Below are 62,243 nucleotides of genomic sequence, written 5' to 3'. Positions count from 1 at the left end.
TAAGAGACACTAAATAAGATAAAGAATCTAAGAGACACTAAATAAGATAAAGAATCTAAGAGACACTAAATAAGATAAATAATCTAAGAGACACTAAATAAGATAAAGAATCTAAGAGACACTAAATAAGATAAATAATCTAAGAGACACTAAATAAGATAAAGAATCTAAGAGACACTAAATAAGATAAATAATCTAAGAGACACTAAATAAGACAAAAAAATAAAGATAAGAAGCAATACTGGAACATGAAACAGACGTAATTGAGCTGCTCTCTTAAAATAATTAAAAAACGATTGTTACCAAAATCCCATGTTACCGAATTCCCATGTTACCCAAACAACATGTTCCCCCAAACCCCATGTTCCCCAAAACCCCATGTTACCCAAACCCCATGTTACCCAAAATCCAATTTTCCCACACCACATGTTACCCCAAACCCCATGTTACCCCAAACCCCATGTTACCCAAACCTCATGTTTTTTCAAAACCCCATGTTACCAAAACCCCATGTTACTCGAAACCCCATATTACCCAAAACCCCATGTTACCCAAAACCCCATGTTACCCATAACCCCATGTTACCCCAAAACCCCATGTTACCCAAACCTCATGTTTTTTCAAAACCCCATGTTACCAAAACCCCATGTTACCAAAACCCCATGTTACTCAAAACCCCATGTTACCCAAAACCCCATGTTACCCATAACCCCATGTTACCCCAAAACCCCATGTTACCAAAACCCCATGTTACCCAAACCTCATGTTATCCAAAACCCCATGTTACCCAAATTCCCATGTTACCCCCATGTTACCAAAACACCATGTTACTAAAACCCCATGTTACCCCCATGTTCCCAAAACCCCATGTTACTAAAACCCATGTTACCCCCATGTTACCAAAACACCATGTTACTAAACCCCATGTTACCAAAACCCCATGTTACCAAAACCCCATGTTACCCAAAACACCATGTTACCCAATCCCCATGTTACCCAAACCACCATGTTACCCAAAACACCATGATACCCAAACCCCATGTTACCCAGAACCCCATGTTACTAAAACCCCATGTTACCAAAACCCCATGTTACCAAAACACCATGTTACCCAAAACACCATGTTACCCAAAACACCATGTTACCCAAAACACCATGTTACCAAAAACCCCATGTTACCCAAAACACCATGTTACCCAAATTCCCATGTTACCCAAAACACCATGTTACCCAAAACACCATGTTACCAAAAACCCCATGTTACCCAAAACACCATGTTACCCAAATTCCCATGTTACCCAAAACACCATGTTACCCAATCCCCATGTTACCCAAAACACCATGTTACCCAATCCCCATGTTACCCAAAACACCATGTTACCCAAAACACCATGATACCCAAACCCCATGTTACCCAGAACCCCATGTTACTAAAAACCCATGTTACCCCAAACCCCATGTTACCCAAAACCCCATGTTACCAAAACCCCATGTTACCCAAAACCCATGTTACCCAAAACCCATGTTACCCAAAACCCCATGTTCCCAAAACCCCTTGTTACCCAAAACCCCATGTTACCCAAACCCCATGTTTCTCTGGTGGTAAAAAACAAACTAAATGAATAATGGTGGTTGCAGTCACTCCTTTTAGATTTCTTTCAAGGTTCTAGAAAGATAAACTAATTCTGAACTAATTCTGAACGTGTTATTAAAATTAGAGTCACTTCAGGTTTGTCACCACATTTTAAACACCAGTCCACTGCTGACCATCGATTTAAAACACAAAACTGACCTAAGATCAGCATGTAGGGTCAGATTCATTCTACTCCTACTCCGTCCCCTGGGCTGCTCTCTCCTCTCCCGGTCCAGCTTCAGCTCTGGAGCTCAGAGAGACCATCTCCATGGCATTGACATAAAGATCCATGCTGCTCACCCTGTTCACTCTCTTCTGCCTCCTGGTGGGCTAGGGAGACACAGCACCAACAGTCAGACATTTACTCACTAGTATCTCCATTCTCTCTCTCTCCCCCTCTCCCTCTCCCTCTAGTTTAAATGACTTGTAACGTCTGAGTAAATGTCTTTACCTTGTAGTACAGGTAGGAGGTGGTGATGGCTGTCAGTAGGATCAGCAGCACTACAACGTGTCTGATGATGAAGGCTGGCAGAGGAGAGGCTGCAAACAGAAACACCTTTGATGAGGGGACTGATCATCATCACATAGATCTGTGGGAAATCTGTCAATGACAAAGTTATAAGTCTGGTTCATGTTCACTTACCTGTGATGGTGAGGGAGAGGAGCTCACTCTCAGAGGAGAAGTTATGAGAGAAAACATAATTGTCATAAACACAGCTGTAGTTCCCTTGGTGGGAGTCATCTGCAGCAGGGAAGTGGAATGCAGCAGAGTGATTGACAGCTGGCTGGGTCTGGGTTCTGTTGGAGCCGGTGAACGTGAGGAGGAAGGAGCCTCCTGGGTACTGTGGCTGAGTGGAGCAGGTTATGGTGAAGTTGTAGCCCCTGAACATCTCGGGCCCCTGGTGGCCCCTGAAGACCCCTCCCATTGAGTCAGTCAGGAAGATATCAGGCTGGACCAGGAGATCTGTAACAATAAAAGAGAACAAGAAAAACCTCTTCAACTAGTTTCCTATAGATATGACAATAACATCAGCATGTAACAGTGCCAGCCACCCTCCCTCACAGGGCAACATGAGTAGTGGGCCTACAGTCACTGAGACAACATATGTTGATATCAGGCTTAAGCAGGACATCTGGAACAAGAGGAGAGAAAAAGAAAACGTAGCTCCTCAACTACTGTCCTCATTTAGATATGACAATAACATGACATGTGACAGTGGTAGTGAGTAGAGACATTCACTGAGGTAAAACTCAAATACAAAGCATTCTGGGATATTTAAGTTGTATTTGATTCCTACTTGACTGAGTGATCTATTTAGTAAAGCAGACTGACAAGTTAAACAGTCATCATGAGAGGTGCAGAGGAAGTTGTATGAATGAAGGAAATCAGTTGAATATAATTATAATATGTTGTTATTACCTGAGCAGATCACTGTGAGTTCAGGAAGGTGATCATAACTTCTCCAACACTCCCTCAGTGAAGACTCAGGCCCATAACATGTAACTCCAAACCCTCTAGTGGTGTTTCCAGGTAGTACTGAAACAGTGGAGCCACAACCCATCTGTCTACACACTACTGCAGACAAAAACATCCTGGTCCTGTCAGCAGTTCCCACAGTCCTCCACTCTCCCTGGTTGAACAGCTCCACTACACCAGCACAGCGACTGTCTCCTCCCACCAGCCTCACATCATCAGGCTCTGAGAAAAGAAAAGAGAGAGACAGTAATCTTACTATTTTCTCACTGAAACACACCTATATTGTCTCTCATATTCTTCACTCCAGGTGAAAAACAATGTTGACTGAGTGACAAACTGTTTCTTACCTGAGCAGGTGAGTCCAACAGCATTACCAGGTAGGCAGGTGTTGTTCTCTCTGTCTGAGGTGTCACAGTCCAGGAGAAGGGACTCATTGCCTTTACACTGGAACTCTTTATCCCAGGTCTGACCCTCACCTTCTCCATAGAGCCCCCCCTGTAGAGCTGCAGGAGCCCCACAGCCAAGCTCCCCACAGACTACCTCTGCATCCTGCAGGTCAAAGTAAGCTTCACAAACTGAGGCCCAGGACTGATTGGACTTCACCTCCACTCTCCCAGAGCAGAGACCAGCTCCATCCACAAGCCGCACAGAGTCTGGAGAAAAAGAGTTGGTTGAACATTCAATCAGTTTTGTTGATGACATTGTCAAGGACTAAACACAAATATGTTGGATAAAAGATTGTAGTTTGCTATGTTTGATACTGTAAGAGGTAGAAATGGGTTCTTAGTCACTCAGGATAGGGTTGGGAATAATGCAGGCAGGAGACAGGAATAAGTTCACTTCACTTAATAGAAAATAAACAGCTGGGCATCCATCAGGCAGCTTCACTTCAGTACCATCTGAACTACAAGGTCTGATGCTGTATGTCAGGGTAAGGATGGGCCAAGAGTAGAAAAGGTTACTGGTTATGATGACATCACTGGTGAGAACTTAGTGATAAAAATATATTTGATCTTTCCCATCTCTCCCTCTTCCACTCCTCCCTCATTCTCTCTTTGTTACAGTCGTTGTGAGTAGAGACAATCACTGAGATAACACTCAAAAGCAAAAGCATTCTGGGATATTTAAGTTGTATTTGATTCCTACTTGACTGAGGGATCTTATTTGTAAATCAGACTGACAAGCTAAACAGTCATCATGAGAGGTGCAGAGGAAGTTGTATGAATGAAGGAATATAGTTGAATATAATGATAATATGTTGATATTTCCTGAGCAGATCACTGTGAGTCCAGGAAGGAGATATAATACATGGACAAGAAGTATGTGGAACTTTATGTGCTTCTGAGGTTCGTTCTGTGAGTTTTTGTGGTCTACCACTTCGCAGCTGAGCCGTTGTTGCTCCCAGACGTGCCACGTTGAAAGTCACTGAGACCTTCAGTAAGAACATTTTACTGCCGATGTTTGTGTATGGAGATTGCATGGCTGTGTGCTCGATTTTATACACCTGTCAGCTACAGGTGTGGCTGAAATAGCCAAACCCACTAATGTCCACTTACTTTTGGTAATATAGTGTATCTTGTTATTACCTGAGCAGATCACTGAGAGTCCAGGAAGGAGATCATGCATTCTTCTACACTCCCTCAGTGAAGACTCAGACCCAGAACAGGAAACTCCAAACCCTCTAGTGGTGTTTCCAGGTAGTGCTGAAACAGTGGAGCCACAACCCATATGTCTACACACTACTACAGCTATAGACATCACGTCAGAGAAAGATCCCACAGTCCTCCACTCTCCCTGGTCGTACCACTCCACTCCACCAGCACAGCGACTGCCTCCTCCCACCAGCCTCACATCATCAGGCTCTGAGAAAAGAAAAGAGAGAGACAGTAATCTTACTATTTTCTCACTGAAAGACACCTATATTGTCTCTCATATTCTTCACTCCAGGTGAAAAACAATGTTGATTGAGTGACAAACTGTTTCTTACCTGAGCAGGTGAGTCCAACAGCATTACCAGGTAGGCAGGTGTTGTGTTTTCTGTCTGAGGTGTCACAGTCCAGGAGAAGGGACTCTTTGCCTTTACACTGGAACTCTTTATCCCAGGTCTGACCCTCACCTCCTCCATAGAGCCCCCCCTGTAGAGCTGCAGGAGACCCACAGCCAAGCTCCCCACAGACTACCTCTGCATCCTGCCGGTTAAAGTCAGCTTCACACACTGAGGCCCAGGACTGATTGGACTTCACCTCCACTCTCCCAGAGCAGAGACCAGCTCCATCCACAAGCCGCACAGACTCTGGAGAAAATGAGTTGGTTGAACATTCAATCAGTTTTGTTGATGACACTGTCAAGGACTAAACACAAATATGTTGGATAAAAGATTGTAGTTTGCTATGTTTGATACTGTAAGAGGTAGAAATGGGTTCTTTGTCACTCAGGATCGGGTTGGGAATAATGCAGGCAGGAGACAGGAATAAGTTCACTTCACTTTATAGAAAATAAACAGCTGGACATCCATCAGGCAGCTTCACTTCAGTACCATCTGAACTACAATGATCTGCCCATGAACATCTCCCATAAACCAATATGACAAACACAAATATAATGTTTAAATACATCTGACATCTCTCCCTCTATTTAAATGAAATAAAAACACATAAAATATGATAAATGGTAATATTGTATAATGTATAAATAAATCTCTCAATATGACCAGTCTCTTACCTGAACAGGTCACATGACGATAATATCCACCATCACAGACACCAGGTCCTCCTATGATGTTACACCATCTAATAGAAGACTCATCTCTCCTACATCTCCACATCGTGACTCCTCTTCTTCCATCTTCAATCAGAGGTCCTCTAGATTCAGATACAGGATTCCCACAGTCCAGCTCTCTACACACAATATTAGCATCTCTCATCATTCTCCACCACCTAAAACATAGACCCAACCACTCTCCTTCATAGAAGACTTCCACTATCCCAGAACAGGAAGTGGTCCCATTCACCAGTCTGACTGAGTCTTCAGCTGTAAACAGCAGAGAGGAAAACAAAGTGGTGAGGACAGATGATGACAGTGATTCTGTTATTCTAACAGCAGTGATGCTTTGTGGTTGACAAGTATTAGTAGTTCCATAAAACACTACTTGTTATTGGGGTTTAGAATGGTTTGTATGGACACATGAATTTCTCCATGTAGGATAATAAAGTTGACTAATATTGAACTGCTATAATCACTGTAGATTTATACTCTACCTACCTAGTGGACTGACGCTTTGAGCCTGGAGATCTGAAGAGAAAGAGAGAGAAAGAGACAGAGAGATAGAGAGAAACAAATGAGAAAGGGAGGAGTCAGAGGAAGAGAGAGGCAGAGGTTAAATGAACATCAACATGACCTTTCATGATGTGATGGGGAAGACAGGCTTATCGTTGGTATGGTGCAACAACACCCATGTGTACATACACTATATATACAAAAGTATGTGGACACCCCTTCAAATTCTGTCCCCATCTGGTCGTGCTGCTGCTCCAGTTTCAACTGTTCTTCCTGCGGCTATGGAACCCTGACCTGTTCACCGGACGTGCTTCCTGTCCCAGACCTGCTGTTTTCAACTCTCAAGAGACAGCAGGAGCGGTAGAGATACTCTGAGTGATCGGCTATGAAAAGCCAACTGACATTTACTCCTGAGGTGCTGACCTGTTGCACCCTCGACAACCACTGTGATTATTATTATTTGACCCTGCTGGTCGTCTATGAACGTTTGAACATCTTGGGTTTTAGGTTTCTGTACAGCACTTTGTGACATCAGCTGATGTAAGAAGTAAATGCATAAATAAATGTGATTTGATGACAGATTTGATAGTCCTCTGAGTGGATTAATTTAGTGGATTCTATTTCAGCCACACCCCTTCCTGACAGATATATAAATCAAGCACTCAGCCATGCAATCTCCATAGACAAACATTGTCAGTAGAATGGCCTTAATGAAGAGCTCAGTGACTTTCAATATTGTGATGTCATTATGGGGTATAGTGATGTCATTATGGGGTATTGTGATGTCATTATGAGGTATTGTGATGTCATTATGGGGTATAGTGATGTCATTATGGGGTATTGTGATGTCATTATGGGGTATAGTGATTTCATTATGGGGTATTGTGATGTCATTATGAGGTATAGTGATGTCATTATGGGGTATTGTGATGTCATTATGGGGTATAGTGATGTCATTATGGGGTATTGTGATGTCATTATGGGGTATTGTGATGTCATTATGGGGTATTGTGATGTCATTATGGGGTATAGGGCGGCAGGGTAGCCTAGTGGTTAGAGCGTTGGACTAGTGACCAGAAGGTTGCAAGTTCAAATCCCCGAGCTGACAAGGTACAAATCTATCGTTCCTAGGCCGTCCTAGTGCAGCGTGGATATAAATATAGATAAATATAGACTGGTTTGGGTCAGGGAGAGAGTTGAGTTATGTACTAGACTGGTTTGGGTCAGGGAGAGAGTTGAGTTATGTACTAGACTGGTGGGGGTCAGGGAGAGAGTTGAGTTATGTACTAGACTGGTGGGGGTCGGGGAGAGAGTAGAGTTGTGAACTAGACTGGTGGGGGTCGGAGAGAGAGTTGAGTTATGTACTAGACAGGTGGGGGTCAGGCAGAGAGTTGAGTTATGTACTAGACAGGTTTGGGTCAGGGAGAGAGTTGAGTTATGTACTAGACTGGTAGGGGTCTGAGAGAGAGTTGAGTTATGTACTAGACAAGCCTAAAACTGAGATTATAAGAAGACACAGTGGCAGAATAAATTCAACCACACCTTTGTTTCATCACAAAACCAGAGAGCAACATCTGTCCTGTGAAGTCCACAAAACATATTACCTGTAACAAACAGATACATGACCTACAGCAGGTCAAGCAAGGTCATGTTTCTGACATTTTCTGACTACTCAACAACTATTGATTTAGAACCACAGAGTTACCGCAAGTCCCAAAGAAAACAGTAGCTGCCTCCACTATTCCAGCACCATTCACACTTCAACATTTCAACATCATCTAATCACCTCTGCTTAGTTAATTTAATGTTTCTGAATATGATGTGGCTGTAAACTCAATCGTTATACCTTTCCTATTGTGTGTGTGTGTGTGTGTGTGTGTGTGTGTGTGTATGTGTGTGTGTGTGTGTGAGTGAGTGAGTGAGTAGAAAACATGTTGACTCCCCCATTGTAGAGAAACACCATCCTCCTCTTTCATGTATCCTACACGTCTATGACTCTGTCATACAGGACTCCATTTTAGTTATTTTTCTCCTAAGGTACCTGGATAAAATGCGTGCTGGAATAACTTCCTGACATGGGCAACGATGTGCCAGGCCAGCTAGTTAACATTAACCTACTACATCTAGCTACAGTACATGTTGAACTTCCATCCTCTCAGGCCAGCTAGTTAACATTAACCTACTACATCTAGCTACATGTTGAACTTCCATCCTCTCAGGCCAGCTAGTTAACATTAGCCTACTACATCTAGCTACATGTTGAACCTCCATCCTCTCAGGCCAGCTAGTTAACATTAACCTACTACATCTAGCTACAGTACATGTTGATCTTCCATCCTCTCAGGCCAGCTAGTTAACATTAACCTACTACATCTAGCTACACTACATGTTGATCTTCCATCCTCTCAGGCCAGCTAGTTAACATTAACCTACTACATCTAGCTACACTACATGTTGAACTTCCATCCTGTCAGGCCAGCTAGTTAACATTAACCTACTACATCTAGCTACATGTTGAACTTCCATCCTCTCAGGCCAGCTAGTTAACATTAGCCTACTACATCTAGCTACATGTTGAACCTCCATCCTGTCAGGCCAGCTAGTTAACATTAACCTACTACATCTAGCTACATGTTGAACTTCCATCCTCTCAGGCCAGCTAGTTAACATTAACCTACTACATCTAGCTACATGTTGAACCTCCATCCTGTCAGGCCAGCTAGTTAACATTAGCCTACTACATCTAGCTACACTACATGTTGAACTTCCATCCTCTCAGGCCAGCTAGTTAACATTAACCTACTACATCTAGCTACAGTACATGTTGAACCTCCATCCTCTCAGGCCAGCTAGTTAACATTAACCTACTACATCTAGCTACAGTACATGTTGAACTTCCATCCTGTCAGGCCAGCTAGTTAACATTAACCTACTACATCTAGCTACAGTACATGTTGAACTTCCATCCTGTCAGGCCAGCTAGTTAACATTAACCTACTACATCTAGCTACAGTACATGTTGAACTTCCATCCTGTCAGGCCAGCTAGTTAACATTAACCTACTACATCTAGCTACAGTACATGTTGAACTTCCATCCTCTCAGGCCAGCTAGTTAACATTAACCTACTACATCTAGCTACATGTTGAACTTCCATCCTCTCAGGCCAGCTAGTTAACATTAACCTACTACATCTAGCTACATGTTGAACTTCCATCCTCTCAGGCCAGCTAGTTAACATTAACCTACTACATCTAGCTACATGTTGAACTTCCATCCTCTCAGGCCAGCTAGTTAACATTAACCTACTACATCTAGCTACAGTACATGTTGATCTTCCATCCTGTCAGGCCAGCTAGTTAACATTAGCCTACTACATCTAGCTACATGTTGATCTTCCATCCTGTCAGGCCAGCTAGTTAACATTAACCTACTACATCTAGCTACATGTTGATCTTCCATCCTGTCAGGCCAGCTAGTTAACATTAACCTACTACATCTAGCTACATGTTGATCTTCCATCCTCTCAGGCCAGCTAGTTAACATTAACCTACTACATCTAGCTACAGTACATGTTGAACCTCCATCCTGTCAGGCCAGGGGCACAACGTGTGAATTTCAAATCAAATCAAATGTTATTAGTCACATGTAGGTAGAGTTATTATAGTCACATGTAGGTAGAGTTATTATAGTGACATGTAGGTAGAGTTATTATAGTCACATGTAGGTAGAGTTATTATAGTCACATGTAGGTAGAGTTATTATAGTCACATGTAGGTAGAGTTATTATAGTCACATGTAGGTAGGGGAAATAGGTTTTGTCGTGCCCTCTTCACAACTGTCTTGGTGTGCTTGGACCATGTTAGTTTGTTGGTAATGTGGACACCAAGGAACTTGAATCTCTCAACCTGCTCCATTGCAGGTTGAATTTATGGCTGGATCAGAATCTCTGTTATAATCATTGTCCAGTACAGAGAATAAAAACAACAAGTCCAACTCCCTCCACCCATGGCTAAATTAGGAAAGTGAATATTTTAGCTAGCTAGACAACAACACAATGAGATGCATTCAAGATTTTTTCTGTAAACGATGATATTTGGCTTGTGATGTGATTCACAGCTGAGCTCACTCAGTTTAGCTCAACGCTGATTGGCTATTAATCAATAAAACATTTATCAAGGGAGGCAAAATTCCCACTGGTTTCTCTTTCATTCAATGCTGTGGGCAACAATATAATAAACCCACAAAGTATCTAGAACTACACAACTACAAAATCTCAAAGTGAATGTAAATGCTATTTGGCCCTAAACAGACAGTCTGCCACTGTGAGCACCGTTTGTTCAAAAGACAAGTTCTAATTGACACACCAATTAGAACCTCACACAAAATATTCAAATTTACAATAGAACCAATTGCCCTTTATGGAGGTAAACTGTGGGGTCCACTAACCAATCAAGATTGTAAATACTGCATGGAGAAATCACTAATTAATATCCATCACTAATTAATATCCATCACTAATTAATATCCATCACTAATTAATATCCATCACTAATTCATATCCATTAATAATGAATATCCACCACTAATTAATATCCATCACTAATTAATATCCATCACTAATTAATATCCATCACTAATTCATATCCATTAATAATTAATATCCAGCACTAATTAATATCCATCACTAATTAATATCCATCACTAATTCATATCCATCACTAATTCATATCCATTAATAATTAATATCCACCACTAATTAATATCCATCACTAAATAATATCCATCACTAATTAATATCCATCACTAATTCATATCCATTAATAATTAATATCCAGCACTAATTAATATCCATCACTAATTAATATCCATCACTAATTAATATCCATCACTAATTCATATCCATCACTAATTAATATCCATTACTAATTAATATCCATCACTAATTAATATCCATTAATAATGAATATCCACCACTAATTAATATCCATTACTAATTAATATCCATTACTAATTAATATCCAGCACTAATTCATATCCATCACTAATTAATATCCATCACTAATTAATATCCATCACTAATTCATATCCATTAATAATTAATATCCACCACTAATTAATATCCATTACTAATTAATATCCAGCACTAATTCATATCCATCACTAATTAATATCCATCACTAATTAATATCCAGCACTAATTAATATCCATCACTAATTAATATCCAGCACTAATTAATATCCATCACTAATTAATATCCATCACTAATTAATATCCATCACTAATTAATATCCATTAATAATTAATATCCAGCACTAATTAATATCCATCACTAATTAATATCCATCACTAATTAATATCCATCACTAATTCATATCCATTAATAATTAATATCCACCACTAATTAATATCCATCACTAATTAATATCCAGCACTAATTAATATCCATCACTAATTCATATCCATTAATAATTAATATCCAGCACTAATTAATATCCATCACTAATTAATATCCATCACTAATTAATATCCATCACTAATTCATATCCATTAATAATTAATATCCACCACTAATTAATATCCATTACTAATTAATACCCATCACTAATTAATATTCATTACTAATTAATACACATCACTAATTAATATCCATCACTAATTAATACCCATCACTAATTAATATCCATCACTAATTAACATCCATCACTAATTAATACTCATTACTAATTAATATCCATTACTAATTAATACCCATCACTAATTAATACCCATCACTAATTCATATCCATCACTAATTAATATCCATCACTAATTAACATCCATCACTAATTAATATCCATCACTAATTAATATCCATCACAATTAATATCCATTACTAATTAATACCCATCACTAATTAATATCCATCACTAATTAATATCCATCACTAATTAACATCCATCACTAATTAATATCCATCACTAATTAATATCCATCAATAATTATTATCCATCACTAATTAATACCCATTACTAATTAATATCCATCACTAATTAATATCCCTCACTAATTAATATCCATCACTAATTAATACCCATCACTAATTAACATCCATCACTAATTAATATCCATCACTAATTAATACCCATCACTAATTAATATCCCTCACTAATTAATATCCATCACTAATTAATATCCATCACTAATTAATATCCATCACTAATTAACATCCATCACTAATTAATATCCATCACTAATTAATACCCATCACTAATTAACATCCATCACTAATTAATATCCATCACTAATTTATACCCATCACTAATTAATATCCCTCACTAATTAATATCCATCACTAATTAATATCCATCACTAATTAATATCCATCACTAATTAACATCCATCACTAATTAATATCCATCACTAATTCATATCCAGAAACAAGACTACAATGTCTATAACCACATAAAAACAAGAGACCAGCACTGAAATACCAAGAGATGAAAATAGAGAAAAGTCCCTTCATCCAGCTGGTCCTGAAGCTTAGTTCACAAACCACTACTAACCCAACAAAGCCTCAGGACAGAACTCAGACAGTCTGGCCCAAACAAATTATAACCAAACATATATAAATGATGGCAAACTAGCTGACCACTGTGACTGATAGAAAACTGACAAAAAAATGTACAATGTACAGACTCAGTGAGCATAGACTTGCTATTGAGAGAGGTAGGCAGAGAGAAGACAGGCTATGTGCCCACTGCCCACAAAATCAGTTGGATACTGAGCTGTTATTCCTAACCTCCTGCCAAATGTAAAACGATATAAGAGACACATATTTCCCTCAGATTACAAAGACCCCAAAATAATTTGAAAACAAATATAATATTGTTATCTGTTAGGTAAAATACCACAGTGTGCAATCATGTAATTTGTACTTCTACGTTTTGTACACACATCTCACACTCTCCTACACACACCAGCTGACTAAGAGGACCCTAGTGGAGCCAGCTGGTTGAGAGGGCCCTAGTGGAGCCAGGTGACTGAGAGGGCCCTAGTGGAGCCAGCTGGCTGAGAGGGCCCTAGTGGAGCCGGCTGGCTGAGAGGGCCCTAGTGGAGCCAGCTGGTTGAGAGGGCCCTAGTGGAGCCAGCTGACTGAGAGGGCCTTAGTGGAGCCAGCTGACTGAGAGGGCCCTAGTAGAGCCAGCTGACTGAGAGGGCCCTAGTGGAGCCAGCTGACTGAGAGCCCGCTGGCTCCACTAGGGCCCTCTCAACCAGCTGTCTGGTTGGACCTTTTGATCTTGACTCAGCTCATAGACCTCTATCATCTACACCCCTCCCTTCTCCTACTCTAACATAACACCAATATAATATATAATACATAATATATACTCTCATTCATTTACATAGAGACAGATACAATCAATGATTGACACACTGAATATACAACAGTCAGATGCAGGACACCATCACAACTTAACTGACATTAGTGCCTGTCCCCAGATGGACAGTTAGACTACAGTAAAGTACATTTACAGGTGATCACATCATTGTCCTGCTTTGAGACACATTTTTACTGTCTGCTTCCAGTTGCATGTTATTTTACTAACCCTGCAAATTATAATATATCTTACAATATCAAAACATATCTCAGTAACTGTCACAAGTGTATATCATTATAACAGCATCCTACCTCTGCTCCACAACAGGGTCATCAGTACCACTGCAGGTATCATATCTGCCTCTAACTGGGGCTCCACTGAGCGAAACAAGTCTACTGTCATGAAGAGAGGACTGAAGAGTGAGAAATACTGCTAGGCTATATGACTTCTATCTCATTACTTCCCTACTTACATGACGTGACAAACTAAGCAGATAAGATCAGTTAAACCCACCTACATACAGGAAACACTGACATTAGAAAAACTCCACAGGAAACTGCTGACAGAGCAGCAAAGTTACACATAGTGTGTCCTATAATATCACCTCTAACTTTCTACTGCTTGAGTTCACCTCTTATAGAATATTGGCTTAATGTTCGAGCACCTAAATATAAACAGTACCAGCACCCAAAATGAGTACTGATGAGGTCTCATGTTAGAGCAGGAGAAGGGGGGGATGTGGTGTAGAAGCTAGAGGTCTGTTACCCAAGTCAACTCAACAGGCCTGATGCTATATGTCAGGCTGGGCTGGGCCAAGAGAGGAAAAGGTTACTGGTTATGATGACATCACTGGTGAGAAGTCAGTGATACAAATATATTCAGCTGATTTAAATGTCAGTCTCTCTCTCCCTCCTCCCCTGTCTCCTTCTACCAACCCAGTCTCAATAAGTCCTATCTCTCTCTCTCATCTCTCTCTCCCTCCTCCCCCTGTCTCCTTCTACCAACTCAGTCTGTCAATAAGTCCTATCTCTCTCTCTCTCTCTCTCATCTCTCTCTCCCTCCTCCCCCTGTCTCCTTCTACCAACTCAGTCTGTCAATAAGTCCTATCTCTCTCTCTCTCTCTTTCTCTCTCCCTCCTCCCCTGTCTCCTTCTACCAACTCAGTCTCTCATTAAGTCCTATCTCTCTCTCTCTCATCTCTCTCTCCCTCCTCCCCTGTCTACTACCAACTCAGTCTGTCATTAAGTCCTATCTCTCTCTCTCTCTCCCTCCTCCCCTGTCTCCTTCTACCAACCCAGTCTGTCAATAAGTCCTATCTCTCTCTCTCTCTCTCATCTCTCTCTCCCTCCTCCCCTGTCTCCTTCTACCAACTCAGTCTGTCAATAAGAACTAAACTCAGCAAAAAAAGAAATGTCCTCTCACTGTCAACTGCGTTAATTTTCAGCAAGCTTAACATGTGTAAATATTTGTATGAACATAGCAAGATTCAACAACTGAGACATAAACTGAACAAGTACCACAGACATGTGACTAACAGAAATAGAATAATGTGTCCCTGAACAAAGGGGGAAGGGGGTCAAAATCAAAAGTAACAGTCAGTATCTGGTGTGGCCACCAGCTGCATTAAGTACTGTAGTGCATCTCCTCCTCATGGACTGCACCATATTTGCCAGTTCTTGCTGTGAGATGTTACCCCACTCTTCCACCAAGCCACCTGCAAGTTCCCAGACATTTCAGTTCCCAGACATGCCCTAGCCCTCACCCTCCTATCCAACAGGTCCCAGACGTGCCCTAGCCCTCTCCCTCCTATCCAACAGGTCCCAGACGTGCCCTAGCCCTCACCCTCCAATCCAACAGGTCCCAGACGTGCCCTAGCCCTCACCCTCCTATACAACAGGTCCCAGACGTGCCCTAGCCCTCACCCTCCTATCCAACAGGTCCCAGACGTGCCCTATCCCTCACCCTCCTATCCAACAGGTCCCAGACGTGCCCTAGCCCTCACCCTCCTATCCAACAGGTCCCAGACGTGCCCTAGCCCTCACCCTCCTATCCAACAGGTCCCAGACGTGCCTTAGCACTCACCCTCCGATCCAACAGGTCCCAGACGTGCTCAATGGGATTGAGATCCGGGCTCTTCGTTGGCCATGGCAGAACACTGATATTCCTGACTTGCAGGAAATCACGCACAGAACGAGCAGTATGGCTGGTGCCATTGTCATGCTGGAGGGTCACGTCAGGATGAGCCTGCAGGAAGGGTACCACATGAGGGAGGAGGATGTCTTCCCTGTAACGCACAGCATTGAGACAACCTGCAATGACAACAAGCTCAGTCCGATGATGCTGTGACACACCGCCCCAGACCATGACGGATCCTCCACCTGCAAATCGATCCCGCTCCAGAGTACAGGCCTCGGTGTAAACGCTCATTCCTTCCTCACCCCTAGTGAGACAAAACGGCGACTCATCAGTGAAGAGCACTTTTGCCAGTCCTGTCTGGTAAAAAGCGTCGGTGGGTTTGTGCCCATAGGTGACGTTGTTGCCAGTGATGTCTGGTGAGGACCTGCGTTACAACAGGCCTACAAGCCCTCAGTCCAGCCTCTCTCAGCCTATTGCGGACAGTCTGAGCACTGATGGAGGGATTGTGCGTTCTTGGTGTATATCGGGCATTTGCTGTTGCCATCTTGTACCTGTCCCGTAGGTGTGATGTTTGGATGTACCGATCCTGTGCAGATGTTGTTACACATGGTCTGCCACTGCGAGGATCATCAGCTGTCCATCCTGTCTCCCTGTAGAGCTGTCTTAGGCGTCTCACAGTACGGACATTACAATATATTGCCCTGGCCACCTCTGCAGTTGTCATGCCTCCTTGCAGCATGTCTAAGGCATGTTCAGGAAGATGAGCAGGGACCCTGGGCATCTTTCTTTTGGTGTTTTTCAGAGTCAGTAGAAAGGCCTCTTTAGTGTCCTAAGTTTTCATAACAGTGACCTTAATTGCCTACCATCTGTAAGCTGTTAGTGTCTTAACGACCGTTACACAGATGCATGTTCATTAATTGTTTATGGTTCACTGAACAAGCATGAAAAACAGTGTTAAACCCTTTACAATGAAGATTTGTGTAGTTATTTGGATTTTTACTGTTACGGTTTTCTTCCGTCGAAGGAGAGGAGGACCAAAATGCAGCGTGGTTATCTTCAGACATCTTTAATAAAGATAATGACGAACAATACAAAAACCACTAAACGTAACATGAAAAACCGAAACAGCCCTATCTGGGTGCAAACAAACACAGAGACAGGAACAATCACCCACGAAACACACAAAGAATATGGCTGCCTAAATATGGTTCCCAATCAGAGACAACGATAAACACCTGCCTCTGATTGAGAACCACTCTAGGCAACCATAGACTTACCTAGACAACTCTACTATACCACAATCCCATAACCTACAAAAACCCCAAGACAAAACACACCACATAAATAACCCATGTCACACCCTGGCCTGACCAAAATAATAAAGAAAAACACAAAATACTAAGACCAGGGCGTGACATTTACGAATTATCTTTGAAAGACAGGGTCCTGAAAAAGGGACATTTCTTTTTTTGCTGAGTTTCTCTCATCTCTCTTCCTCCTCCCTTGTCTCCTTCTCTCAACCCAGTCTGTCAGTAAGTCCTCTCTCTCTCTCTCTCTCTCTCTCTCTCTCTCTCTCTCTCTCTCTCTCTCTCCCTCTCTCTCTCTCGCTCTCTCTCTCTCTCCCTCCCTCCCCCTCCTGAGAAATATTGCTAGGCTATATGACTTCTAGCTCATCGCTTCCTTACTTATATGATGTGACAAACCTTTAAGCAGATAAGATCAGTTAAACACACCTACCTACAGGAGAGACTGACATTAGAAAAATTCCACAGGAAACTGCTGACAGAGCAGCAAAGTTACACATAGTGTGTCCTATAATATCACCTCTAACTTTCTACTGCTTGAGTTCACCTCTTATAGAATATTGGCTTAATGTTCCAGCACCTAAATATAAACAGTACCAGCACCCAAAATGAGTACTGATGAGGTCTCATGTTAGAGCAGGAGAAGGGGGGATGTGGTGTAGAAGCTAGAGGTCTGTTACCCAAGTCAACTCAACAGGCCTGATGCTGTATGTCAGGGTCAGGCTGGGCTGGGCCAAGAGAGGAAAAGGTTACTGGCTATGATGACATCACTGGTGAGAAGTCAGTGATGAATATATTCAGCTGATTTAAATGTCAGTCTATCTCTCCCTCCGCCCCTGTCTCCTTCTACCAACCCAGTCTGTCAATAAGTCCTATCTCTCTCTCTCATCTCTCTCTCCCTCCTCCCCTGTCTCCTTCTACCAACTCAGTCTGTCAATAAGTCCTCTCTCTCTCTCTCTCTCTCATCTCTCTCTCCTCCCCTGTCTCCTTCTACCAACTCAGTCTGTCATTAAGAACTAAACTCAGCAAAAAAAGAAACGTCCTCTCACTGTCAACTGCGTTTATTTTCAGCAAACTTAACATGTATAAATATTTGTATGAACATAACAAGATTCAACAACTAAGACATAAACTGAACAAGTTCCACAGAAATGTGACTAACAGAAATGTAATATGTGTCCCTGAACAAAGGGGGGAGGGGGTCAAAATCAAAAGTAACAGGCAGTATCAGGTGTGGCCACCAGCTGCATTAAGTACTGCAGTGCATTTCCTCCTCATGGACTGCACCAGATTTACCAGTTATTGCTGTGGGATGTTACCCCACTCTTCCACCAAGGCAAGTTCCCAGACATTTCTGGGGAGAATGGCCCTTGAATGCTAGAATGGGGAGGAGGACAATAAACAACAGAACGTATGGTGCTAGAATGGAGAGGAGTTCAGCAAATAACAGAATGTATGGTGCTAGAATGGAGAGGTCAATAAACAATATATTTAGATTCTCTTCACAACTAGACAGTTACAGTACATTTGACCTTAAAGTAAAATCCTAATTGTATATGTACTTGCCTATATAGACACACTTCCCATGGTTTGACAGTAAAAAACTTGCTACAAAGACTATTTTCCTGACTATTTTCCTGTCTCTACTGATGGCCTCTAACAGCAGAATAAAATAAGTGGGATATTTAAACAGCACTGAAACAGAGTAGGTTGCTAGTTGACGATGTGTTGTAAATTGTTTCAATGCTGCCGTCTACAGATCTTCTAATGTATTGTAATACCACATGTACCAATACAGTAGAATAGACAGGGACACTGTGTGATGATACAATGACCCTCCATCCAATGTTCTGCTGCTGTTGTGCAACATTGTGACGCCACTGACATGTTTACAGGTTGCCATGCCGACGAAAGAGAAGGTGTTTTCATTCTGTAACAAGGCCTTCACTTCAGTCTGGATGGCTGGTTGACTGCAGACAGGTTACACAGTATCAGTGGAGGTGTTAGGCTGTTTCTGCTCTCCTCCCAACTACTAATGGAATTGTCCTGCCAATGCAACGTCTGAAAATGTATCCAGTCACTACTGTAAGTCTCTCTGGATAAGAGCGTCTGCTAAATGACTCACATGTTCAATGTAATGTTCAGTTTGACAATATCAATGGAATAGACCAAAGCAGAGCCATGTATTTAGATATGAACAGATATCTCGATTGAGGATAATGTCAGTATTTAGCTACGTTATTAGCTGTTTTGCTCACCAAAGGTGGAACAAAGTGAAACTGGTGATGTCAAAGCCTCAGTTCCGGGAGAGTAGTGGGTGAAACCATTCACCTCAGGAAAAGGGGTGACATAATTAAAGTTTCCTTTCATTATGTGTTACTGAATTCATTAAAATATTTGCTGCCATTGTAGTAATGTTGGTAATACGAGAGGTCTTCGGACTTACCATTTTTGTATAATTTTCTTTGAAAGAACAACTAGTGTGTTTTGAGTGCTTCTCCCCTATTTGGGAAGTTGGTCTGCCCGCTCCTCAGTCTGACAGATATTCTGAGAGCAGGTTCGAGTCCTCTTCCTCTGTACATAAAAACTGTTTCAAACTGTATAACACAATAGTGGTTTTGGAAAACATGGTTCATATATCCTAAAGTCAATAGCGAATGTGGCTCTGTAGATATTTATTTAGCCGTTCATGAATTGAAGACCTATTTCAGCCAGTTAACCAAGTTGTTGCTGTCTTAGCTAGCCGTGTTAATGACGAGCTAACGAGCACCGTTGGTCTCTGCACTACAATGTCACGCTAGTTATTACCAGCAGGTGATTTACTAGCAGGTGACTTGTTGAAATATTAAGTGAATGTTTATTTTCTTACTACCTTAAAAGGTTTATATAAAAGGGTTGTACTTGTGCTCTGTATTTATGGATTAATATCACTTCACATTGAGGGTTTGTATCAATAACGTTACTGTTGTTCCTATCTAACAGATATCTTGTGTCCTACCTAACCATGTGTCACTACTGTTGCTCCTATCTAACATATATCTTGTGTCCTACCTAACCATGTGTCACTACTGTTGTTCCTATCTAACAGATATCTTGTGTCCTACCTAACCAGTGAACTTGTGGTTGTAACTGTCCTGTCAATGTTAGTGCTAGGTGTCTGTACTATATAAACACTGCTAATACAACAATAGTGCTAGGTGTCTGTACTATATAAACACTGCTAATCCAACAATAGTGTCTGTACTATATAAACACTGCTAATCCAACAAGTGTCTGTACTATATAAACACTGCTAATCCAACAATAGTGCTAGGTGTCTGTACTATATAAACACTGCTAATCCAACAATAGTGCTAGGTGTCTGTACTATATAAACACTGCTAATCCAACAATAGTGCTAGGTGTCTGTACTATATAAACACTGCTAATCCAACAATAGTGCTATGTGTCTGTACTATATTAACACTGCTAATCCAACAATAGTGCTAGGTGTCTGTACTATATAAACACTGCTAATCCAACAATAGTGCTAGGTGTCTGTACTATATAAACACTGCTAATCCAACAATAGTGCTAGGTGTCTGTACTATATAAACACTGCAAATCCAACAATAGTGCTACGTGTCTGTACTATATAAACACTGCTAATCCAACAATAGTGCTAGGTGTCTGTACTATATAAACACTGCTAATCCAACAATAGTGCTAGGTATCTGTACTATATAAACACTGCTAATCCAACAATAGTGCTAGGTGTCTGTACTATATAAACACTGCTAATCCAACAATAGTGCTAGGTGTCTGTACTATATAAACACTGCTAATCCAACAATAGTGCCAGGTGTCTGTACTATATCAACACTGATAATCCAACAATAGTGCTAGGTGTCTGTACTATATAAACACTGCTAATCCAACAATAGTGCTAGGTGTCTGTACTATATAAACACTGCTAATCCAACAATAGTGCTAGGTGTCTGTACTATATAAACACTGTTAATACAACAATAGTGCCAGGTGTCTGTACTATATAAACACTGCTAATCCAACAATAGTGCTAGGTGTCTACTATAGAAACACTGCTAATACAACAATAGTGCTAGGTGTCTACTACAGAAACACTGCTAATCCAACAATAGTGCTAGGTGTCTGTACTATATAAACACTGCTAATCCAACAATAGTGCTAGGTGTCTGTACTATATAAACACTGCTAATCCAACAATAGTGCTAGGTGTCTGTACTATATAAACACTGCTATTCCAACAATAGTGTAGGTGTCTGTACTACAGGTTCACACTTGAATTAAAGGGGAACTACTCTAAAATCTACATTTCTTAGATTTTTCCCTAAACTCAAACGTGATCTCCTGATGTGGTTTAATCATTGTTATATACAAATAAATAAAACATACAATTGTATTGTTTTTCTGTTTATAAAAGTCCTACTTTGAGAACGAAAACCTGAAATTAAAATTAGATCAATTCTGAAACCTGTTTCTTCGTCAGTTTCTCTGTTTCAATAATTGTAATACTATTATCCTACTGAACAGTACAGCTTGGGTTGGTCTGCTATTATCCTACTGAACAGTACAGCTTGGGTTGGTCTACTATTATCCTACTGACCAGTACCACTTGGGTTGGTGTACTATTATCCTACTGAACAGTACCACTTGGGTTGGTCTACTATTATCCTACTGAACAGTACAGCTTGGGTTGGTCTACTATTATCCTACTGAACAGTACAGCTTGGGTTGGTCTACTATTATCCTACTGAACAGTACAGCTTGGGTTGGTCTACTATTATCCTACTGAACAGTACAGCTTGGGTTGGTCTACTATTATCCTACTGAACAGTACAGCTTGGGTTGGTCTACTATTATCCTACTGAACAGTACAGCTTGGGTTGGTCTACTATTATCCTACTGAACAGTACAGCTTGAGTTGGTCTACTATTATCCTACTGAACAGTACAGCTTGGGTTGGTCTACTATTATCCTACTGAACAGTACAGCTTGGGTTGGTCTACTATTATCCTACTGACCAGTACAGCTTGGGTTGGTCTACTATTATCCTACTGAACAGTACAGCTTGGGTTGGTCTACTATTATCCTACTGAACAGTACAGCTTGGGTTGGTCTACTATTATCCTACTGACCAGTACCACTTGGGTTGGTGTACTATTATCCTACTGACCAGTACCACTTGGGTTGGTCTACTATTATCCTACTGAACAGTACAGCTTGGGTTGGTCTACTATTATCCTACTGACCAATACAGCTTGGGTTGGTCTACTATTATCCTACTGACCAGTACCACTTGGGTTGGTGTACTATTATCCTACTGAACAGTACCACTTGGGTTGGCCTACTATTATCCTACTGAACAGTACAGCTTGGGTTGGTCTACTATTATCCTACTGAACAGTACAGCTTGGGTTGGTCTACTATTATCCTACTGAACAGTACAGCTTGGGTTGGTCTACTATTATCCTACTGAACAGTACAGCTTGGGTTGGTCTACTATTATCCTACTGAACAGTACAGCTTGGGTTGGTCTACTATTATCCTACTGAACAGTACAGCTTGGGTTGGTCTACTATTATCCTACTGAACAGTACAGCTTGGGTTGGTCTACTATTATCCTACTGACCAGTACAGCTTGGGTTGGTCTACTATTATCCTACTGACCAGTACAGCTTGGGTTGGTCTACTATTATCCTACTGAACAGTACAGCTTGGGTTGGTCTACTATTATCCTACTGACCAGTACAGCTTGGGTTGGTCTACTATTATCCTACTGACCAGTACAGCTTGGGTTGGTCTACTATTATCCTACTGACCAGTACAGCTTGGGTTGGTCTACTATTATCCTACTGACCAGTACAGCTTGGGTTGGTCTACTATTATCCTACTGACCAGTACAGCTTGGGTTGGTCTACTATTATCCTACTGAACAGTACAGCTTGGGTTGGTCTACTATTATCCTACTGACCAGTACAGCTTGGGTTGGTCTACTATTATCCTACTGAACAGTACAGCTTGGGTTGGTCTACTATTATCCTACCAAGAGGGGAATCACACAGACTGATCTCAGTTAATTCATACTGTATGTTGTAGTCTGTCCAAGAGGGGAATCACACAGACTGATCTCAGTTAATTAATACTGTATGTTGTAGTCTGTTCAAGAGGGGAATCACACAAACTGATCTCAGTTAATTCATACTGTATGTTGTAGTCTGTCCAAGAGGGGAATCACACAGACTGATCTCAGTTAATTCATACTGTATGTTGTAGTCTGTTCAAGAGGGGAATCACACAAACTGATCTCAGTTAATTCATACTGTATGTTGTAGTCTGTCCAAGAGGGGAATCACACAGACTGATCTCAGTTAATTCATACTGTATGTTGTAGTCTGTTCAAGAGGGGAATCACACAAACTGATCTCAGTTAATTCATACTGTATGTTGTAGTCTGTCCAAGAGGGGAATCACACAGACTGATCTCAGTTAATTCATACTGTATGTTGTAGTCTGTCTAATAATTAAATCACACAAGATTGACAGCCTGTAATTTTATTAAAAGCATCCAGTTGATTACATGGCAGTTTAGAGAGCAACATCAGAACAATAATCTACATCATAATCAATATCATAACATTTATAATCAATAACATCATTATCTCTATACTACTAACAACATAACACTAATCTACATCATAATCAATATCATAACATTTATAATCAATAACATCATGAGGTAAACAACAACAAACCCCTTTATTAAAAAATGTTTAAAAACACAAAGAATGAACAGATGATTATAATAATACCTGGACTAATAATGGAAACACTTCAAGATAAAGAATCTAAGAGACACTAAATAAGATAAAGAATCTAAGAGACACTAAATAAGATAAAGAATCTAAGAGACACTAAATAAGATAAAGAATCTAAGAGACACTAAATAAGATAAAGAATCTAAGAGACACTAAATAAGATAAAGAATCTAAGAGACACTAAATAAGATAAAGAATCTAAGAGACACTAAATAACATAAAGAATCTAAGAGACACTAAATAAGGTAAAGAATCTGAGACACTAAACAAGATAAAGACATGAAGACAAAGTCAAAAATAAATACATCCTGGAAAACAGATTGAACTTCTCTCTTAAAATAATTCAAACCCCATGTTACCCAAAACCCCATGTTACCAAAACCCCATGTTACCAAAACCCCATGTTACCCAAAACCCCATGTTACCCAGAACCCCATGTTACCCAAAACCCCATGTAACCAAAACCCCATGTTACCAAAACCCCATGTAACCAAAACCCCATGTTACCAAAACCCCATGTAACCAAAACCCCATGTAACCAAAACCCCCATGTTACCCAAAACCCCATGTAACCAAAACTCCTTGTTACCCAAAACCCCATGTAACCAAAACCCCATGTAACCAAAACCCCATGTTACCAAAACCCCATGTTACCCAAAACCCCATGTTACCCAGAACCCCATGTTACCCAAAACCCCATGTAACCAAAACCCCATGTTACCAAAACCCCATGTAACCAAAACCCCATGTTACCAAAACCCCATGTAACCAAAACCCCATGTAACCAAAACCCCCATGTTACCCAAAACCCCATGTAACCAAAACTCCTTGTTACCCAAAACCCCATGTAACCAAAACCCCATGTAACCAAAACCCCATGTTACCAAAACCCCATGTTACCAAAACCCCATGTAACCAAAACCCCATGTTACCAAAACCCCATGTAACCAAAACCCCATGTTACCCAGAACCCCATGTTACCCAAAACCCCATGTAACCAAAACCCCATGTTACCAAAACCCCATGTAACCAAAACCCCATGTTACCAAAACCCCATGTAACCAAAACCCCATGTAACCAAAACCCCCATGTTACCCAAAACCCCATGTAACCAAAACTCCTTGTTACCCAAAACCCCATGTAACCAAAACCCCATGTAACCAAAAACCCCATGTTACCCCAAACCCCATGTTACCCAGAACCCCATGTTACCCAGTACCCCATGTTACCCCATGATACCAAAACCCATGTTATCCCATGATACCAAAACCCATGTTACCAAAAACCAAAGTTACGCCATACCCCAATTTACCCAATCCCCATGTTACCAGAACCCCATGTTTCTCTGGTGGTAAAAACCAAACTAAATGAATAATGGTGGTTGCAGTCACTCCTTTTAGATTTCTTCCAAGGTTCTAGAAAGATAAACTAATTCTGAACTTGTTATTAAAATTAGAACCACTCCAGGTTTGTCACCACATTTTAAACATCAGTCCACTGCTGACCATCAATTTAAAACACAAAACTGACCTAAGATCAGCATGTAGGGTCATCTTCATTCTCCTCCTACTCCGTCCCCTGGGCTGCTCTCTCCTCTCCCGGTCCAGCTTCAGCTCTGGAGCTCAGAGAGACCATCTCCATGGCATTGACATAAAGATCCATGCTGCTCACCCTGTTCACTCTCTTCTGCCTCCTGGTGGGCTAGGGAGACACAGCACCAACAGTCAGACATTTACTCTCTAGTATCTCCATTCTCTCCCTCCCTCTCCCCCTCACCCTCTCCCTCTAGTTTCAATGACTTGTAACGTCTGAGTAAATGTCTTTACCTTGTAGTACAGGTAGGAGGTGGTGATGGCTGTCACTAGGATCAGCAGCACTACAACGTGTCTGATGATGAAGGCTGGCAGAGGAGAGGCTGCAAACAGAAACACCTTTGATGAGGGGACTGATCATCATCACATAGATCTGTGGGAAATCTGTCAATGACAAAGTTATAAGTCTGGTTCATGTTCAGTTACCTGTGATGGTGAGGGAGAGGAGCTCACTCTCAGAGGAGAAGTTATGAGAGAAAACATAATTGTCATAAACACAGCTGTAGTTCCCTTGGTGGGAGTCATCTGCAGCAGGGAAGAGGAAGGCAGCAGAGTGATTGACAGCTGGCTGGGTCTGGGTTCTGTTGGAGCCGGTGAACTTGAGGAGGAAGGAGCCTCCTGGGTACTGTGGCTGAGTGGAGCAGGTGATGGTGAAGTTGTAGCCCCTGAACATCTCGGGCCCCTGGTGGCTCCTGGAGACCCCTCCCATTGGGTCAGTCAGGAAGATATCAGGCTGGAGCAGGTGATCTGTAACAAATCAAATCAGAGTTTATTTGTCACGTGCACCGAATACAACAGGTGACAGTGAAATGCTGAATACAGCAGCTGTAGACCTGACAGTGAAATGCTGAATACAGCAGATGTAGACCTGACAGTGAAATGCTTACCTACAGGCCCTAACCAACAGTGCAATTTTTAAGTAAAAAATATATATTATGTGAGCAACAGATTAGTAAAAACAACAGTAAAAAGACAGTGAATATAACCTGTATATAACCTCTCTACTGTATATAACCTCTCTACTGTATATAACCTCTCTACTGTATATAACCTCTCTACTGTATATAACCTCTCTACTGTATATAACCTCTCTACTGTATATAACCTCTCTACTATATATAACCTCTCTACTGTATATAACCTCTCTACTATATATAACCTCTCTACTATATATATAACCTCTCTACTGTATATAACCTCTCTACTGTATATAACCTCTCTACTATATATAACCTCTCTACTGTATATAACCTCTCTACTATATATAACCTCTCTACTATATATAACCTCTACTGTATATAACCTCTCTACTATATATAACCTCTCTACTGTATATAACCTCTCTACTGTATATAACCTCTCTACTGTATATAACCTCTCTACTATATATAACCTCTACTATATATAACCTCTCTACTGTATATAACATCTCTACTATATATAACCTCTCTACTGTATATAACCTCTCTACTGTATATAACCTCTGTACTGTATATAGCCTCTCTACTGTAATATAACCTCTCTACTGTATATAACCTCTCTACTGTATATAACCTCTCTACTATATATAACCTCTCTACTGTATATAACCTCACTACTATATATAGCCCCACTACTGTATATAGCCATATAATCTGAGGTGAGTGATCGCTGTCCTGATATCCAGAAGATCTTTGTCTAATCCGAGGTGAGTGATCGCTGTCCTGATATCCAGAAGATCTTTTTTTCCTTAAGATACGGTGGCAGAAACATTATGTACAAAATAAATTATAAATAAAGCAAATAACACACAAAAAAAACACATAATAGCACAACTGGTTAGTCTAGTAAAACTGCTGCCATTTCTTCAGGCGCCATTATATTTTATAACAATAAAAGAGAACAAGAAAAACCTCTTCAACTAGTTTCCTATAGATATGACAATAACATCAGCATGTAACAGTGCCAGCCACCCTCCCTCACAGGGCAACATGAGTAGTGGGCCTACAGTCACTGAGACAACATATGTTGATATCAGGCTTAAGCAGGACATCTGGAACAAGAGGAGAGAAAAAGAAAACGTAGCTCCTCAACTACTTTCCTCATTTAGATGTGACAACAACATGACGTGACAGTGGTAGTGAGTAGAGACATTCACTGAGATAACACTCAAATACAAAGCATTCTGGGATATTTAAGTTGTATTTGATTCCTACTTGACTGAGTGATCTATTTAGTAAAGCAGACTGACAAGTTAAACAGTCATCATGAGAGGTGCAGAGGAAGTTGTATGAATGAAGGAAATCAGTCGAATATAATTATTATCTATTGTTATTACCTGAGCAGATCACTGTGAGTCCAGGAAGTAGATCATACATCCTATAACAATCCCTCAGTGAAGGCTCAGACCCAGAACAGGAAGCTCCATTCCCTCTAGTGATGTTTCCAGGTAATACTGAAACTGTGGAGCCACAACCCAGCTGTCTACACACTACTGCAGCTAAATTATCCTGGTTCCAGTCATCAGCTCCCACAATCCTCCACTCTCCCTGGTCGTACCACTCCACTCCACCAGCACAGCGACTGCCTCCTCCCACCAGCCTCACATCATCAGGCTCTGAGAAAAGAAAAGAGAGAGACAGTAATCTTACTATTTTCTCACTAAAACACACCTATATTGTCTCTCATATTCTTCACTCCAGGTGAGAAACAATGTTGATTGAGTGACAAACTGTTTCTTACCTGAGCAGGTGAGTCCAACAGCATTACCAGGTAGGCAGGTGTTGTTTTTTCTGTCTGAGGTGTCACAGTCCAGGAGAAGGGACTCATTACCTTTACACTGGAACTCTTTATCCCAGGTCTGACCCTCACCTTCTCCATAGAGCCCCCCCTGTAGAGCTGCAGGAGCACCACAGCCAAACTCCACACAGACTACCTCTGCATCCTGCCGGTCAAAGTCAGCTTCACACACTGAGGCCCAGGACTGATTGGACTTCACCTCCACTCTCCCAGAGCAGAGACCAGCTCCGTCCACAAGCCGCACAGACTCTGGAGAAAAAGAGTTGGTTGAACATTCAATCAGTTTTGTTGATGACACTGTCAAGGACTAAACACAAATATGTTGGATAAAAGATTGTAGTTTGCTATGTTTGATACTGTAAGAGGTAGAAATGGGTTCTTAGTCACTCAGGATCGGGTTGGGAATAATACAGGCAGGAGACAGGAATAAGTTCACTTCACTTTATAGAAAATAAACAGCTGGACATCCATCAGGCAGCTTCACTTCAGTACCATCTGAACTACAAGGTCTGATGCTGTATGTCAGGGTCAGGATGGGCCAAGAGTAGAAAAGGTTACTGGTTATGATGACATCACTGGTGAGAACTCAGTGATAAAAATATATTTGATCTCTCCCATATCTCCCTCTTCCTCTCCTCCTCCCTCCTCCTCTCTTTGTTACAGTCGTTGTGAGTAGAGACGTTCACTTAGAAAACACTCAAATACAAAAGCATTCTGGGATATTTAAGTTGTATTTGATTCCTACTTGACTGAGTGATCTATTTAGTAAAGCAGACTGACAAGCTAAACAGTCATCATGAGAGGTGCAGAGGAAGTTGTATGAATGAAGGAAATCAGTTGAATATAATTATAATATGTTGATATTTCCTGAGCAGATCACTGTGAGTCCAGGAAGGAGATATAATACATGGACAAAAGTATGTGGAACTCAGCAGTGAGTTTTACAACAGAGGATTATTTTTACGCTCTACGTGGTTCAGCCCTCGACTGTCTGTTCTGTGAGCTTGTGTTGTCTACCACTTCACGGCTGAGCCGTTGTTGCTCCTAGATGTGCCACGTTGAAATTCACAGAGACCTTCAGAAAGGACATTTTACTGCCAATGTTTGTCTATGGAAATTGCATGGCAAGGTGGTCAATTTTATACACCTGTCAGGAACAGGTGTGGCTGAAATAGCCGAATCCACTAATGTCCACATACTTTTGGCCAAATAGTGTATCTTGTTATTACCTGAGCAGATCACTGTGAGTCCAGGAGAGAGATCATAACTTCTGGAACACTCCCTCAGTGAAGACTCAGACCCATAACAGGAAAGTCTAAAAGCTCTAGTGGTGTCTCCAAGTAGTACTGAAACAGTGGACCCACAGCCCAGCTGTCTACACACAACTGCAGCTACATCCCAGTCTTCAGCTCCCACAGTCCTCCACTCTCCCTGGTCGTACCACTCCACTCCACCAGCACAGCGACTGCCTCCTCCCACCAGCCTCACATCATCAGGCTCTGAGAAAAGAAAAGAGAGAGACAGTAATCTTACTATTTTCTCACTAAAACACACCTATATTGTCGCTCATTTCTTTACTCCAGGTGAGAAACAATGTTGACTGAGTGACAAACTGTTTCTTACCTGAGCAGGTGAGTCCAACAGCATTACCAGGTGGGCAGGTGTTGTGTTTTCTGTCTGAGGTGTCACAGTCCAGGAGAAGGGACTCATTGCCTTTACACTGGAACTCTTTATCCCAGGTCTGACCCTCACCTTCTCCATAGAGCCCCCCCTGTAGAGCTGCAGGAGCCCCACAGCCAACATCCCTACAGACTACCTCTGCATCCTGCCGGTCAAAGTCAGCTTCACACACTGAGGCCCAGGACTGATTGGACTTCACCTCCACTCTCCCAGAGCAGAGACCAGCTCCACCCACAAGCCTCACAGACTCTGGAGAAAAAGAGTTGGTTGAACATTCAATCAGTTTGTTGATGACATTGTCAAGGACTAAACACAAATATGTTGGATAAAAGATTGTAGTTTGCTATGTTTGATACTGTAAGAGGTAGAAATTGGTTCTTAGTCACTCAGGATCAGGTTGGGAATAATGCAGGCAGGAGACAGGAATAAGTTCACTTCACTTTATAGAAAATAAACAGCTGGACATCCATCAGGCAGCTTCACTTCAGTACCATCTGAACTACAATGATCTGCCCATGAACATCTCCCATAAACCAATATGACAAACACAAATATAATGTTTAAATACATCTGACATCTCTCCCTCTATTTAAATGAAATAAAAACACATAAAGATGATACATGGTAATATTGTATAATGTATAAATAAATCTCTCAATATGACCAGTCTCTTACCTGAACAGGTCACATGATGATAAGTTCTACCATTACAGCCACCAGGTCCTCCTCTTACAATGTCACACTGTCTAATAGAAGACTCATTTCCATAGCAACCACCTAGTATAACTCTTCGTCTTCCATCTTCAAGCAGAGGTCCTCCAGATTCAGCTACAGGATTTCCACAGTCCAGCTCTCTACACACAAACCTGACCTCTATCATCATGCTCCACCAACTAGTACAAAGACCTAACCACTCTCCTTCATTGAAGACTTCCACTGTCCCAGAACAGGAAGTGGTCCCATCCACCAGTCTGACTGAGTATTCAGCTGTAAACAGCAGAGAGGAAAACACAGTGGTGAGGACAGATGATGACAGTGATTCTGTTATTCTAACAGCAGTAATGCTTTGTGGTTGACAAGTATTAGTAGTTCCATAAAACACTACTTGTTATTGGGTTTTAGAATGGTTTGTATGGACACATGAATTTCTCCATGTGGTATAATAAAGTTGACTAATATTGAACTGCTATAATCACTGTAGATTTATACTCTACCTACCTGGTGGACTGACGCTTTGAGCCTGGAGATCTGAGGAGAAAGAGAGAGACAGAGGAGAAAGAGAGAGACAGAGGAAGAGAGAGGCAGAGGTTAAATTAACATCAACATGACCTTTCATGGTGCAACAACACCCATGTGTACATACACTATATATACAAAAGTATGTGGACACCCCTTCAAATTAGTGGATTCTATTTCAGCCACACCCCTTCCCCACCCCTTCCACACAGTAATACAATCTCAATAGACAAACATTGGCTGTAGAATGGCCTTACTGAAAAGCTCAGTGACGTTCAACATGGCACCATCATAGGATGCCACCTTTCCTACAAGTCAGTTTGGCCCCGGTCAACTGTAAGTGCTGTTATTGTGAAGTGGAAACTTCTAGGAGCAACAGCTGCTCAACTGTGAATTGGTAGAGCGTAAAAATCGTCTGTCCTCGGTTGCAACACTAACTGCAGAGTTCCAAACTACCTCTAGAAGCAACGTCAGCAGAATAACTGTTCGTTGGGAGCTTCAGGATGAATTTTCCATGACGGAGCAGCCACACACAAGCCTAAGATCACCATGGTCAATGCCAAGCGTTGGCTGGAGTGGTGTAAAACTCAGATAACATGAGAACACTACCTGTCCTAATGCATAGTGCCAACTGTAAAGTTTGGTGGAGGAGGAATAATGGTCTGGGGATGTTTTCATTGTTTGGGTTTGGCCCCTTAGTTCCAGTGAAGGGAAATCTAATCGCATTCTAGATGATTCTGTGCTTCCAACTTTGTGGCAACAGTTTGGCGAAGGCCCTTTCCTGTTTCAGCATGACAATTCCCCTGTGCAAAAAGCAAGGTCCATACAGAAATGGCTTGTTGAGATCGGTGTGGAGGAACTTGACTGGCCTGCACAGAGGCTAACCTAAACCCCATTGAATACCTTTGTGATGATTTGAAATGCAGACTGCAATCCAGGCCAAATCGCCCAGCATCTGTACCTGAGCTCATTAATGCTCTTGTGGCTGAATGGAAGCAAGTCCATGCAGCAATGTTCCAACATCATTGCCTATCGAATATACAGTGTCTATGGGGTCATATTGCACTTCCTAAGGCTTCCACTAGATGCCAACAGTCTTTAGAACCTTGTTTGAGGCTTCTACTGTGAAGGAGGGGGGATGAGAGCTGTTTGAGTAAGGGCTCTGCCAGAGTGGCATGAGCTGATCACACTCGCTCACGTGATAGCGACCTGCGTTCCATTGCAATTCTAAAGACAAAGGAATTCTCCGGTTGGAACATTATTGAAGATTTATGTTAAAAACATTGCATTCTGATGAAGATCATCAAAGGTAAGTGAATATTTATAATGCTATTTCTGACTTCTGTTGACTCCACAACATGGCGGGTGTCTGTATGGCTTGTTTTTGTGTCTGTGCGCCGTACTTGTATTATTGCATGGTGTGCTTTTCCGTAAAGTGTTTTTGAAATCTGACACAGCGGTTGCATTAAGGAGAAGTGGATCTATAATTCCACGCATAACATTTGTATATTTTTTCAATGTTTATTGTGAGTATTTCTGTAAATTGATGTGGATCTCTGCAAAATCACCAGATGTTTTGGAAGCAAAACATTACTGAACATAACGTGATTTTTGGATATAAATATGAACTTCCTCAAGCAAAACATACATGTATTGTGTAACATGATGTCCTATGAGTGTCATCTGATGAAGATCATCAAAGGTTAGTGATACATTTAATCTGTATTTTTGCTTTTTTGTGACTCCTCTTTGGCTGGAAAAATGGCTGTTTTTCTGTGACGAGGTGCTGACCTAACATAATCTGCTTTCGTCGTAAAGTCTTTGTGGCGGGATTAACAACAAGTTTATGTATGTTTGAGGAATTTTAATTATGAGATTTCTGTTGTTTGACTGTTGTCAAATTGATCCCGTTAACGGGATCTTAAACCGTCTCTTCCATAGGAGGTTAAATTTGATGACAAAACAGTGGTAGGCCTGATCACCGACAACGAGCTCCAAGCACACCATGTCAGTCGTGAAGAGGGCACGACATAACCTATTCCCCCTCAGGAGACTAAAAATATTTGGCATGGGTCCTCAGATCCTCAAAAGGTTCTACAGCTGCACCATTGAGAGCATCCTGACTGGTAGCATCACTGCCTGCTACGGCAACTGCTCAGCCTCCGACCGCAAGGCACTACAGAGGGTAGTGTGAATGGCCCAGTACATCACTGAGGTCAAGCTTGCTGCCATCCAGGACCTCTATAACAGGCGGTGTCAGAGCAAGGTCCAACTGTAAAGTTTGGTGGAAGAGGAATAATGGTCTGGGGTTGTTTTTAATGGATCGTGTTAGGCCCCTTAGTTTCATTGAAGGGAAATCTAATCGCTACAGCATACAATGACATTCTAGACTATTCTGTGCTTCCAACTTTGTGGCAACAGTTTGGGGAAGGCCCTTTCCTGTTTCAGCATGACAATGCCCCTGTACACAAAGCGAGGTCCATACAGAGATAGTTTGTTGAGATCGATGTGGAAGAACTTTACTGGCCTTCACAGAGCTCTGACCTAAACCCCATTGAATACCTTTAGGGATTAATTGAAACGTCGACTGAGCCAGGCCTAATCGCCAAACCTCACTAATGCTGTTGTGGCTGAATGGAAGCAAGTCCCCGCAGCAATGTTCCAACATCTAGTGGAAAACCTTCCCAGAAGAGCCGGACCAAGAGTGGAAAAGGTTACTGGTTATGATGACATCACTGGTGAGAAGTCAGTAAAGACAAGATATTCAGTTGGCTGCATGTTAGTCTGTCAGCCCTATCTCTGTTGAATCTCCCTCCATCTCCCCTCCTTCTTGCTCTCCCTATCTCTGTTGACATCTCATTTCTCTCCTCGCCTTCTCGCTCTCTCTCCTCCTGTCTTCTGTCCCCTCGTCTCTCTCCTTCCTCTCTCTCTGCTCCTCCCTCTCTTCCTGACAGATAGTATCAGACCTGTTGCCTTGGTAACAGACCTCTATCATCTACACCCCCCTTCTCCCTCTCTAACATCAGACCAATATAATATATAATATGTCAAGTATAAGTAGTTCCATAAAACACTACTTGTTATTGGGTTTTAGAATGGTTTGTATGGACACATGACTTTCTCCATGTGGTATAATAAAGTTTACTAATATTGAACTGCTATAATCACTGTAGATGTATACTCTACCTACCTGGTGGACTGACGCTTTGAGCCTGGAGATCTGAGGAGAAAGAGAGAGACAGAGGAGAAAGAGAGAGACAGAGAGATAGAGAGAAAGGGAGGAGTCAGAGGAAGAGAGAGGCAGAGGTTAAATCAACATAACATGACCTTTCATGATGTGATGGGGAAGAGAGGCTTATCGTTGGTATGGTGCAACAACACCCATGTGTAAACACATTCGGCATCTCTCCGCCACCCTCCTCTCTCCCCTACCCTCCTCTCTCACCTATCTTGCTCTATGCCCTCTTTTCCCATCGCCCCTCCCTTTCTCTCTCCCCTTCCTTTCTCTCTCCCCAACCCTCCTCTCTCCCTACCCTCTCTCTCTCCTCCTCCTCAAATCTCTCTCCCTACCCCTCCTCATCTCTCTCTCTCTCTCTCTCATTCTCTCTCTCTTCGTGACATATAGTGTTGGACCTGTTGATCTTGACTTAGCTAATAGACCTCTAGCATCTACACCCCTCCCTTATCCTACTCCAATATAATATAGAATACATAATATATACTCTCATTCATTTACATAGAGACAGATACAATCAATCATTGACACACTGAATATACAACAGTCAGATGCATGACACCATCACAACTTAACTGACATTAGTGCCTGTCCCCAGATGGACAGTTAGACTACAGTAAAGTACATTTACAGGTGATCACATCATTGTCCTGCTTTGAGACACATTTTTACTGTCTGCTTCCAGTTGTATGTTATTTTACTAACCCTGCAAATTATAATATATCTTACAATATCAAATCATATCTCAGTAACTGTCACAAGTGTATATCAGTATAACAGCATCATACCTGTGCTCCACAACAGGGTCATCAGTACCACTGCAGGTATCATGTCTGTCTCTAACTGGGGCTCCACTGACATACACAAGTCACTGTCATGTAGAGAGGACTGAAGACTGGAACGTACTGCTCGGCTATATGACTTCTATGTCATTCGTTCGTTGGGTCTTTGATGTGAGATAAACTTCTTAGCAACTTATCTTGGATCAGTGGTTGAACACACGACAGCAAACTGAAAAACTCCACAGGAAACTGCTGACAGAGCAGCAACATTTCACATAGTGTGTCCTATAATATCACCTCTAACTTTCTACTGCTTGAGTTCACCTCTTATAGAATATTGGCTTAATGTTCCAGCACCTAAATAGAAACAGTACCAGCACCCAAAATGAGTACTGATGAGGTCTCATGTTAGAGCAGGAGAAGGGGGGATGTGGTGTAGAAGCTGTCTGTTACCCAAGTCAACTCAACAGGCCTGATGCTGTATGTCAGGGTCAGGCTGGGCTGGGCCAAGAGAGGAAAAGGTTACTGGTTATGATGACATCACTGGTGAGAAGTCAGTGATACAAATATATTCCCTCTCTACCCTACTTCCCTTCCCCTCCCCCTCTCTGTCTCCCTCCCATCCTTTAATTTATATTAAATAAAGTAAGGGGAGGTAGAAGAAGGGGAAAGGGGGAGAAGAGGAGAGGAGAGGGAGTAGAAGAGAGGGGGAGAAGAGGAGAGGAGAAGAGAGGAGAGGAGAGGAGAGGAGAGGGAGGAGGAGAGGAGAGGAGAGGGGGGAGAAGAGGAGAGGACAGGAGAGGGAGGAGGAGAGGAGAGGGAGGAGGAGAGGAGAGGAGAGGGGGGAGAAGAGGAGAGGAGAGGGGGGAGAAGAGGAGAGAGGGGAGAAGAGGGCATTTGCATGGAGTTGGTCCCCCCTTTACTGCTATAACAGCCTCCACTCTTCTGGGAAGGCTTTCCTCTAGATGTTGAAACATTGCTTCCATTCAGCCTCAAGAGCATTAGTGAGGTCGGGCACTGATGTTGGGCGATTAGGCCTGGCTCGCAGTCGGCGTTCCAATTCATCCTAAAGGTGTTTGATGTTTTTAATGTCAGGGCTTTGTGAAGTTCTTCCACACCAATCTCAACTAACCATTCATGTATGGAACTTGCTTTGTGTACAGGGGCGTTGTCATGCTGAAACAGGAAAGGGCCTTCCCCAAACTGTTGCCACAAAGTTGGAAGCACAGATTCCTCTAGAATGTCATTCTATGCTGTAGCATTAAGATTTCCCTTAACTGGAACTAAGGGGCCCGAACCATGAAAAACAGCCCCAGACCATTATTCCTCCTCCACCAAACTTTACAGTTGTCACTATGCATTGGGGCAGGTAGCGTTCTCAAACCCAGATTAGTGCGTTGGATTGCTAGAAGGTGAAGATGATTCATTACTCCAGAGAATACGTATCCACTGCTCCAGAGTCCAGTGGCTGTGAGTTTTACACCACTCAAGCCGACGCTTGACATTGCCCATATTGATCTTAGGTTTGTATGCAGCTGCTCGGCCGTGGAAACCCATTTCAGGAAGCTCCTGACAAACAGTTTCTTGTGCTGATGTTGCTTCCAGAGGCCGTTTGGATCTCGTTAGTGAGTGTTGCAACCAAGTACAGACGATTTTTACACGTTACACTATTCAGCACTCGGCGGTCCTGTTCTGTGAGCTTGTGTGGCCCACTACTACTTGGCTGAGCCGTTGTTGGTCCCAGATGCTTCCACTTCACAATAACAGCACTTACAGTCGACCAGGCAGCTCCAGCAGGGCAGGAATTTGACAAACTGACTTGTTGGAAAGGTGCCATCCTGTGACGGTGCCACGTTGAATGTTACTGGAAGTTCTTCAGTAAGGTCATTCTACTGCCGATGTTTGTCTATGGAGATTGCATGACTGTGTGCTTAATTTTAAACACCTGTCAGCAACTGGTGTGGCTGAAATGGCCCAATCTACTAATTTGAAGGGGTGTCCACATACTATTGTATATATAGTGTATTCACCCAGCTGTCTGGTCCAGGAGAATACCACCTGTGATGCTGTCTGGTCCAGGAGAATATCACCTGTGATGCTGTCTGGTCCAGGAGAATATCACCTGTGATGCTGTCTGGTCCAGGAGAATATCACCTGTGATGCTGTCTGGTCCAGGAGAATATCACCTGTGATGCTGTCTGGTCCAGGAGAATATCACCTGTGATGCTGTCTGGTCCAGGAGAATATCACCTGTGATGCTGTCTGGTCCAGGAGAATACCACCTGTGATGCTGTTTGGTCCAGGATAATATCACCTGTGATGCTGTCTGGTCCAGGAGAATATCACCTGTGATGCTGTCTGGTCCAGGAGAATACCACCTGTGATGCTGTTTGGTCCAGGAGAATATCACCTGTGATGCTGTCTGGTCCAGGAGAATATCACCTGTGATGCTGTCTGGTCCAGGAGAATACCACCTGTGATGCTGTTTGGTCCAGGATAATATCACCTGTGATGCTGTCTGGTCCAGGAGAATACCACCTGTGATGCTGTCTGGTCCAGGAGAATATCACCTGTGATGCTGTCTGGTCCAGGAGAAGGTGACCAGTTAGGAGTTCTGTACTATGAGATGTGAAAATGTACCTCATAAAAGGTATAATGTTTTAACTCTTCATCGTTGGGTCTCAGAGCATTTCACAGTAAAGTCTACACCAGTTGTACCTCATAAAAGGTATAATGTTTTAACTCTTCATCGTTGGGTCTCAGATCATTTCACAGTAAAGTCTACACCAGTTGTATTCAACACATTATATTCATGTTTATGTATTTAAGACACTGCATCTCAGTACAAGAGGTGTCACTGAAGGACCTGGTTTGAATCCAGGCTGCATCATATCCTGTGATGGGGGTTCCATAGAGTGGTGCACAATGGGCCCAGCGTTGTCCGGGTTTGGCCGTCATTGTAAATAACTATTTGTTCCTAACTGACTGTGTGGGAGGATTTTCCAGACATCTGGTAACTATACTGTTCTCTTGTAAGTAGATAGAATAATCAATATGAGTTTAAATACTAGACATGTTTAAGCAGAATGAAGGCTGAGCCCATGTGACTGTACAAAGCTGGATCAACATCGAGTCAACTATTAGACATGTAAAAAACAGAACATGAACAGAATCTGTGTAGATGAGGAAAGGTAGACTAACAAGACGTGTCTGGTCTGGGCCATATCTGATCTTGTGAAGGCTACTGGACACACACATGGGTTAATCACACAGACAACATCAGTCTGATCTGGTGAAGGCTACTGGACACACACATGGGTTAATCACACAGACAACATCAGTCTGAACTTGTGAAGACCTTTGGACAGGAACATTAGATAATCAGTTATAGGCCCCAGTAGGAGTGTGCATGTCACCACCAATAGAATCTATGCCCCAATGTCTGAGCTAGTAAGAGAATGGAAACTAAGCAAGACAACGAGATTCATAAAGTGGAGTGATGATGTTATGTAAGGATCAGACTGTATAGGCTATATTACATGTATTTAGTGTATTATTGGGGCAGCAGGGTAGTGGTTAGAATGTTATGTAAGGATCAGACTGTATAGGCTATATTACATGTATTTAGTGTATTATTGGGGCAGCAGGGTAGTGGTTAGAATGTTATGTAAGGATCAGACTGTATAGGCTATATTACATGTATTTAGTGTATTATTGGGGCAGCAGGGTAGTGGTTAGAATGTTATGTAAGGATCAGACTGTATAGGCTATATTACATGTATTTAGTGTATTATTGGGGCAGCAGGGTAGTGGTTAGAATGTTATGTAAGGATCAGACTGTATAGGCTATATTACATGTATTTAGTGTATTATTGGGGCAGCAGGGTAGTGGTTAGAATGTTATGTAAGGATCAGACTGTATAGGCTATATTACATGGATTTAGTGTATTATTGGGGCAGCAGGGTAGTGGTTAGAATGTTATGTAAGGATCAGACTGTATAGGCTATATTACATGTATTTAGTGTATTATTGGGGCAGCAGGGTAGCCTAGTGGTTAGAATGTTATGTAAGGATCAGACTGTATAGGCTATATTACATGTATTTAGTGTATTATTGGGGCAGCAGGGTAGCCTAGTGGTTAGAATGTTATGTAAGGATCAGACTGTATAGGCTATATTACATGTATTTAGTGTATTATTGGGGCAGCAGGGTAGCCTAGTGGTTAGAATGTTATGTAAGGATCAGACTGTATAAACCTGCAGAAGACAGTCAGCTACATTTTGGAGAGATGCATTTACATTTAGAGGTTGTTAAACAAAGGAACGCAACACTTATTTTTCATCCCTCATCGATATCATGTTGAAATAATTTGTGTGAGAGTGGGGAGATGAGTTTGTCCTGTTAAAACTAACAGCTCAAAAACCACATGGAATCTGGGAATAATGTGTACATCACTGGTTAGAGGACAACTTGTAGAAAACATCGAGCTACATTTTGATTCAAGTGGGTCACCAATGCTGTAAGTGTAACACAGCTCTTTTTGTGTGAGTCACTTTCTGTTATATCATATAAATAGCACTCTTTCAATTCAGAGCCTGGATTTTCCCCCTGAGGCTAATATCCATATCATGCAGAAATCAATTGAACAGGGGGCAAACATTTAGTGTTCTACATTGTGACATCATTAAAATACTCCTTCTACAATGTTAAAACATTCTACATTGTGACATCATTGAAATACTCCTACTACAATGTTAAAACATTCTACATTGTGACATCATTAAAATACTCCTACTACAATGTTAAAACATTCTACATTGTGACATCATTAAAATACTCCTACTACAATGTTAAAACATTCTACATTGTGACATCATTAAAATACCCCTACTGCAATGTTAAAACATTCTACATTGTGACATCATTAAAATGCTCCTTCTACAATGTTAAAACATTCTACATTGTGACATCATTAAAATACTCCTACTATAATGTTTAAACATTCTACATTGTGACATCATTAAAATACTCCTACTACAATGTGAAAGCATTCTACATTGTGACATCATTAAAATACTCCTACTACAATGTTTAAACATTCTACATTGTGACATTAATTCATTGATATCATGAAACAACTCCATCATTAATGTATTTTCTGATGTTTGATCAGAGATCTTTAATCAGAGTATCTCTTGTCACATTGATCACAACTATAAAGTTTCTCTCCTGTGTGTGTTTCTGGTGTGATATCAGGCTACTTGACTGAATAAAACTCTTCCCACATTGACTACAGCTGTAAGATTTCTCTCTTGTGTGTGTTCTCTGCTGTATAGTCAGATGGCTAGATGTAACAAAACTCTTCCCACATTGATCACAGCTATAAGGTTTCACTCCTGTGTGTGTTCTCTGCTGTATAGTCAGATGCCTAGATGTAACAAAACTCTTCCCACATTGATCACAGCTATAAGGTTTCACTCCTGTGTGTGCTCTCAGGTGTACTATCAGCCAGCTTGAGTGATTAAACCTCTTCCCACATTGAGTACAGTTATAAGGTTTCTCTACTGTGTGTATTTTCTGGTGTGATTTTAAATCTGTTGAACTAACAAAACTCTTTCCGCAGTCAGAGCAGTGGTAAGGTTTCTCTCCCTTGTGTGCTCTCGAGATGTACTATCAGGCAGCTTGAGTGAGTAAAATGTTTCCCACATTGATCACAGCTATAAGGTTTCTCTCCAGTGTGTATTCTCTGGTGAGTTTTCAGGCAGCTTGACTGAGTAAAACTCTTCCCACATTGATCACAGCTATAAGGTTTCTCTCCAGTATGAATTCTCATGTGTACTTTTAGTAATTCTGATCTTCTTTAAGTTCTAATGAAGATTTGCAACCTTCCCCACAGTCAGAGAAGCAGTGAGATTTATTCCCTGTGGGTGTTTCTTGAGGTGATATAATGTAGCAGTACTTTAATGATGTCACAATGTAGAATGTTTTAACATTGTAGTGGGAGTATTTTAATGATGTCACAATGTAGAATGTTTAAACATTGTAGAAGGGGTATTTTAATGATGTCACAATGTAGAATGTTTTAACATTGTAGTGGGAGTATTTTAATGATGTCACAATGTAGAATGTTTTAACATTGTAGTGGGAGTATTTTAATGATGTCACAATGTAGAATGTTTAAACATTGTAGTAGGAGTATTTTAATGATGTCACAGTGTAGAATGTTTTAACATTGTTGTTGGAGTACAAAGGATTTTAATTTGTTAAAAGTCCATATTGATACAGAAACACTAAACCAGGATTTAGATGTATTAAGAACAAGTTGATTGACAAAGTCATGAAAAATGGAATAAACCACATTTTGGCTGTGATAAAAGATATGCCTCTGGGGTCAAAATGATCCATGTCAGAACTATGGTTCAATGTAAATATGTAGTGGGTCAAAATGATCCATGTCAGAACTATGGTTCAATGTAAATATGTAGTGGGTCAAAATGATCCATGTCAGAACTATGGTTGAATGTAAATATGTAGTGGGTCTAAATGATCCCTGTCAGAACTATGGTTCAATGTAAATATGTAGTGGGTCAAAATGATCCATGTCAGAACTATGGTTCAATGTAAATATGTAGTGGGTCTAAATGATCCATGTCAGAACTATGGTTCAATGTAAATATGTAGTGGGTCAAAATGATCCATGTCAGAACTATGGTTCAATGTAAATATGTAGTGGGTCTAAAGTTTGTTTTAAATTCTCACTCATTAAACACGAATAAATCAACACATGCTTCTATTTGAACAACTCAATACAATATTACACTTTTATGAAATAAATGAAAATAAACTTTTGGTTCCTCAACTGTGTTGCCCCTCCAGTCAGCAGATGACGATGTGTCTTTTTATTTTAATTTATATATATTTTTTTACAAACACTTTCCTCTCGGTGGAAGTTGGTTTTGTGAACGGAGAAATTGTCTTATATATTTATTACAACAAGATCTCTCAAGTAAACCCACGCCTCCCAATCTGAGTTCTGGATCAACTTTGTGATCATTAATAAAGATAAGATGGGTTTTCATTAGTGTAGTTAGACCCCTGGGAACGGCTCTGAGTTCTGGATAAACTTTGTGATCATTAATAAAGATAAGATGGGTTTTCATTAGTGTAGTTAGACCCCTGGGAACGGCTCTGAGTTCTGGATAAACTTTGTGATCATTACCAAAGATAAGATGAGTTTTCATTAATGTAGTTAGACCCCTGGGAACGGCTCTGAGTTCTGGATAAACTTTGTGATCATTACCAAAGATAAGATGAGTTTTCATTAGTGTAGTTAGACCCCTGGGAACGGCTCTGAGTTCTGGATCAACTTTGTGATCATTACTAAAGATAAGATGGGTTTTCATTAGTGTAGTTAGACCCCTGGGAACGGCTCTGAGTTCTGGATAAACTTTGTGATCATTACCAAAGATAAGATGGGTTTTCATTAGTGTAGTTAGACCCCTGGGAACGGCTCTGAGTTCTGGATAAACTTTGTGATCATTACCAAAGATAAGATGGGTTTTCATTAGTGTAGTTAGACCCCTGGGAACGGCTCTGAGTTCTGGATCAACTTTGTGATCATTACTAAAGATAAGATGGGTTTTCATTAGTGTAGTTAGACCCCTGGGAACGGCTCTGAGTTCTGGATAAACTTTGTGATCATTACCAAAGATAAGATGAGTTTTCATTAATGTAGTTAGACCCCTGGGAACGGCTTTGACCACAGAAATAAACTCTCTGAAAGGTATTGGAAACTCTTTCAATGTTATAAATTGTTCATATGTGAGAATATTACCTCTGTTGTCAAAAACATCAAGGACAAAGGCGTTATTCCTCTCATGCCAGCTGGGATAGAACAATGACTTATTCCTTAGTTATGTCTGAATTATTCCACAAAAGAGCTTTATGTGGGGATAAAATGTGCAGGAAACATATTTTCCAGGCCATTAAAGCTTGTTGGTGAAACCTAACTGACTTTGAGAGTTTACTTAGTGTAGAATTGCTTCAGTTATCTGGTGTTGAAAAGTCCCACACCACACCTTACCATCCCATGGGTAACGGCCAAGCAGAACGTCTGAATCGCACACTGGGTGGGCGAGACTACTGGGTTTCCACCCTTCTTCTTGATGTTCGGACACACCTCTAGGCTGCCGGTAGATGTTATGTTTGAAAGTGTGCTGTTGGATGGGGATACAGTAGATGTGGATAAGTAGATCCAGTCTCTGGGTGAATGAAATACCATATTGAATCAGTATTGATTCAACCAGTTGATCTTGAAAGTGTTATTTATGTCACAAAGTCCAACACTTCCAGACCTCCTTCAGCTCTTTTATTAGAGGACTGACTCTTTTAGTTTGTGAGATGTATTTTTCCAGATGAAGTCAAGAAAGGTCTTGTTGATCTCTTTACAAGTAGCAGGATTTACACATAAAGATAATGAGGGGTACACAAAACCAGACAGTCCCTCTGCCTTGGACAGAAGTACTCTCCCAAGTATAGAAACATCTCTTTGTAGACAATTATTACATATATTTTGGGTTTTCTTAATTTTAGAAGAGAAATTCATGTGTTGTCTGACTAAGTGTTTTTTTGACAGATGTATTACTAAATATTTAACACAGTCCTTTAAAGGAATATTTTATATTTATTTATCATCAGAGTCAAATAAACATAAGATTTCTGTACTATATTAACACTGCTAATACAACAATAGTGCTAGGTGTCTGTACTATATAAACACTGCTAATCCAACAATAGTGCTAGGTGTCTGTACTATATAAACACTGCTAATCCAACAATAGTGCTAGGTGCCTGTACTATATAAACACTGCTAATCCAACAATAGTGCTAGGTGCCTGTACTATATAAACACTGCTAATCCAACAATAGTGCTAGGTGCCTGTACTATATAAACACTGCTAATCCAACAATAGTGCTAGGTGTCTGTACTATATAAACACTGCTAATCCAACAATAGTGCTAGGTGTCTGTACTATATAAACACTGCTAATCCAACAATAGTGCTAGGTGTCTGTACTATATAAACACTGCTAATCCAACAATAGTGCTAGGTGTCTGTACTATATAAACACTGCTAATCCAACAATAGTGCTAGGTGTCTGTACTATATAAACACTGCTAATCCAACAATAGTGCTAGGTGTCTGTACTATATAAACACAGCTAATACAACAATAGTGCTAGGTGTCTGTACTATATTAACACTGCTAATCCAACAATAGTGCTAGGTGCCTGTACTATATAAACACTGCTAATCCAACAATAGTGCTAGGTGTCTGTACTATACAACACTGCTAATCCAACAATAGTGCTAGGTGTCTGTACTATATAAACACTGCTAATCCAACAATAGTGCTAGGTGTCTGTACTATATAAACACTGCTAATCCAACAATAGTGCTAGGTGTCTGTACTATATAAACACTGCTAATCCAACAATAGTGCTAGGTGTCTGTACTATATAAACACTGCTAATCCAACAATAGTGCTAGGTGTCTGTACTATATAAACACTGCTAATACAACAATAGTGCTAGGTGTCTGTACTATATAAACACTGCTAATCCAACAATAGTGCTAGGTGTCTGTACTATATTAACACTGCTAATCCAACAATAGTGCTAGGTGTCTGTACTATATAAACACTGCTAATACAACAATAGTGCTAGGTGTCTGTACTATATAAACACTGCTAATCCAACAATAGTGCTAGGTGTCTGTACTATATAAACACTGCTAATCCAACAATAGTGCTAGGTGTCTGTACTATATAAACACTGCTAATACAACAATAGTGCTAGGTGTCTGTACTATATTAACACTGCTAATCCAACAATAGTGCTAGGTGCCTGTACTATATAAACACTGCTAATCCAACAATAGTGCTAGGTGTCTGTACTATATAAACACTGCTAATCCAACAATAGTGCTTGGTGTCTGTACTATATAAACACTGCTAATCCAACAATAGTGCTAGGTGTCTGTACTATATAAACACTGCTAATCCAACAATAGTGCTAGGTGTCTGTACTATATAAACACTGCTAATCCAACAATAGTGCTAGGTGTCTGTACTATATAAACACTGCTAATCCAACAATAGTGCTAGGTGTCTGTACTATATAAACACTGCTAATCCAACAATAGTGCTAGGTGTCTGTACTATATAAACACTGCTAATACAACAATAGTGCTAGGTGTCTGTACTATATAAACACTGCTAATCCAACAATAGTGCTAGGTGTCTGTACTATATAAACACTGCTAATACAACAATAGTGCTAGGTGCCTGTACTATATAAACACTGCTAATCCAACAATAGTGCTAGGTGTCTGTACTATATAAACACTGCTAATACAACAATAGTGCTAGGTGCCTGTACTATATAAACACTGCTAATACAAAACACTTGAATTAAAGGGGAACTACTCTCAAAAATGTAAATTTCTTAGACTTTCCCCAAACCTCTAAAGTGGTCTCCTGATGTCGTGTAAGTATCTCTGTTATGGATTTAGAACATACAATTGTATTGTTTTTCTGTTTTAAAAAAAGTCTGACTTTGAGATCAAAAACCTGAAATTCTGAATTTGTGAATTTCTGACTCAGTTTCTCTGTTTCAATTAAAGGTCTACTATTATCCTACTGACCAGTACAGCTTGGGTTGGTCTACTATTATCCTACTGAACAGTACAGCTTGGGTTGGTCTACTATTATCCTACTGAACAGTACAGCTTGGGTTGGTCTACTATTATCCTACTGACCAGTACAGCTTGGGTTGGTCTACTATTATCCTACTGAACAGTACAGCTTGGTTTGGTCTACTATTATCCTACTGAACAGTACAGCTTGGGTTGGTCTACTATTATCCTACTGACCAGTACAGCTTGGGTTGGTCTACTATTATCCTACTGAACAGTACAGCTTGGGTGGGTCTACTATTATCCTACTGACCAGTACAGCTTGGGTTGGTCTACTATTATCCTACTGACCAGTACAGCTTGGGTTGGTCTACTATTATCCTACTGAACAGTACAGCTTGGGTTGGTCTACTATTATCCTACTGAACAGTACCACTTGGGTTGGTCTACTATTATCCTACTGAACAGTACCACTTGGGTTGGTCTACTATTATCCTACTGAACAGTACAGCTTGGGTTGGTCTACTATTATCCTACTGAACAGTACCACTTGGGTTGGCCTGTAACAAGTAATTAAAGAGTAAAAAGTAATTAAAGAGCAACAGTAAAATAACAATAGCAGGACTATATACCTGGCTCTCCAGAGAAGACAGGCTATATGCACACAACCCACAAAATGAGGTGGAAACTGAGATGCACTTCCTAACCTCCTGCCAAATGTATGACCAGTTAATTCATACTGTATGTTGTAGTCTGTCCAAGAGGGGAATCACACAGACTGATCTCAGTTAATTCATACTGTATGTTGTAGTCTGTCCAAGAGGGGAATCACACAAGACTGATCTCAGTTAATTCATACTGTATGTTGTAGTCTGTCCAAGAGGGGAATCACACAAGACTGATCTCAGTTAATTCATACTGTATGTTATAGTCTGTCTAATAATTAAATCACACAGACTGATCTCAGTTAATTCATACTGTATGTTATAGTCTGACCAAGAGGGGAATCACACAGACTGATCTCAGTTAATTCATACTGTATGTTGTAGTCTGTCTAATAATTAAATCACACAGACTGATCTCAGTTAATTCATACTGTATGTTATAGTCTGACCAAGAGGGGAATCACACAGACTGATCTCAGTTAATTCATACTGTATGTTGTAGTATGTATGTTGTAATAATTAAATCACACAAGACTGACAGCCTGTAATTTTATTAAAAACATTCAGTTGATTACATGGCAGTTTAGAGAGCAACATCAAAACAACAATCTACATCATAATCAATATCATAACATTTATAATCAATAACATTATCTCTATACTACTTACAACATAACACTAATCTACTTCATAATCAATATCATAACATTTATAATCAATAACATTATCTCTATACTACTAACAACATAACACTAATCTATTGTTCATAACATTTGTAACAAAACCCCATGTTACCCCAAACCCCATGTTACCCAAACCCCATGTTACCCAAAACCCCATGTTACCCAAAACCCCATGTTACCCAAAACCCCATGTTACCCAAAAACCCCATGTTATCCCAAAACCCCATGTTATCCCAAAACCCCATGTTATCCCAAAACCCCATGTTACCCAAAACCCCATGTTACCCCAAACCCCATGTTACCCAAAACCCCATGTTCCCAAAACCCCTTGTTACCCAAACCCCATGTTACCAGAACCCCATGTTACCAAACCCCATGTTACCCAAAACCCCATGTTACCCAAACCCCATGTTACCCAGAACCCCATGTTTCTCTGGTGGTAAAAACCAAACTAAATGAATAATGGTGGTTGACCTAAGATCAGCATGTAGGATCAGCTTCATTCTACTCCTACTCCGTCCCCTGGGCTGCTCTCTCCTCTCCCGGTCCAGCTTCAGCTCTGGAGCTCAGAGAGACCATCTCCATGGCATTGACATAAAGATCCATGCTGCTCACCCTGTTCACTCTCTTCTGTCTCCTGGTGGGCTAGGGAGACAGCACCAACAGTCAGACATTTACTCACTAGTATCTCCATTCTCTCCTTCCCTCTCCCCCTCACCCTCTCCCTCTAGTTTAAATGACTTGTAACATCTGAGTAAAGGTCTTTACCTTGTAGTACAGGTAGGAGGTGGTGATGGCTGTCAGTAGGATCAGCAGCACTACAACGTGTCTGATGATGAAGGCTGGCAGAGGAGAGGCTGCAAACAGAAACACCTTTGATGAGGGGACTGATCATCATCACATAGATCTCTGGGAAATCTGTCAATGACAAAGTTATACGTCTGGTTCATGTTTAGTTACCTGTGATGGTGAGGGAGAGGAGCTCACTCTCAGAGGAGAAGTTATGAGAGAAAACATAATTGTCATAAACACAGCTGTAGTTCCCTTGGTGGGAGTCATCTGCAGCAGGGAAGAGGAAGGCAGCAGAGTGATTGACAGCTGGCTGGGTCTGGGTTCTGTTGGAGCCGGTGAATGTGAGGAGGAAGGAGCCTCCTGGGTACTGTGGCTGAGTGGAGCAGGTGATGGTGAAGTTGTAGCCCCTGAACATCTCAGGCCCCTGGTGGCCCCTGGAGACCCCTCCCATTGGGTCAGTCAGGAAGATATCAGGCTGGACCAGGAGATCTGTAACAATAAAAGAGAACAAGACAAACCTCTTCAACTAGTTTCCTATAGATATGACAATAACATCAGCATGTAACAGTGCCAGCCACCCTCCCTCACAGGGCAACATGAGTAGTGGGCCTACAGTCACTGAGACAACATATGTTGATATCAGGCTTAAGCAGGACATCTGGAACAAGAGGAGAGAAAACGAAAACGTAGCTCCTCAACTACTTTCCTCATTTAGATGTGACAATAATATGACATGTGACAGTGGTAGTGAGTAGAGACGTTCACTGAGATAACACTCAAATACAAAAGCATTCTGGGATATTTAAGTTGTATTTGATTCCTACTTGACTGAGAGATCTATTTCGTAAAGCAGACTGACAAGCTAAACAGTCATCATGAGAGGTGCAGAGGAAGTTGTATGAATGAAGGAAATCAGTTGAATATAATTATAATATGTTGATATTTCCTGAGCAGATCACTGTGAGTCCAGGAAGGAGATATAATACATGGACAAAAGTATGTGGAACTCAGCAGTGAGTTTTTCAATCATATATTTTTAGGCTTTATGCGCTTCTGAGGTTCGTTCTGTGAGTTTTTGTGGTCTACCACTTCGCAGCTGAGCCGTTGTTGCTCCTAGATGTGCCACCTAATGTGCACCTACTTTTGGCCATATAGTGTATCTTGATATTACCTGAGCAGATCACTGTGAGTCCAGGACGGAGATAATAACTTCTGGAACACTCCCTCAGTGAAGACTCAGACCTAGAACAGAAAACTCCAAACCCTCTATTGGTGTTTCCAGGTAGTACTGAAACAGTGGAGCCACAACCCAGCTGTCTACACACTACTGCAGCTACAGCCTCCTGGTTCCAGTTATCAGCTCCCACAGTCCTCCACTCTCCCTGGTCGGACCACTCCACTCCACCAGCACAGCGACTGCCTTCTCCCACCAGCCTCACATTATCAGGCTCTGAGAAAAGAGAGAGACAGTAATCTTACTATTTTCTCACTAAAACACACCTATATTGTCTCTCATATTCTTCACTCCAGGTGAGAAACAATGTTGACTGAGTGACAAACTGTTTCTTACCTGAGCAGGTGAGTCCAACAGCATTACCAGGTAGGCAGGTGTTGTGTTTTCTGTCTGAGGTGTCACAGTCCAGGAGAAGGGACTCTTTGCCTTTACACTGGAACTCTTTATCCCAGGTCTGACCCTCACCTCCTCCATAGAGCCCCCCCTGTAGAGCTGCAGGAGCCCCACAGCCAAGCTCCCTACAGACTACCTCTGCATCCTGCCGGTCAAAGTCAGCTTCACACACTGAGGCCCAGGACTGATTGGACTTCACCTCCACTCTCCCAGAGCAGAGACCAGCTCCATCCACAAGCCGCACAGACTCTGGGGAAAAAGAGTTGGTTGAACATTCAATCAGTTTTGTTGATGACACTGTCAAGGACTAAACACAAATATGTTGGATAAAAGATTGTAGTTTGCTATGTTTGATACTGTAAGAGGTAGAAATGGGTTCTTAGTCACTCAGGATCAGGTTGGGAATAATGCAGGCAGGAGACAGGAATAAGTTCACTTCACTTTATAGAAAATAAACAGCTGGACATCCATCAGGCAGCTTCACTTCAGTACCATCTGAACTACAATGATCTTCCCATGAACATCTCCCATAAACCAATATGACAAACACAAATATAATGTTTAAATACATCTGACATCTCTCCCTCTATTTAAATGAAATAAAAACACATAAAACATGATACATGGTAATATTGTATAATGTATAAATAAATCTCTCAATATGACCAGTCTCTTACCTGAACAGATCACATGACGATAATATTTACCATCACAGAAACCAGGTCCTCCTCCTCTTCTGATGCCACACTGTCTAATAGAAGACTCATTTCCCCTGCAAGTACTAATTTGCATGACTCCTCCTCTTCCCTCTTCAATCAGACCTCCTCTAGATTCAGCTACAGCATTCCCACAGTCCAGCTCTCTACACACAACCTTAACCTCTCCGATCATTCTCCACCAACTAGAACATAGACTCAACCACTCTCCTCTGTAGAAGGCTTCCGCTGTCCCAGAACAGGAAGTGGTCCCATCCACCAGTCTGACTGAGTATTCAGCTGTAAACAGCAGAGAGGAAAACACAGTGGTGAGGACAGATGATGACAGTGATTCTGTTATTCTAACAGCAGTAATGCTTTGTGGTTGACAAGTATTAGTAGTTCCATAAAACACTACTTGTTATTGGGTTTTAGAATGGTTTGTATGGACACATGAATTTCTCCATGTGGGATAATAAAGTTGACTAATTGTAGTGTCTTAACACTTAGTACTTATTTATGTAATAAGAAAGACTCGGAATACAAGCAATTGAACTGGAGCTTCACATTTACTCAAAACAGTTAGTACCAGAATAACATAGAACAATACTGCGCATGACCAAGGGTGCTCCATCCTTAAAGGGGACATCAGTAATTAACAGAACATAACCAAGGGTGCTCCATCCTTAAAGGGGACATCAGTAATTAACAGAACATAACCAAGGGTGCTCCATCCTTAAAGGGGACATCAGTAATTAACAGAACATAACCAAGGGTGCTCCATCCTTAAAGGGGACATCAGTAATTAACAGAACATAACCAAGGGTGCTCCATCCTTAAAGGGGACATCAGTAATTAACAGAACATAACCAAGGGTGCTCCATCCTTAAAGGGGACATCAGTAATTAACAGAACATAACCAAGGGTGCTCCATCCTTAAAGGGGACATCAGTAATTAACAGAACATAACCAAGGGTGCTCCATCCTTAAAGGGGACATCAGTAATTAACAGAACATAACCAAGGGTGCTCCATCCTTAAAGGGGACATCAGTAATTAACAGAACATAACCAAGGGTGCTCCATCCTTAAAGGGGACATCAGTAATTAACAGAACATAACCAAGGGTGCTCCATCCTTAAAGGGGACATCAGTAATTAACAGAACATAACCAAGGGTGCTCCATCCTTAAAGGGGACATCAGTAATTAACAGAACATAACCAAGGGTACTCCATCCTTAAAGGGGACATCAGTAATTAACAGAACATAACCAAGGGTACTCCATCCTTAAAGGGGACATCAGTAATTAACAGAACATAACCAAGGGTGCTCCATCCTTAAAGGGGACATCAGTAATTAACAGAACATAACCAAGGGTGCTCCATCCTTAAAGGGGACATCAGTAATTAACAGAACATGACCAAGGGTGCTCCATCCTTAAAGGGGACATCAGTAATTAACAGAACATAACCAAGGGTGCTCCATCCTTAAAGGGGACATCAGTAATTAACAGAACATGACCAAGGGTGCTCCATCCTTAAAGGGGACATCAGTAATTAACAGAACATAACCAAGGGTACTCCATCCTTAAAGGGGACATCAGTAATTAACAGAACATAACCAAGGGTGCTCCATCCTTAAAGGGGACATCAGTAATTAACAGAACATAACCAAGGGTGCTCCATCCTTAAAGGGGACATCAGTAATTAACAGAACATGACCAAGGGTGCTCCATCCTTAAAGGGGACATCAGTAATTAACAGAACATAACCAAGGGTACTCCATCCTTAAAGGGGACATCAGTAATTAACAGAACATAACATTCCTTCTCTTATACAATCAGAGTTACTTTTACCAAACCACAACTGAAACATTTCACCGAACTTGTTGTAGTTATTTTGCATCTTTTAATTTGAACTTGAACAGTTCGTTTTTGTTTGTTTGTTTATAAGTCTAGTCTGTCTGGTGGACGGTGCCTTCGTTCTGGGTAGCGCCTCAGATCGTCTGGAGGCTCCTGAACATCCTCAGTGTGAGCTTGTTCCATTATAGCGTCTGCTATAGCAGCACCTTCATCAACACGTTCCCTTCTTTCAGCCTGGGGTCTCTCTACTGCCCCACCGTCCTCTACAGTTCCCTGTGTGTCACTCTCAGGAGCTCTCTGTGCCTGTTCTCTCTCGATTGTTGTGCTGTTTTCCCTGGAATGCATTTGGTTAATGTGACGCCGCCACATTATGTCTGGGCTCACTTGAACCTGGTAAGTTCTGGGTCCCGTTTGTGTGTGTACGGTCCCTCTTGTCCATTTCCCTCCTCTTCTGTAGTCTCGCACCATCACTTCCTGTCCTGTTTGGAGATGGCGCTCCCGGCCACCGGAGAGCATCTTGGCTTGTTTGTTCAGCACTTCATTACGCCTGTTTGGCTTCATGATGTCCAGCTGTGTGCGGAGAGGCCTTCCGAACATCAGTGCGGCTGGGCTTTCATTTGTCGTGGCATGTGGGGTGTTTCGGTAGGAGGCCAGGAACTTGGCCAGTTTTGTTTGCAAAGTCCCTTCGTCTCGTTTTGCTGCAAAGAGTCCTTGCTTTAGGGTTTGCACAAAGCGTTCTGCCAGCCCATTGGTGGCAGGGTGGTACGGAGCTGAGGTTGAGTGTTTGATTCCATTTACTGACATGAATCTTGTAAACTCGTCACTTACAAAAGCTTGCGCGTTGTCACTTACCAGCTGCAGTGGCAAACCGAAGCGTGCAAAGGTTGTTCTGAGACTCTCTATCGTCTGAGCTGAGGTGGAGGAGTCAGTGCAAAACACCTCTGGCCATTTGGAATGGGCATCAACTATAACCAGAAACATGTGCTTTTCAAAAGGACCAGCGTAGTCCACATGAATTCTCTGCCATGGCTCTGCGGGCCATTCCCAAGGGTTTCCAAACATCCACTACAGTTCTTTGCCATATTTTCTATCTGTTGGTCCAGACCTGGCCACCAGAAGTGGCTCCTTGCGAGCAGCTTCATTTTGACAATTCCAACATGACCTTCATGTAGTTGCTGCAAGACTAGATGTTGGCGTTTCTGGGGTATCATGACTCTCATTCCCCACATCAAACATCCTTGGTACGTTGTAATTTCGTTTCTCCGCTGGAAATACGGAGTCAGCTCCTTTCTGCCAGTAGCTGGCCATCCTGACATGGTGTAGGTGTACACTTTTGACAAGGTCACATCTTTCCTTGTCTCCTGTTTGATAACTGTGCTTGTGACCGGTAGGGCCTCGAGCTGAGCGGTATGGAACATGTCCACTGCATCCACCCTCCTTTGTCTTTCTCTTGTACACGGCAGTCTGGATAATCCATCTGCATTTGTGTGGAGGGATGACGGCTTAAACTCAATGTCATACAGTAGACTGTAGAGAGGGGTACATGATGTCTAGCACTGTTCTAGGGATCCCAGATGTGATCGTCCCTTCACACAGACAGTAGACTGTAGAGAGGGGTACATGATGTCTAGCACTGTTCTAGGGATCCCAGATGTGATCGTCCCTTCACACAGACAGTAGACTGTAGAGAGGGGTACATGATGTCTAGCACTGTTCTAGGGATCCCAGATGTGATCGTCCCTTCACACAGACAGTAGACTGTAGAGAGGGGTACATGATGTCTAGCACTGTTCTAGGGATCCCAGATGTGATCGTCCCTTCACACAGACAGTAGACTGTAGAGAGGGGTACATGATGTCTAGCACTGTTCTAGGGATCCCAGATGTGATCGTCCCTTCACACAGACAGTAGACTGTAGAGAGGGGTACATGATGTCTAGCACTGTTCTGTCATACATATGACTGGCAAGGAACAGGGCATATCGCTGTAACCTGGCTGCTGTCATTGCCGGAATGCCTTTCTTTGGACTGAAAATAGAAAGCAACGGCTGGTGATCTGTAACCAGTGTGAAACGCTTGCCATATAGGTATGCGTGGAATTTCTTGACGCCCCACACTAGTGCCAGTGCTTCTTTGTCGATTTGTGAGTAGTTTTTCTCTGCATCATTCAATGTTCGTGACGCAAATGCAACTGGCCTCTCTGACCCATCTTTCAGTGTGTGTGAAAGGACTGCCCCTAATCCATAAGGGGACGCATCACAAGCCAACTTCACTGGCATTTCAGGGTCGTAATGCATCAGGACCTGTTCAGATGTTATGAGCCGTTTTGCCTCCAGAAATGCATTTTCACACTGCTCTGTCCACCGCCATGTCCTATTCTTTTCCAGGAGCTGATTTAGAGGCTGGAGTACTGCTGAAAGGTTTGGGAGGAATCTTCTGTAGTAATTGATCATTCCCGTGAAAGATCTTACTTCTGTGATATTTTGTGGTCGTGGTGCCTGTACCACTGCCTCGATTTTGTCCTGTGTTTTGTGCAATCCATTGCAGTCAATCTCATGTCCACAGAAGACAATCTTGTCTTTGAAGAACTCACACTTCTTTAAGTTTGCCTGTAGATCATACTCTTTCAGTCTTTTCAGGACCTCTTCCAGGTTATCCAGGTGCTCTTTGTCGGTGCGTCCTGTTATGATCATGTCATCCAGGATACATTGGGTTCCTGGGATTCCTTGCAAAATCTGGTCAATAGTTCGTTGCCAAATGGCTGGGGCTGATGCAATGCCAAAAACCAGGCGGTTATACCTGTATAGACCTTTGTGTGTGTTTATTGTCAGGTACTGTTTGGAACTCTCTTCAACCGGTAGCTGCAGGTAAGCCTGTTTCAGATCGATTTTACTGAAGTGTTTCCCACCAGCTAGTGCAGCAAAGATGTCATCCACATGTGGTAGGGGGTATTGGTCCACATGCAACATTGAATTCACAGTTACCTTGAAGTCCCCACACATTCTAACAGACCCGTCTTTCTTCACAATAGGAACTATGGGTGTGGCCCATTCGCTTCTGTCCACTTTCGTCAGGATCCCTGTATCCTGCAAGCGATCGATTTCCGCTTCCACCTTTGGTCTCAGGGAGTATGGAACAGATCTGGCTTTGCAGAATTTGGGGGTTGCATCATCTCTTAGTACAAGTTTTGCTGTGAAGCCTTTTACTGTTCCCATCTGATCACTGAAAACTGTGTTGTATTTCTTCCGCAAGTGTTCCAGTGTTTGGTCTGTGCCATTCTCTTTGGACTGGAACGTGTGGAGCATTTTCAAGTCACACCAATTCAGCTTTATTTTTGAAAGCCATTCCCTGCCAAATAATGGGGGGCCAGTTCCAGGCACCACATACAGCTGTAACTGCTGTGTTTGCCCCCCATAATGCACTCTGACCTGCAACACCCCCATTGGGCTCAATCTCTCTCCTGAGTATGTCTTCAGCAACACATTTGTGTTCTTCAGCTTGATAGCCTTAAAGTGCTCATTGTAGACGGTAGTGGAAATTATAGACACTGCAGATCCTGTGTCCAGCTCCATTTTGAGGGGTTTGCCTTTGATATCTGGTGTCACCCATATTATGCTACTGCTGGGAGAAGTCACTGTGTTTAACTCCATTGTACCAATTAATCGTTCATCTGAATCACTGCCACTGTTCTCTGCTAGTGCATTCAACAACCCTTTAATTTTCTCAGTTTTATTGTTGTGACTGAATTTTGCTTTGCATGCTCTTTGAATGTGCCCCCTTCTACTGCATTTGTGACAAATTTCGTCTTTGAAACGGCAGTCCTCTGCTTTGTGACCATCTCTGTCACACCTGTTGCATTTTTCGGCCACACGGGGGCGCTGTCGACTGCGTGAAAACTTGTGCAGGGAAATTTGTGACAGGTCAGTACTTCTTTTACTTTGCAACTCAAATGCATCTTTAGTCGCGATTTCCATAGCCACAGCAATTTCAACAGCCTTTGCAAACGTGAGCTCTGATTCTGTGAGCAAACGTTTTTGAATGTGTTCATGTTTCAGTCCACACACAAATCTATCCCTTAATGTGTCATTTAGGTTCTCTCCCAACTGGCAATGTTCAGACAGTTTCTTCAACACTGCTACATATGTACTAACACCCTCCCCCTCATTCTGATCTCTCTTGTGGAAACGAAAACGTTCCGCGATGAGGAGTGGTTTAGGTGATAGGTGATTTTGCAATATCTCCACAAGCTCTGTGAATGTTTTATTTGAGGGCTTCAGAGGGGCAGTCAGATCTCTTAGCAAACTGTATGTTTTTGGGCCAATTAAACTCAACAACGCTGGTACTCTTTTGTTATCAGCAATGTCGTTTGCAATGAAGTACTGTTCCAGTCGTTCAATGTAAGTTGCCCAGTTTTCTTGCGTGTCATCAAACACATCTATTTTCGCGATGCTAGCCATTCTCTTTACCTCCGGCTCCACGGGTCTTTGATCTGCCGCCTCGTTCTCATTAGCTCTCCCCTCGTCTTCACTGCTTGCTAGCTGTTGTGCTACAGGGTCAAAATCTTCCTCTCTTCCTACGAACTACATCTGTATTCGTGATGCACACTGCAGGTAATCATCCTCGTCGCCATTGTAGTGTCTTAACACTTAGTACTTATTTATGTAATAAGAAAGACTCGGAATACAAGCAATTGAACTGGAGCTTCACATTTACTCAAAACAGTTAGTACCAGAATAACATATAACAATACTGCGCATGACCAAGGGTGCTCCATCCTTAAAGGGGACATCAGTAATTAACAGAACATAACACTAATATTGAACTGCTATAATCACTGTAGATTTATACTCTACCTACCTGGTGGACTGACGCTTTGAGCCTGGAGATCTGAGGAGAAAGAGAGAGACAGAGGAGAAAGAGAGAGAAAGAGACAGAGAGAAACAAAGGAGAAAGGGAGGAATCAGAGGAAGAGAGAGACAGAGGTTAAATGAACATCAACATGACCTTTCATGATGTGATGGGGAAGACAGGCTTATCGTTGGTATGGTGCAACAACACCCATGTGTACATACACTATATATACAAAAGTATGTGGACACCCCTTCTGTAAAGTTTGGTGGAGGAGGAATAATGGTCTGGGGTTGTTTTTAATGGATCGGGTTAGGCCCCTTAGTTTCATTGAAGGGAAATGTAATCGCTACAGCATACAATGACATTCTAGACTATTCTGTGCTTCCAACTTTGTGGCAACAGTTTGGGGAAGGCCCTTTCCTGTTTCAGCATGACAATGCCCCTGTACACAAAGCGAGGTCCATACAGAAATAGTTTGTTGAGATCGATGTGGAAGAACTTTACTGGCCTTCACAGAGCCCTGACCTAAACCCCATTGAATACCTTTAGGGATGAATTGAAACGTCGACTGAGCCAGGCCTAATCGCCCAACCTCACTAATGCTGTTGTGGCTGAATGGAAGCAAGTCCCTGCAGCAATGTTCCATCTTCTAGTGGAAAGCCTTCCCAGAATACTGGAGGCTGTTATAGCAGCAATGGGGCACCAACTCCATATTAATGCCCATGATTTTGGAATGAGATGTTAGATGAGCAGATGTCCACATACTTTTGGTCATGTAGTGTACATTCCCCTTCCATGCAAATGTGTAACTTTCTTTGCAGATGAGAATAAATCTAATTTAAAAAATATATATATATATCATTTTTTAAATCATTAATTTCAGGGGTCAGGGGTCAAGCTGAGCCGGACCAAGTGTGGAAAAGGTTGCTGGTTATGATGACATCACTTGTGAGAAGTCAGTAAAGACAAGATATTCAGTTGACTGCATGTTAGTCTGTCAGCCCTATCTCTGTTGACATCTCACTTTCTCTCCACGCCTTCTCTCTCTCTCTCTGTTCCTCTCTCTCTCTCTTCCTGACAGATAGCATCAGACCTGTTGCCTTGGTAACGGACCTCTATCATCTACACCCCCCTTCTCCTACTCTAACATCAGACCAATATAATATATAATATGTCAAGTATAAGTAGTTCCATAAAACACTACTTGTTATTGGGTTTTAGAATGGTTTGTATGGACACATGATTTTCTCCATGTGGGATAATAAAGTTTACTAATATTGAACTGCTATAATCACTGTAGATTTATACTCTACCTACCTGGTGAACTGACGCTTTGAGCCTGGAGATCTGAGGAGAAAGAGAGAGACAGAGGAGAAAGGGAGCGAGGGACAGAGAGAGAGAGAAAGGGAGGAGTCAGAGGAAGAGAGAGACAGAGGTTAAATGAACATCAACATGACCTTTCGTGATGTGATGGGGAAGACAGGCTTATCGTTGGTATGGTGCAACAACACCCATGTGTAAACACATTCCCCATCTCTCCTCCACCCTCCTCTCTCCCCTACCCTCTTCTCTCCTCTGCAAATCTCTCTATCCCCTCCCCTCCCATCGTCTCTACTCTACCCTTCTCTCTCCTACCCTCCACTCTCCCCTTCCCTCCTTTCTCCCCTCCCCTTCTCTCTACCCTACCTTCTCTCCCCTACCCTCCTCTCTCCTCTACCCTTCCCTCTTTTCTCCTTCTCAAATCTCTCTCCCATACCCTCCTCTCTCACCTATCTTGCTCTATGCCCTCCTTTCCCATCGCCCCTCCCTTTCTCTCTCCCCAACCCTCCTCTCTCCTTACCCTCTCTCTCTCCTCCTCCTCAAATCTCTCTCCCCACCCCTCCTCTCTCCCTACCCTCTCTCTCTCTCCTCCTCCTCAAATCTCTCTCCCCACCCCTCCTCTCTTCTCATCTCTCTCTCTCTCTCTCTCTCTCTCTCTCTTCATGACGTATAGTGTTGGACCTGTTGATCTTGACTCAGCTCATAGACCTCTATCATCTACACCCCTCCCTTCTCCTACTCTAACATAACACCAATATAATATATAATACATAATATATACTCTCATTCATTTACATAGAGACAGATACAATCAATCATTGACACACTGAATATACAACAGTCAGACGCATGACACCATCACAACTTAACTGACATTAGTGCCTGTCCCCAGATGGACAGTTAGACTACAGTAAAGTACATTTACAGGTGATCCGCATTGTCCTGCTTTGAGACACATTTTTACTGTCTGCTTCCAGTTGTATGTTATTTTACTAACCCTGCAAATTATAATATATCTTACAATATCAAATCATATCTCAGTAACTGTCACAAGTGTATATCAGTATAGCAAAACCTACCTGTGCTCCACAACAGGGTCATCAGTACCACTGCAGGTATCATATCTGTCTCTAACTGGGGCTCCACAGTCTGCTGTCAAAAAGAGTGGACTGAAGAGTGGAAAATACTGCTAGGCTATATGACTTCTCTCTCATTACGTCCTAACGTCAATGATGTGAGATTAACTTCTTAGCAACTTATCTTGGATCAGTGGTTGAACACACTACAGCAAACTGATATGTTAAAAAAACTCCACAGGAAACTGCTGACAGAGCAGCAACGTTTCACATAGTGTCCTATAATATCACCTCTAACTTTCTACTGCTTGAGTTCACCTCTTATAGAATATTGGCTTAATGTTCCAGCACCTAAATATAAACAGTACCAGCACCCAAAATGAGTACTGATGAGGTCTCATGTTAGAGCAGGAGAAGGGGGGATGTGGTGTAGAAGCTAGAGGTCTGTTACCCAAGTCAACTCAACAGGCCTGATGCTATATGTCAGGGTCAGGCTGGGCCAAGAGAGGAACAGGTTACTGTTATGATGACATCACTGGTGAGAAGTCAGTGGTAAAAATACATTGTAGATTTAAATGTCAGTCTCTCTCTCCCTCCTCCCCTGTCTCCTTCTACCAACCCAGTCTCTCTCTCCCTCCTCCCCTGTCTCCTTCTACCAACCCAGTCTCTCTCTCCCTCCTCCCCTGTCTCCTTCTACCAACCCAGTCTCTCTCTCCCTCCTCCCCTGTCTCCTTCTACCAACTCAGTCTGTCAATAAGTCCTATCTCTCTCTCTCATCTCTCTCTCCCTCCTCCCCTGTCTCCTTCTACCAACCCAGTCTCTCTCTCTCTCCTCCCCTGTCTCCTTCTACCAACCCAGTCTGTCAGTAAGAACTAAACTCAGCAAAAAAAGAAATGTCCTCTCACTGTCAACTGCCTTTATTTTCAGCAAACTTAACATGTGTAAATATTTGTATGAACATAACAAGATTCAACAACTGAGACATAAACTGAACAAGTTCCACAGACATGTGACTAACAGAAATGTAATATGTGTCCCTGAACAAAGGGGGGAGGGGTCAAAATCAAAAGGAACAGGCAGTATCAGGTGTGGCCACCAGCTGCATTAAGTACTGCAGTGCATTTCCTCATGTACTGCACCAGATTTACCAGTTATTGCTGTGGGATGTTACCCCACTCTTCCACCAAGGCACCTGCAAGTTCCCGGACATTTCTGGGGGGAATGGCCCTAGAATGCTAGAATGGGGAGGAGGACAGTAAACAACAGAACGTATGGTGCTAGAATGGAGAGGAGATCAGTAAACAACAGAACGTATGGTGCTAGAATGGAGAGGAGATCAGTAAACAACAGAACGTATGGTGCTAGAATGGAGAGGAGATCAGCAAATAACAGAATGTATGGTGCTAGAATGGAGAGGTCAATAAACAATATATTTAGATTCTCTTCACAACTAGACAGTTACAGTACATTTGACCTTAAAGTAAAATCCTAATTGTATATGTACTTGCCTATATAGACACACTTCCCATGGTTTGACAGTAAAAAACTTGCTACAAAGACTATTTTCCTGACTGTCTCTACTGATGGCCTCTAACAGCAGAATAAAATAAGTGGGATATTTAAACAGCACTGAAACAGAGTAGGTTGCTAGTTGACGATGTGTTGTAAATTGTTTCAATGCTGCCGTCTATAGATCTTCTAATGTATTGTAATACCACATGTACCAATACAGTAGAATAGACAGGGACACTGTGTAATGACACAATGACCCTCCATCCAATGTTCTGCTGCTGTTGTGCAACATTGTGACGCCACTGACATGTTTACAGGTTGCCATGCCGACGAAAGAGAAGGTGTTTTCATTCTGTAACAAGGCCTTCACTTCAGTCTGGATGGCTGGTTGACTGCAGACAGGTTACACAGTATCAGTGGAGGTGTTAGGCTGTTTCTGCTCTCCTCCCAACTACTATTGGAATTGTCCTGCCAATGCAACGTATGAAAATGTATCCAGTCACTACTGTAAGTCTCTCTGGATAAGAGCGTCTGCTAAATGACTCACATGTTCAATGTGTAACTGACAGTTAGACTTACAGGTTATGTCGTTGTCTTTTGTTTGAATTGTTTACGTGTCCGCTGTGCGGGGGAAATGATAATACAAGCGGAACTACGTAGCTAATTGTAATTGTTGTAACGGGGATCCTTATTGTAGCACCACACTTTTGGAGGGAAGGCAATCCTGCGCTGCGTCAGCTAAGTTTTCATGTCATCGGGTGTAGTTCATAAAGGTTGAAGAGTGTATGTTAGGATGAAGTGTGAATTCATGCCAGGAATAATAAGTGTGAAGTTTGATTTCCTCCCTTCTGTAATAAGCAGCCGTATTTTTTCAAGAGGTATTTTCTCCTTTATTCATGTGTTTAATTTGAACCCGTTATAACGCCGGTTAAACTGTTATGTATGTAAGCACTTCAGAGTTATACCAAGCTAATAAGTCACTCGTAAGATAAGGTTGTAAGAGTGTGCTTAACTGTATTTTTCATTTACTTTATAGTTCTCACGGAAGGTGATAATTCTGACTAAAACTACAGAATAAAGCCGCCAGTTAAAATCAAGGAACGGTTGTGCTCGTGGTTACTGAAGGGAGCTACACAATGTAA

The 62,243-nt window shown here is 41.7% G+C and overlaps 1 protein-coding gene and 1 pseudogene across 1 annotated transcript; both read right to left on the bottom strand.

Moving 5' to 3' along the window:
* Positions 1-1,511: 1,511 nt before the first annotated feature.
* LOC118966655 lies at positions 1,512-5,765 on the bottom strand (annotated as a pseudogene).
* A 23,107-nt stretch (positions 5,766-28,872) lies between these two features.
* LOC110516094 (CD5 antigen-like) lies at positions 28,873-35,450 on the bottom strand. The gene is made up of 4 exons (XM_036989390.1): positions 35,332-35,450; positions 34,499-34,528; positions 30,748-31,059; positions 28,873-28,907 (listed from the first exon to the last, which is right to left on the bottom strand). Exons 1-4 carry the CDS (start codon positions 35,402-35,404, stop codon positions 28,873-28,875), a joined length of 450 nt encoding a protein of 149 aa, XP_036845285.1. The 5' UTR covers positions 35,405-35,450.
* Positions 35,451-62,243: the final 26,793 nt, after the last annotated feature.

This window comes from Oncorhynchus mykiss, chromosome 10 (genome assembly GCF_013265735.2).
Source record: "Oncorhynchus mykiss isolate Arlee chromosome 10, USDA_OmykA_1.1, whole genome shotgun sequence".
In the NCBI taxonomy this organism is placed as follows: domain Eukaryota; kingdom Metazoa; phylum Chordata; class Actinopteri; order Salmoniformes; family Salmonidae; genus Oncorhynchus; species Oncorhynchus mykiss.
This window is presented reverse-complemented; position numbering and strand designations above follow the sequence as displayed.

What these genes read in the sequence shown, in the direction of transcription:
- LOC110516094 (XM_036989390.1), bottom strand. Translation starts at nt 35,404, where the DNA reads ATGTCAGTGGAGCCCCAGTTAGAGACAGACATGATACCTGCAGTGGTA. An exon ending in GACCCTGTTGTGGAGCACAG is followed by an intron (nt 34,529 to 35,331) that starts GTATGATGCTGT and finishes CTTTCTCCTCAG; the next exon opens with ATCTCCAGGCTCAAAGCGTC. An exon ending in TCAAAGCGTCAGTCCACCAG is followed by an intron (nt 31,060 to 34,498) that starts GTAGGTAGAGTA and finishes TGCTGTTTACAG; the next exon opens with CTGAATACTCAGTCAGACTG.